Below are 72,089 nucleotides of genomic sequence, written 5' to 3' on the forward strand. Positions count from 1 at the left end.
GAGTCCACGCGTATAGAAGATATTTCCCTTATCCATTCTCATCCAAATAGCAGCTAGATAATTTGTTTCTCAAAAGATAAGAAAAATCTGCTGCTAAATGAAGTAAAAGGATACCTCCGGCAGGGGGGTTAAATACCAGTCCCAGTGTTTGGGAAAGAAGATTAAATAGAAGCAGGATGACCAGGCTAAGACCTCGGTGAGGTTTTAGCCAGAAGAAGACTGGTTCCACTCGTGGAACGGAAGGAAAATACCAGTCCCAGAGATTGGGACAGAAGACCAGGCTAAGATTCTCAGAGAGGCTTACCCAGAGGAGAAGGTGGTTCCAGGAGGAACTGAAGTTAAAGACCTCGACCAGATGGGGCCTTGAGGTCTATCGACAACATCGAGACTTATCTGAAGAGGTGTCAGTGGATTTGTGAGTACAAATCAATTATTACTCTTTGAATTATTACAGCTTTAATTTTATCCAGCAAATAAAAGGCTGCTAATAACAGAGCCCTCAGAAAGTGTTTTGTCAATTTGTCTGTGGAAGAGAGATTCCAGCCAGACCGACCTTGGATTGTTTTGAATCCTGTGAAAGCTCGAATTCCGTTTGAATTGACATCATCTTTGTGCACCTGGGTGTTTGAGAAGTTCAAAACAATCTCAGTTTGTTCGGATTTAATCCAGAATTATTGACAAAATACAAGAGCAAGCCAGCAGACTACTCTTTTCGCATAATTTTAAGACTTGGCGATATGCCAAGACCTCTTTAAATGATGAGCGAAAAAGGGGGAGGAAGTTTTGTGCTTGATGGAGCACATGGTGGCACCAGAAGACCAGCCAGACAAGTTAAACTCACTGAGAAAGGTCGCGTTCGTGTTCTCAAGGAAACCGAATCGAAACCACAAGTTGTGGAAGAGGATTAGAAGGAAGAAGGCTACTTGAAAGTGTGAAGTTAGCCATAGAATCAGAAGCTAACTTGGAGAATGTAGAGGATAAATCACGCCTGATACGTAGCCTTAATAATGAGCTTAAAGAAAAACAGGACACACTGCTGCAAGCAGAGCGATTCCAAGAGGAACGTGAAAGACATGTGGTATTCAGAAAATACGGAGTATTATGATGAATCCATGGAAGGTTAGCTGAAGTTGACCAAAGTGAATGTTACAGAAAAGGAGATGCTAAGCATGAAGAAGACGAAGAAGAAGATGATGATATTGGACCGGGAGATAGTATCTCAAATGTATCTTCACGAAGTTCAGGCAGTAGATCTGGTTGCTCAGCCAGATTGGTTTCGAGGGTTTCTGCTCAATTTAGTTATGTAAAAGTGTGTTTTTTTGTGGTTTTTTTGTGTTTTTATGTGGGGGAAGAGGGTACGGCGCGGGGGATACCGTCCTTCAGCCGCTTCCTGGTGAAGACGCGACTATTATTCGAGTCGCGTCCTCGTCCCCCCCACCCGAGCGGCCTACCTACTGGATTAGCGCGGTCTTTCCTGCCGGGATCGACCAGAGCTCCAGCAGCGGCGGGACAGCGCTGATACATCGCGGGGCTGGCGATGCCTTACCGGGGATCGCCGTCTGGAGCCCGGAGTGCTGGACCTGCTGCACCGACATCCTGGAGCTGCGGTTTGTGGAGCTCCCAACGCGGGCGGCGCTGATGGACAGCGCGGGGTCCTGTGACTCTGCCCGGCTCGGGAGCTGCGGCCTCGGGAGCTGCGGACTCCGGCTGCGGGAGGCGGCTGATCAGGAGGTTCGGGCCGCTGAGGAGGAGGATGTTCACCGTCGGGGTTCGGCGTCGGCGTTCCACCAGCCCGGCGTGAGGGCCTGAACATCGGGCCGCCCGGGGCGGCGACTGCGGGTGCTAGGAAGACCTCGACCACGAGTGAACATCTGGGAAGAACGGAGGGGAGGCTGGCTGGACTATGGTGCCTTCCTCACCTTGGTGCCATTGTGTTATGTTGTGTCGTGGACTTTCAGTGTTTGTGCTTTTTTTTTAAAATTCTATTTTATTTTTAATATGTTTTATTATTATTTTTAATTTTTATTTTTTATATTTATTTTTATTTTTATGATACTGCCTGTAAGGGAAATTCATTTCGTTGTCTCTAACTGAGACAATGACAATAAATTTGAATACAATACAATACAATACAATACAATTGGGAGTTGAAGCTGAGTTAGCTGCGCACTCAATTGAAGCGGATGCCATGAAGAAAAAACATGGGATCGAGTGGGAGCAAGAAGTCACGAGGAGACATCAAGAAGAGATGATGCGACAGATGACGCAACAAGCAGATGAGATGATGCGACAGCAGGAACAACTGGAATTAGACACAAAGATGGCGGTGGCCAAAGCCAAGAAGGGCCTTCTGGAAAGTGAGGGGTCAAGATGCAGCTCTAGATCGTCGAGGATGATGAGTTCTGGACCAAGATGATAAACTGCTCAAAGTGAATCAGCAGTTGGATCAATTCCACAATCGAGGTCCACCAGATTTCTAAGCTTTGAAAACCCATTGGAACAAAGGAAGATGGGCAAAACTGCATCTCAGAAAATGAGTGCTAGATCAAAACCAATTACTATTGGAGCATCTGTGGATGCTCGAGACAAACCAATAACGGACCACGCTTTTTCGAGGCCTGGTGCACAGGCTCGAGCAAGCCAGTTTGAATCACAAAGGCCTGTTTATCAACAGGTGAAGCCAAGACAGAGTTTTCAGGATGTATTATTGGCAGTGTTGAATAGGCAATCTGAATTTAACGTGAGGTTAGCTCAACAAAATACCTCTCTTATTCTACCACCAGTAGAAATTCCTACGTATGGTGGAGATCCTTTGCAGTTTGAAACTTTCGTAAGGGCACTAGAGGAGGTGTTAGAGACGAAAGTTAAGGATGAAAAAGAGCATTTACGATTTCTGGTGAAGTACACAAGTGGATGTGTGAGGGACTTGTAGAAAGTTGTCAGATGGAGCCAGGCAACCATGGCTATAAAAAGGCGAGAAGATGACTTGAGGAACGTTTTGGTGATGAACAGAGGATTGCTAACGCTTACATGGAGAAGGCCCGCTTGGAAAGACATCAAACTGGAAGATGGGGAGGCATTGCGTGATTATGCAATATTTCTGAGAGAATGTTGCAGCTCGTTGAGAAATCTCGGCCACATGGAAGAAATGAATCTTGTGAGTAATACGAGAATCATCTTGAGCAAGTTGCCCAGAAGACTGAGAGAAAAGTGGAGAGATGAAGCAGGCAAAATTAGAGATGAAAGGAGGCAAGTAGCCAGGTTACCAGACCTGGTGGAATTCTTGGACAGGGAAGTATGGAACATGTTAGAGCCACACTACGGGAATATTGAATATTACAAACCGATGGCAACTAACAAAGGTTCTACCTTTTCCAAAACTGAAGAAAGATCTGAATCTAAGAGAAGTAGTTTTGCTATCAAGACCGTATCTGTGGGAAAGACAGAAGAAAGAAAAAGAAATGTGTCCACTAGCAAGCAAATAGTATTTTGTTTGTTATGTGATGAAGTTGGTCACACCATAAGATGGTGTTAAAGATTCAAGATGAGAGAATATGAAGACAAGATGGATTTCTTGAGAAAAGGGAATCTGTTTTGGGTGTTTTAAATAAGGACCTTAGACTGTAAGAGTCCTATAATTTGTTATGAGTGAAAACAATATCATCCTGAAACACTTCACACGGAAGAAGAGCTACCAGAGCATTGGGAAGAAGAAGAAGAACTTGGTAAGTGGCGGCGCCTAACAGCAGCGGCTCGACTACAGTCGTCTGTCTTTTTTTATTTTATTTTTTATTTTTGTCTTGTTAAATGTATGTCTTGAGCTAGTTTTTATTTTTATTTTTAGCTGTGTATATGTGGGGGGTGGTGGGGGGGCCGTGGGGGAAACCGTTTAATCTCTTCCCTGTGCGGGGGCCCGACTATTGCCTGTCGGGTCTCGGATGTCGTTGGGCCTAACATTGAGGAGCCGGCGGTGGCTTCCAGCCGGGACCAACCTGAGGCCTCCAGTCGCGGAGCCTGCGGAACTAACAACTGTAGAAATGAAATTTTGTTCAAACCTAGGTTTGAACGACAATAAATAGCATTCCATTCCATTCCAACTGGAACAAATAGATGATGAAATACCAGAGCAAATAGAAGATGAACCGTAACGAACAGAAGAGGGCAAGAAGCCAACTACTAGAAATGCTATGACCTCGCCTCCAGTAACTGCTCATATTGGGGCCGGGGCAGAAGCTTGTAATTTTTCTATCTTACCTGTACAGGTAAGGAACAGCAAGACGAATACAGTGTTGCAAACATGCTTTTCTAGATCACGGAAGTTCGACTACCTTTTGTACAGAAAGCCTGATGAGAAGATTGACTATCACAGGAGCAGAGACTGAGATTCGATTACGTACCATGACGAAAGATAAAGAGAGCATGAATCATTACATTACGAGTATGGAGATATCTAGTTTGGATGAAGATCATTTCATATCGATATCTAAAGTGTTTACACATGGAACTATGCCTGTTGGTCATCAGAATATACCAAGACATGAAGACTTGAAACAATGGCCTAACCTGAAGGATGTCAAGATATCTGAAATAAATTCTAGTGTTGATCTACTTATCAGAATGAATGTTTTGAAGGCTTTGGAACCTATACAGATTGTTAGGAGCCAAGGTGATGGACCATATGCTATGACAACACGACTTGGATGGGTTATCTATGGCTCCTTGAGAAGGAACCACGAGATCGGAATCAGAAGAATTGTCCTGCCATTGCTGTTAATCAAATGTCTACTGATGAATTAGAAAAGCCGGTGAAGCCATACAATCATAACTCTAATGAAAGTACCAGCAAGGAATCTGAAGAGATGTCGAAAGAAGAGTTGAAGTTCATGGATGGTATGAACTGCTCAGTGAAAACTGATGGACACTGTTGTATAGACTTACCTTTCAAACAAGAAAGTGTTAATCTGCCAAATAATCGTAGTATAGCAGAGCAACATACCCAGACTTTGAAACGCAAGTTTGGCGAGAAGAGTAAACTTCATCAAGTAAGAATCTATTTGAAGAATAAATTCCATAAGGATGATTGCATAAAATCTATGTCTACTGAGCAGGAAGCAATTCTACCAGTAGAACATCTGACTTCTCTTTGCAAGAAGGGAGGATTTATACTTTCGAAGTGGGACAGCGACAATTGTGAAAGCATTCTACTAGATAACAAAGCCAAATAAACCAGAGAGTTGGATTTGGACAAAGACGATCTGCCAATGGAGAGAGCACTGGGAATTACTATTGTGGTACAACTGAAACACGTTGACGCAGAAGAAAATTCTGCGAATGAAGTTTCCAGAGAACTGACACTGAACCGTTTCTTAAGCGAGAAGAAATGGATCAATGAACTAAAATCTCTCTGCAAACCAGACAGAGAATGGCCAAAGCTTGAGCTGGGATTTGAAATCTCTGCTAAAGATTTGGACATTAAATCAAACTTAACGGTGAACTTTATTGTTAAAGATCCCGTTATTCTTTTGAAGGATGTTCATACTTCAACATTGCTGTTACAACACATCAATGAGTTGATCGGACATGGAGGAAGACGTTTCATGCTGTCAAAGCTTTGGACTATTATCTTTTGGAGTATATACTGAGTATCATGCCTGACTTTAAGTGTTTGGTTTGCACTATACGACTTTGAACTAAAACCACTGTTGTAATAAGATTAATAACCAAGCTGTGCTTGCTTCTAGAAGATGAAAGTGAAGATGGAAGAATTAATGAAGAATTCGGATGCAGATATATAGTGCATGCTATTTTTTCCTCGTTAGTATAATGATTAGTATCCCCGCCTGTCACGCGGGAGACCGGGGTTTAATTTCCTGATGAGGAGCCACGGGATTTAATTCCCTGACCTTTTGCTTTTGATATATGTTAAGCCTTTATGGGCACTTTTTTGATGTTTATTGGTAATAGCCTCATTATGCATTCGGAACAATTAGGGGCAGGCATGTAGTGGCCATTTGGCCTGTTTTCAATGTCATTGTGGATGGCATGTGCCTTTATATTTTAGACTGCCCGTTATATTGTTGGTGGGATTTATGCCGTGTTTTGGGGCGTATTTGAGCTTAGCTGCTTGCGCAGTAGTATAGGGGAAGGTTAACCCTTCTACCATGTAAGATCATGTGAGATCACGCGGGGTCCATGGGAGATCTAAAGGAGATCATGCCAGATCTTGCCAGTGTTAGGGAGGCAGTAAATTTTCAAAGTCTACAGGGAGATTTAGGCCATTTGGAAGAGTGGGCTGAAAGATGGCAGATGGAGTTTAATGATCTAAGGGGGTCGAGGAACTGAAATACATTTTCATTAGGCAAGAAATAGTATTGGGTAGGCTAATGGGACTGAAGGATGATAAATCCCCTGGGCCTGATGGTCTGCATCCCAGGGTCCGCAGGGAGGTGGCTCTAGAAATAGTGGACGCAAATATAAAAGTGGATAAGTCTCCAGGTCCGGACAGGATATTCCCTAGGACATTGAGGGAAGTTAGTGTAGAAATAGCAGGGGCTATGACAGAAATATTTCAAATGTCATTAGAAACGGGAATAGTGTCGGAGGATTGGCGTACTGCGCATGTTGTTCCATTGTTTAAAAGGGGTCTAGGAGTAAACCTAGCAATTATAGACCTGTTAGTTTGACGTCAGTGGTGGGCAAATTAATGGAAAGGATACTTAGAGATAATATATATAAGCATCTGGATAAACAGGGTCTGATTAGGAACAGTCAACATGGGTTTGTGCCTGGAAGGTCATGTTTGACTAATCTTCTTGAATTTTTTGAAGAGGTTACTCGGGAAATTAACGAGGGTAAAGCAGTGGATGTTGTATATATGGACTTCAGTAAGGCCTTTGACAAGGTTCCTCACGGAAGGTTGGTTAAGAAGGTTCAATTGTTGGGTATTAATGGTGGAGTAGCAAGATGGACTCAACAGTGGCTGAATGGGAGATGCCAGAGAGTAATTGATGTACATTACAAACAATAGTGGACCCAACACAGATCCCTGTGGCACCCGGTGGATGGTTGTTTGTCAGGTTGCAGGCCAGTGACTAGTGGGGTGCCACAGGGATCTGTGTTGGGTCCACTGTTGTTTGTCATGTACATCAATGATCTGGATGATGGTGTGGTAAATTGGATTAGTAAGTATGCAGATGATATTAAGATAGGTGGGGTTGTCGATAATGAAATAGATTTTCAAAGTCTACAGAGAGATTTATGCCAGTTGGAAGATTGGGCTGAAAGATGGCAGATGGAGTTTAATGCTGATAAGTGTGAGGTGCTACATCTTGGCAGGATAAATCAAAATAGGACGTACATGGTAAACGGTAGGGAATTGAAGAATGCAGGTGAACAGAGGGATCTGGGAATAACTGTGCACGGTTCCCTGAAAGTGTAATCTCATGTAGATAGGGTGGTAAAGAAAGCTTTTGGTCTGCTGGCCTTTATAAATCAGAGCATTGAGTATAGAAGTTGGGATGTAATGTTAAAATTGTACAAGGCATTGGTGAGGCCAATTCTGGAGTATGGTGTACAATTTTGGTCGCCTAATTATAGGAAGGATGTCAACAAAATAGAGAGAGTACAGAGGAGATTTACTAGAATGTTGCCTGGGTTTCAGCAACTAAGTTACAGAGAAAGGTTGAACAAGTTAGGTCTTTATTCTTTGGAGCGCAGAAGGTTAAGAGGGGACTTAATAGAGGTCTTTAAAATGATGAGAGGGATAGACAGAGTTGACGTGGATAAGCTTTTCCCACTGAGAGTAGGGAAGATTCAAACAAGGGGACATGACTTGAGAATTAAGGGACAGAAGTTTAGGGGTAACATGAGGGGGAACTTCTTTACTCAGAGAGTAATGGAATGAGCTTCCAGTGAAGGTGGTGGAGGCAGGTTCGTTTTTATCATTTAAAAATAAATTGGATAATTATATGGACGGGAAAGGAATGGAGGGTTATGGTCTGAGCGCAGATATATATGGGACTAGGGGAGAATACGTGTTCGGCACAGACTAGAAGGGTCGCGATGGCCTGTTTCCGTGCTGTAATTGTTATATGGTTATATGGTTATTGGTGATCATTTTCCAATGTTCAATAGATTCAGGATCAGTGCCTGTGGATTGGAGGATAGCTAATATTATCCCACTTTTCAAGAAAGTAACGAGGGAGAAAACGGAGAATTACGAACAGTTAGCCTGACTTCAGCGGTGGTAAGATGCTGAAGTCAATTATTAAAGAGGTAATAATGGCGCATTTGGATAGCAGTAAAAGGATTAGTCCAAGTCAACATGGATTTATGAAAGGGAAATCATGCTTGACTAATCTTTTGGAATTTTTTGAGGATGTGACAAGTAATATGGACGAAGGAGAGTCATTGGATGTAGTGTATCTAGACTTTCAGAAAGCCTTTGATAGGGTCCCGCCCGGGAGATTGGTGACTAAAATTAGAGCACATGGTATTGGGGGGAAGGTGTTGACATGAATAGAGAATTGGCTGGCAGACAGGAAGCAAAGAGTAGGAGTGAACGGGTCCTTTTCAGAATCGCAGGCAGTGGCGAGTGGAGTGCCGCAAGGCTCGGTGTTGGGGCCGCAACTGTTTACCATATATATTAATGATTTGGAAGAGAGAATTAGGAATAACACTAGCAAGTTTACGGATGACACAAAGCTGGGTGGCAGTGCGAACTGTGAAGAGGATGTTAGGAGTTTACAGGGAGACCTGGACAGGTTGAGTGAGTAGGCAGATGCGTGGCAGATGCAGTTATATTTAGATAAATGTGAGTTTATCCAGTTTGGAGGCAAAAACAGGAAGGCAGATTACTATCTAACTGGCGTCAATTTGGGAAAAGGAGAAGTACAACGGGATCTCGGGGTCCTTGTTCATCAGTCAATGAAAGTAAGCATGCAGGTACAGCAGGCAGTGAAGAAAGCGAATTGCATGTTGGCCTTCATAAGAAGAGGAGTTGAGTATAGGAGCAAAGAGGTCCTTCTTAGGTAAGGGGGAGGAGCAGTGTGACCTGTGTGTCCTTGTACACCGGTCACTGAAAGTTGGCATGCAGGTACAGCAGGGAGTGAAGAAAGCTAAAAAAAGGGTTTCAGTATAGAGGTTATTCTGTAGTTGTATAGGGCTATGGTAAGACCACGTCTAGAGTGTTGCATACAGTTTTGGACTCCTAATTTGAGGAATGACACTTTTGTGATTGAGGCAGAGCAGCATAGGTTAGCGAGATTGATCCCTGAGATGGCGGGACTGTCATGTGAGGAAAGATTGAAAAGACTGGGCGGGACTGTCATATGAGGAAAGGCTAGGCGGGACTGTCATATGAGGAAATATTGAAAAGAGAGGTGGAATATTGTGTTGGGTGACCAGCCCTCCCGTTTGCTGCTGGGACCCAACGGGTCCCACTTAGTCTAGTAAAATTATAAAAGGACTGGACAAGCTAGATGCAGGAAAAATGTTCACTATGTTGGGCGAGTCCAGAACCAGGGCCACAGTCTTAGAATAAAGGGGAAGCCATTTAAGACTGAGGTGAGAAAAAACCTTTTCACCCAGAGATTTGTGAATTTGTGGAATTCCCTGCCACAGAGGGCAGTGGAGGCCAAATCACTGGATGGATTTAAGAGAGAGCTAGACAGAGCTCTAGGGGCTAGATGAATCAAGGGATATGGGGAGAGAGCAGGCACGGGTTATTGATTGGGGACGATCAGCCATGATCAGAATAAATGGCGGTGCTGGCTCGAAGGGCCGAATGGCCTCCTCCTGCACCTGTTTTCTATGTTTCCATGTTTCTATATTTTAGTAGTGACATTATCAGTCTGGTTAGTGAATAAGCAGTGACATGATCTCATTAAATCTGACTGTTATGTTTTACATTTGATATGATGTAACATAAAGAATCCCATCTTATTGAGCACTAACTCCATCTTGCTGTTCTATCCACGCTGGTAAATACAACAGGTGTAGATGCATTTATTTGTTATTTTCATCTTAATTAACAATGCTTACAAATACTAATTGCCTCTCTCCGCCATACAGAAAAATAATGCGGGAATCTGAGAAAGGGGCTGTTATGTAACTGTGCCCTTTCCCCAGTGGGGAATATTAGATCCAGCCGGTGAACACTAGCTGAGGCTCTGTTCAAACTATTTTGTTTATTTTGTAGTGAACAACTTCAGACCAGTCGACAGGTAGATGTGAATTCAAACCCATAGAACAGACAACAAGGTCGGTCTGAGTGTAAATTACCAACTCATCCGCCTCGGCTGTCCACACAGCGTTACCGAGAAAGCTGCCACTCACACACACATGCAAACTTTATTTATGTGCTTATTTATAAATTAATTAACGATAGCATATCTCCTATCATGCAGTGTAAACCTGGTACCGGTAGAAACTGAAATAAACACTTCAATGAACAGGGACTGTTATTAAAAATAACCAATGTATATCACAGCCAATTATGTTATGCTTTCTGCTAAACTGCATCTTTGAGAAATGTGACAATAGACAATAGACAATAGGTGCAGGAGAAGGCCATTCGGCCCATCGAGCCAGCACCGCCATTCAATGTGATCATGGCTGATCATCCCCAATCAGTACCCCGTTCCTGCCTTCTCCCCATATCCCCTGACTCCGCTATTTTTAAAAGCCCTATCTAGCTCTCACTTGAAAACATCCAGATAACCCGCCTCCACCGCCCTCTGAAGAACAGAATTCCACAGATTCACCACTCTCTCTGAGAAAAGGTGTTTCCTCATCTTCGTTCTAAATGGCTTACTCCTTATTCTTAAACTGTGGCCCATGGTTCTGGAGTACCCCAACATCGGGAACATGTTTCCTGCCTCTAGCGTGTCCAAACCCTTAACAATCTTATATGTTTCAATGAGATCTCCTCTCATCCTTGTAAACTTCAGAGTGTACAAACCCAGCTGCTCCATTCTCTCAGCATATGACAGTCCCCCATCCTAGGAATTAACCTTGTAAACCTACGCTGCACTCCCTCAATAGCAAGAATGTCCTTCCTCAAATTAGGGGACCAAAACTGCACACAATACTCCAGGTGTGGTCTCACTAGGGCTCTGTACAACTGCAGAAGGACCTCTTTGCTCCTAGATTCGATTCCTCTTGTTATAAAGGCCAACATGTCATTCGCTTTCATCACTGCCTGCTGTACCTGCATGCTTACTTTCATAGACTGATGAACAACGACCCCCGGATCCCGTTGTACTTCCCCTTTTCCCAACTTGACACCATTTATATAGTAATCTGTCTTCCTGTTTTTGCTACCCAAGTGGATAACCTCACATTTATCCACATTAAACATCATCTGCCATGCATCTGCCCACTCCCCCAACCTGTCCAAGTCATCTTGCATTCTCATGGCATCCTCCTGACAATTCACACTGCCCCCCAGCTTTGTGTCATCTGCAAATTTGCTAAAGTTACTTTGAATCCTTTTATCCAAATCATTGATGTATATTGCAAATAGCTGCGGCCCCAGCACCGAACCTTGCGGTACCCCACTAGTCACTGCTTGCTCACCCCAGTCTTTGTTTCCTGTCTGCCAACTGTGGATTGATGCTGTTCAGCCACTAACCACATGTTGCAAGCTTCACTAACTCCATATAACCATATAACCATATAACAATTACAGCACGGAAACAGGCCATCTCGACCCTTCTAGTCCGTGCCGAACACATAATCTCCCCTAGTCCCATATACCTGCGCTCAGACCATAACCCTCCATTCCTTTCCCATCCATATAACTATCCAATTAATTTTTAAATGATAAAAACGAACCTGCCTCCACCACCTTCACTGAAAGCTCATTCCACACAGCTACCACTCTCTGAGTAAAGAAGTTCCCCCTCATGTTACCCCTAAACTTCAGTCCCTTAATTCTCAAGTCATGTCCCCTTGTTTGAATCTTCCCTACTCTCAGTGGGAAAAGCTTTTCCACGTCAACTCTGTCTATCCCTCTCATCATTTAAAAAAACCTCTATCAAGTCCCCCCTTAACCTTCTGCGCTCCAAAGAATAAAGCTCTAACTTGTTTAACCTTTCTCTGTAACTTAGTTGCTGAAACCCAGGCAACATTCTAGTAAATCTCCTCTGTACTCTCTCTATTTTGTTGACATCCTTCCTATAGTTAGGCGACCAAAATTGTACACCATACTATCTCCACCCCATCACCAGAGCTATAACAGCACTCTCCTCCTCCTGCAGTCGGCAGATGCTGCACGAGGTCCCAACGGCTGTCAGCGTCCAATGCTGTGCTTGTATAACAGTGATTAAAGTTATGTTTGATCTAATGATCTATTGTCATCAGTCTCACATCATTTACATGGTGTCAGAAGTAGGATGCGAACTGTTTACTGGTTTTTATTTGTTTACTGGGTTTTTATTTCTCACCATCATGTCCTCGTGCAGAAAGCCCGACCCTCTAATCTTTGATGCTGTTATCAGCGAACGCTGGGCCACCTTTGAAATAGACTACCGGCACTTCATCAATGTTGCACACCGGACTGACGCCGATGCTGCAAAGGCCTCCCTCCTACTAAATCTCGCTGGGCCAGAAGCACTACGCCGCTCCAGAACCTTTAGGTATGCCTCTGCGGTTCTTGGCGACAACGACCAGAGAGTCTCCAGCGGAGTCTCCTGACGATTATAATTTGTTACTGCTTAAATTTAGCCAGATATGCGATCTCCCATCCAACCATATCCTGGACCGGGCCAAGTTTTTCTCTCGTATACAGCTCCCTGGAGAGCGAGCTGACACGTTTATAGCAGATTTATTGTACCTTGTTCAGCGGTGTAGATTTCAACAGCTACCTGCTGAGGAGCTGACGGATCAATAACTCGAGACATTTTGGTAAATGGAATAAGTGATCTCAAGCTCAGATCTGAGTTTTTAAGGAAGATTGACCTCACGTTGGACGAAGCGGTGCACGCGCGTCGCACCGCAAAATTTGTCGTTCCCTCTGACCCCCGGGAGAACAAAACTATACATCAGACCGGTCTCGTTAGACAGAGGGATTACTCGGATAACAGACGTCCCATGACCCAGGTCTCCTCCGACAGGAGACGCCCCACGACCCCTGCCAGCCAAGCATCCCGCAATGACCCTCATAAGAGGTGTCCGAATTGCAACTACCTACATGGAAGACAAGCTTCTTTGCCCTGCAATGGGAAAAGCCTGCATCTATTGCCAAAAATTTAACCATTTTGCCTCTGTGTGTCGTTCAGCCGCTCGATCCCGTGGGAACAGGCCTGCTCTCAACTTTCTACTGCAGGGTGATAACAGCTCACGGCCACATTCCGACCTCTCCCCCGGGCTCAGCCCAATTAATTCGCAAGAGGACTCTTTTGTTTATACTATCGACCATGCAGCTGTGCAGCGCTCGGACCCTGCTGTCACTATCTCTGTGAATGGATTTCAATTTATTGCCCGTCTCGATACCGGTGCAAAGGTAAATACTATGTCTGTTTACCTTTTCGAGAACATTAAAGCTAACGAGAAGCTCATCAAGGACAGCTCCACTCTCCATGCATTTTGCGGTGAAGTTCTCACTCCCCTGGGGGAAACTACTTTGAAATGTGACCTAGCCAAATCTAGCAAAGCTCTAACGTTCTATGTACTACATTTTGATTCTGTGACCCTCCTTGGAAACCAGGCCTGCCAAGATCTCGGCCTGATTGCTTTCGACAAAACGGTTCACCGGCTGCGCACCTCCTGGGATCCACTCACAGACTTCCCTGATGTCTTCGACGCCATCCCAGGCAGGCTACCTGTCACCTATAAGATTGTCACAGACCCCAATGCAACTGCCGTTGTTCGACCACCTCACCGCCTGTCCGTCGCGCTGACAGACAAGGTACACTCCAAGCTCAAGGACATGGTCTCTGCTGGCATAATAGCAGCAGTCAGCGATCCAACCGACTGGGTCTCCACCATGATCGCGACCGAGAAGAAGAATAAGGGTGACATTCGCATATGCATCAACCCTAAGGACCTAAACTGCCATTAAGCGCCCCCACCACCCCATGAAGACAGTGGAGAATGTAGCGGCTAGAATTGGAACGGCCACCCTATTTTCAGTTCTGGATGCAAAGAACTCCTTTTGGCAGATACCGCTAGACAGAAGGTCGTCAGACCTCACTATGTTCTCCAGCCCGTTCGATAGATACAAGTTCCTCAGAATGCCATTCGGTATCAACTCCGCTAGCGAAGTCTTTCAGAGAACGATGGAGCAGTTGTTTGCAGACCTACCTTGTGCCATCATTGTCGACGACATCCTTGTGTACGGGAAATACGTGGCAAAGCACGACCGCAACCTCAAACTCGTTCTGGAGCGTGCACGAAAAGTCAATCTCAAGCTCAACCGGATAATTGCAAGTTCAGGGTCGCGGAGGTCACATATGTCGGACACGTATTCACCTCCGGCGGCCTCAAACCAGACCCTCAATAGACTGACGCCATCAGTGATGACGCCATTGATGGCGGCGCGACTCACTGTTGCAGCGGCCCCTACAGCCTGTCTGTCTGTTTTTAATTTTTTGTCTAGTTAAATGTAGTTGTTTGTGTTTTTTAATGGTGTTTTTAACTGTGTATATGTGGGGGCGGGGGGGGGGGGGAGGGGGAAACTTTTTAAAATCTCTTCGCTGTACGTGAGACCCGACCTTTTTCCTGTCGGGTCTCCTTTGTCGTTGGGGCATAGCACCATGGAGCGGCCTCCAGCTTGAACGACCTGGAGGCTCCAGTCACGGAGCCTGCGGAGCTGTGGTCAACGCTTGATGTCTCGCTTGACGAGATCTCTGATTCCCATTGCACAACAACAGCTGATCCCCGAGTGCTCAAACCCGCTAACGTCCAGAGACACCTCCAGGAGATGAAATACATACAGAAGCGGTCCCATGACTGTTCTAGCAAACTGCTCCAGCCTCTACTGCCTGGGCAGGTCGTCCGCCTTCGCACCACTACTGGTCACTCCCGCTTGGCCACTGTGATAAACTCGGCTGACGAGCCACTTTCGTACATTGTTGATTGTGATGGAACTGCTTACCGCAGAAGCAGACAACATCTTCTTGCTGTGATAGAGCCGCGACCGTCATCCACTGGTCCATATGCTCCTCCGCTCCAGCTCCAGTCGCCATCTGCTGCTTCCTCCTCTCGCTCCCGCATGCGTCCCACCCCTCCGCAGCTCACATTTGCTACTAACAACGAGGCCTCGCCCGTAAAATCTTCTCCTTTTCGGTCTCCACAGACGGGTTAGGTGCCGTCCTCACTTCCTGGTCTTCGTTCTCCTTTTCTCGATGAGGGGGGGGGGGGGGGGGAGGGTTTGGTTCGCACGCGCTTAGACCGTGTGAGTCGACCCCCGGACAGGTATGGGGAATATGTTTAACATGTGCATGCCACCCCATGATTTGACGAATGTGTTTCATTCCAAAAGGGGAAGGATGTGGATTGATGCTGTTCAGCCACTAACCACATGTTGCGAGCTTCACTAACTCCACCCCATCACCAGCTATAACAGCATTCTCCTCCTCCTGCAGTCAGCAGATGCTGCACGAGGTCCCAACGGCTGACAGCTTCCAATGCTGTGCTTGTACAACAGTGATTAAAGTTATGTTTGATCTAATGATCTATTGTCATCAGTCTCACATCATTTACACCGACCACTTCTCTATCCATGTCAGCACTCTACCCCCAATACCGTGTACCTTAATTTTGCCCACTAATCTCCTATGTGGGACCTTATCAAATGCTTTCTGAAAGTCCAGGTACACTACATCCACTGGATCTCCCTTGTCCATTTTCCTAGTTACATTCTCAATAAATTCCAGAAGATTAGTCAAGCATGATTTCCCATTCATAAATCCATGCTGACTCGGACCGATCCTGTTACTGCTATCCAAATGTGCAACTATCTCATCTTTTATAATAGATTTAACGAAAACTTACCAGTTTGAAGGTTGATCTTTATTTTATGAGGAGTTATGATGAGCGATTACGTGAAGAACCCGCCAGCCCGCATGCGCGTCAATCTTCAAAGCAGCAGTGTGAAATCACAGATAACAGTTGAACTGAATATAGTAAGATTCGAGAAACAAGAATACCAGCTGACCTTTATGATAGAGGGGTTGGGAGTGGAGGGCACGTAATCCCTCAACGTAACTCCTCATAAAATAAAGATCAAACTTCAAACTGGTAAGTTCTCGTTTAATCTTACTATTTTACTTCGGAGTCACGTGAGTGACTACGTAAAGATTTCAAAGCTCTGTGATTTCATGCCATGGAAACGAGTCCATGCGTCACACACTACGTTAATTGACCAAGGAGGAGTGAAATTATAATACATTCAGACATTACATGGTTTTAAAGCATGTTGATGCTTTTATTAAAGAGAATAGTAATGACCCCTAAACACTCGGGGTAAATTATAAGACATCATTTTAAATCGAAACCGCAAACACCCCTGGCCTGGTAATGGTTTGTTATAGAATGTCTGAAAAGTTCTTTCATTAGACCATCCTGCTGCCGCAAGGATGTGGTCCATGGGAACGTCCAAACCCTTCGCTGCTGATGTTGATGCAGCCCTAGTGGAATGAGATTTAAAAACATCAGTGTCCACATCTGCAGAAGCCAAAACATGTCTTAGCCACCTCGATATGGTCTGCATTGACACCCTTCTGTGAGTTGTTTTATGACTGATAAATAATGCCATTTCGGTGCTTCTGAGGTTTTTTGTAACCTTGATATATTGTAGTAAATGAGTGACTGTACATAAGCGAAGGTCCACGGGATATGCTACGAATTCCAATTTGAGACCTGACGCCCCTGATCTGCTCTGCTTAATTAATTCATACACGTAGAAAGTTATTTTATTGGCAGATGTTACCATTGTGTACAGTCGCAATTTATGCAGCGACTGGACTCATGGCGCCGAAACCAGCGCCATGAGCATAACTACTTTATGAGTTAGCTTGACCAGTGACAGGGATGTTGCTGGAGCCCACCCCCGAAGCTGCGCCAGTACAATGTTTACATCCCAAATCTCGGAGTACCTAGACCTGGGGGGATTGGTGTTGAAAATACCCTTCATGAGTCTCGACACCAATGGATGAGACCCTACAGCGTGATGTCTCGACCCCAGCCAAAAGTATGATTATAGTGTGCTCCTTGCACAATTGATGGCACTGTAACTCAGTCCTTCATCAAAATAAAGACTGGACAAAAACTCTAACACATCTGTCACACATGCTGTGTTATACGTGAAGTTAGACCGTGAGCAGAACGTCTCCCATTTTCTAATATAGGAGATGTACTGTTTTTTGGTGGTATCCCTCCAAGTCGCCGTGATCATGTCAAAGGTTCGATCCATCAGTCCGAGCCCCAGAAAAGGTCTCCTCAGACTCTGCAAATTAATAAATTTATCCGGTTATGGCATAGGTGGCTTTCCCCTGTTACAGGATGAACCAGCAAATCATAGCGTTGGGAAACGGTCATACACGGTTCTGATACCATTCCCAGAACCAAAGGGAACCATGGCTGAGTAGGCCAGTCGGGTACTACCAAAATACCCGACGCGGAGTCTTGTTGGATCTTTTGCAAGACCCGACTGATGAGGCAGAAGGGAGGAAATGCATAGAAATACAATCCACCGCAGTGTAGCGAGAATGCATCCATCGTCACTGCCCCAGGGTCTGGCTCCCATGCAACATATTTTGGCAATTGGTGATTAAGCCTGAATGCGAATAACCATATAACCATATAACAATTACAGCACGGAAACGGGCCATCTAGACCATTCTAGTCCGTGCCGAACACGTATTCTCCCCTAGTCCCATATACCTGCACTCAGACCATAACCCTCCATTCCTTTCCCATCCATATAACTATCCCATTTATTTTTAAATGATAAAAACGAACCTGCCTCCACCACCTTCACTAGAAGCTCATTCCACACAGCCACCACTCTCTGAGTAAAGAAGTTCCCCCTCATGTTACCAGATCCCTCTGTTCACCTGCATTCTTCAATTCACTACCATTTACCATGTACGTCCTATTTTGATTTGTCCTGCCAAGCACCTCACACTTATCAGCATTAAACTCCATCTGCCATCTTTCAGCCCACTCTTCCAACCGGCATAAATCTCTCTGTAGACTTTGAAAATCTACTTCATTATCCACTTCATTATCCACTATCTTAGTATCATCTGCATACTTACTAATCCAATTTACCACACCATCGTCCAGATCATTGATGTACATGACAAACAACAGTGGACCCAACACAGATCCCTGTGGCACCCCACTAGTCACTGGCCTCCAACCTGACAAACAACCATCCACCATTACTCTCTGGCATTTCCCATTCAGCCACTGTTGAATCCATCTTGCTACTCCACCATTAATACCCAACCATTGAACCTTCTTAACCAACCTTCCGTGAGGAACCTTGTCAAAGGCCTTACTGAAGTCCATATATACAACATCCACGGCTTTACCCTCATCAATTTCCCGAAAACCTCGTCAAAAAATTCAAGAAGATTAGTCAAACATGACCTTCCAGGCACAAATCCATGTTGACTGTTCCTACTCAGACCCTGTTTATCCAGATGCTTATATATATTATCTCTAAGTATCCTTTCCATTAATTTGCCCACCACTGACGTCAAACTAACAGGTCTATAATTGCTAGGTTTACTCTTAGACCCCTTTTTAAACAATGGAACAACATGCGCAGTACGCCAATCCTCGGGAACTATATCCGTATCTAATGACATTTGAAATATTTCTGTCATAGCCCCTGCTATTTCTACACTAACTTCCCTCAATGTCCTAGGGAATATCCTGTCCGGACCTGGAGACTTATCCACTTTTATATTTCTCAAAAGTGTCAGTACTTCCTCTTCTTTGAATCTCATAGTTTCCATAGCTACTCTACTTGTTTCCCTTACCTCACATAATTCAATATCCTTCACCTTGGTGAATACCGAAGAAAATAAATTGTTCAATATCTCCCCCATCTCTTTTGGCTCTGCAGATAGCTGTCCACTCTGACTCTCTAATGGACCAATTTTATCCCTCGTTATCCTTTTGCGATTAAGATAGCTGTAGAAACCCTTTGGATTTACTTTCCCCTTTCTGCCAAAGCAACCTCATATCTTCTTTTAGCTTTTCTAATTTCTTTCTTAAGATGACAATAGATCGATATCCGGCGTTCCATACCGAGCAACAATGTCGGTGAACACTTTGTGGTCCAACATCCATTCGGTGTTGTCATTACATTTTCGTGACCTGGTGTCCGACACTATATTAAGCTTACCTGGAAGGTAGGTAGCTGAAATACAAATGTTTCTTTTAATACACCAGTGCCAAATAAGGTTAGCCAAATTATCACCGGATACTGACTTAATTCCACCATGTGATTAATATATGCCACATGGTGGATGTGGCATATGCCCGACTTCAGGTGTTGTCAACCTGAAGTCGGACATGCAGATGGTCCATGCCTGTGCAGTAAGCTCTTAGGCCATAGAACGCACCCAACAATTATAAATAATTAATACCATGTGATTGAAGCAATGAAGATTCATGCACGTCCCATCTGCCACCGCAACTAGAGATGGTATTAGTCGCACCCCAACCTTGAGCGCTAGCATCAGTTTGTAAAATAACTGAAGGACTGCTGACTACAATGGTATTGGAACAATGCCGAATGCTGAGTATCCACCATTGCAATTCAGAAATAGCATTGGCTGGTAACCGCATTGGTCTGTCAAAATGACCTGCATGATTTTTGAGTGCTTGCACCTTTGCACGTTGTAAATGTTGATAATGCAAAGGTCCAAACTGTGCGGCTGGAAATGCAGCCACTAACTTGCCACTGGCTACTTGTCGAATAGATGGTTGCAAAACAACAACAAGGTTGGTACAGGCCTCTATTCAGTCTAATCACTTGCCCTAGGGCAGAGTCACGGACATGTGAACAGAGTTAATAGTAAACCCTAAATAATCAATAACTGTGGATGGTATCAACGTAGATTTATCTGGATGGATGAAAACCCCAATTTCTCAAACAAGAGTTTAGTGGCTGAAACAGCTAATTTAGCTAATTCCAGAGTTTTCCCAATGATTAGGATATCATCCAAGTATGCCATGACAATATATTGTTGAGCTCTGAGAAGTGCAAGTGCCGGTTTTAATATTTTGGTAAATAATTGGGTGCTGATGTTAAATCATTAGGCAACGCCTTAAACTGCCATAGTTGCCCCATCCAGTTAAACTTCAAATACCTCCGGTGATATCTATGAATAGGTACCGAATAGTATGCATCTTTGAGATCGATGCATGCTATAAAGCATCCTTTGGAAATCAAATGTTTGGCAGTAACAAAGGTTTCCATTTTAAAATGTTTACACTGCACAAAAGCGTTAAGCTGAGTCAAATCAAGGATGATGCGGCATCCACCATCTTTCTTTCCCCTTGTAAAGATATTAGAAACAAATTCATGAGGATCATGCCGCGACCTCTCAATGACCCATTTTGAATGTAACTTCAATATTTCTGAATGCACATCCAAACCTTCCTGCTGTGAAAATATGAACGTCCGGTTTGTTGTATGCTGTGTGGGTGGTAACGAATTGTGAAGGAACTCAATTTTGTACCCCTGTATACTGTGCAGTATATATGGGTCTGATGTTATTGAACTCCATGCATTCCAAAACAAGTGTAATTTCCCACCAACTTGTAAATAATCTACACACCCCATGTTCCAGAAGGAACCAGACCCACCTATCCCCATGGTTACTAGTGGGTTTGTGGTTATTTCTTCCGCCCCCGAGTCTAGGGGGGTAGGGGTGCTGGAATGTGGGAATGGCGCATCTTCCAAGAAAGCCGGTCTGGGTCTTGGCCTAAAAACGACCTTTGCCCAGGATATACGGCCTTCGAGCTATCACCAGCCCCAGGATACCGTTTTCTGATGGTGGATGCATAGGGGTGATGCCGCCGGAATTGACAGGTCTTGCTGGTTGTCGGCGCCTTCATCAGCCCGACAGCCTTTGCCTCTTCATCAAGGTCCATGACCTGTTTTGGTAGGTTTTCTCCGAAGAGGAGTTTCGGCAGCTGAACGTTGCTGGCTTTACACAACCCCGCAAATTTGGGGTTTAGGGCAGGTCGGATGGCACTTTTCCGGAAACAATGAATCTCAAAATGTGCATTGCACATCAGTGCCAGGGCATCATTCTGCTCATTCGACAATGGCCCTCCATCCACGGACTTGGCAAACGCCGTTATGCCCGAAGCCAGTAATTTGAGGATTTTCTGGATTTTAATTTCTTGGGCCCTGATGCCCCCTCCAATGTATCCCCAAATTGAATTATTAATGGCTGGAACATTCAACGAAACACAGTTTGCAGGTGCCTTGTATTTGGCAGGTGTTTCAGTCATCACCTGCTCCTGCAGCTGGTGGGAGGTAAGGAAGTTAATACTCGCAGCCAGCTGTTCCTGTAACGGCTCCCCTGTTTGCGAAGGTATCGCGAATTTGGAAACCATGGCAGGTAGATCCAGAGCTTCGTGCACCCCAAGCACACTTGAAGTTTCTTCAGCCATTCCCCTGAATTCGGAGTCAGCCCAGTACTGACTCCGTACACTCCCCTCCGCGGAGAGGGAGACATTGTGCAGCCTTGTACCAGGCGCTGCCGTGGGCATACGAGGAGACCCACGCTGACATAACTCCAACTGCTGGAGCATGTCATGCTGGAGCATTTTCTCCATTAATTGCTCCATTTGAGATAAACGTCCTAGGACGATATCTGCCGTAGGAGGTGAGTCTTCCCGGTCTGACTCGTCCGAGTCCACAGGCCTATCCGACTTACTTTTGGATTTACCCCCTTTCTGGGGAACCAGCATGGATGCTAAACGTACTAAGTCTGAGGTCACTGACCGCACTGTCAGCGACTCAGGTGGTGAAATCGACCGCCGCTGGCTGACCGCACTCCCGCGGTCCCCCACAGCCTGTTTCGCCGCGGCCCGTTTAGACTTAGCCCTTGATTTTTCCATTGAGACTGGAAATCCACCATTCTGTAAAAGAAAGTGAACTTACCTACAGAGCCTATTTAAACTTACCACTGGAGGAGCAGTGCGCCTGCCAGCCAGTCACTGCCCCATGCGTTGGACGATATGACGCGCGTGCGGGCTGGCGGGCTCTTCACGTAGTCACTCTATTGTAAAATGGACTCCAGCATATTCCCCACTACCGATGTCAGGCTAACTGGTCTATAATTCCCCATTTATTCTCTCCTTCTTAGAAGGTGGGATAACATTAGCTACCCTCCAATCCACGGGAACTGATCCTTAGTCTATAGAACATTCGAAAATTATCACCAATGCATCCACAATTTCTAGAGCCACTTCCTTAAGTACCCTGGGATGCAGACCATCAGGGCCTGGGGACTTATCAGCCTTCAGTCCCATCAGTCTATCCAACACAATTTCCTATCTAATGTGGATTTCCTTCAGTTCCTCCGTCACCCCAGATCCTGTGGCCACTACTATATCAGGAAGATTGTTTGTGTCCTACTTAGTGAAGACAGATCCAAAGTACCCGTTCAACTCATCTGCCATTTCCTTGTTCCCCATAATAAATTCACCTTTTTGCCTTCAAGGGTCCAACTTTGGTCTTAACTAATTTTTTCCTCTTCACATACCTAAAGAAACGTTTACTATCCTGCTTTATATTCTTGGCTCGCTTACCTTTGTACCTCATCTTTTCTCCCCGTATTGCCGTTTTGGTTATCTTCTGTTGTTCTTTTAACATTACCCAATCCTCTTGCTTCCCACCCATCTTTGCTACGTTGTACATCTTTGCTTTAATATTTATACTGTACCTGACGTCCCTTGTCAGCCACAGTCGTCCCTTTCTCCCCTTGGAATCTTTCTTCCTCCTAGGAATGAACTGATCCTGCACCTTTTGTATTATTCCAAGAAATACCTGCCATTTTTGTTCCAGTCATCCCTGCTAGTGTATCTTTCCAGTCAACTTTGGCCAGTTCCTCCCTCATGGCCCCGTAGTCCCCTTTATTCAACTGCAACACTGACACCTCCGATCTACTCTTCTCTCTCTCCAATTGTAGATTAAACCTGACCATGTTATGATCACTGCCTCCTTAACCTCGAGTTCCTTTATTAAATCCGGTTCATTACATAACACTAAATCCAGAATTGCCTTCTCCCTGTTAGGCTCCAATACAAGTCCAATACCAACCTGATTTTCCCAGTCTACCTGCATGTTGAAATTTCCCATAACAACCACAGCATTACTTTTACTACATGCCAATTTTAACTCATGATTCAACTTGTGCCCTATGCTCAGGCTACTGTTTGGGGGCCTGTCGATGTCCCATTAGGGTCTTTTTACCCTTACAATTCCTTAGTTCTATCCACAATGACTCCATATCTCTTGTTTCAATGTCACCCCCTGCCAGGGACTGGATTTCATTCCTCACCAACAGGTGCCTTCCTGTCTTTGCTACCAATGTGGATAACCTCACATTTATCCGCATTGAACTTCATCTGCCATGCACCTGCCCACTCACACTGTATTCTCATAGCATCCTCCTCACAGTTCACACTGCCACCCAGCTTTATGTCATAGAAACATAGAAAATAGGTGCAGCAGGCCATTCGGCCCTTCGAGACAGCACCGCCATTCATTGTGATCATGGCTGATCGTCCCCTATCAATAACCCGTGCCAGCCTTCTCCCCATATCCCTTGACTCCACTAGCCCCTAGAGCTCTATCTAACTCTCTTAAATCCATGCAGTGACTTGGCCTCCACTGCCCTCTGTGGCAGAGAATTCCACAAATTCACAACTCTCTGGGTGAAAACGTTTTTTCTCACCTCAGTCTTAAATGGCCTCCCCTTTATTCTAAGACTGTGGCCCCTGGTTCTGGACTCGCCCAACATTGGGAACATTTTTCCTGCATCTAGCTTGTCCAGTCCTTTTATAATTTTATATGTTTCTATAAGATACCCCCTCATCCTTCTAAACTCCAGTGAATACAACCTAGTCTTTTCAATCTTTCCTCATATGACAGTCCCGCCATCCCAGGAATCAATCTCGTGAACCTACGCTGCACTGCCTCAATCACAAGGATATCCTTCCACAAATTAGGTGACCAAAACTGTACACAATACTCCAGATGAGGTCTCACCAGAGCCCTATACAACTGAAGAAGAACCTCTTTATGAAGGACAACATTCCATTAGCTTTCTTCACTGCCTGCTGTACCTGTAAGCCAACTTTCAGTGACCGGTGTACAAGGACGCCCAGGTCTCGCTACACCACCCGCTTACCTAACCTAACCCCATTGAGATAATATCTGCAAATTTGCTAATGTTACTTTGAATCCCTTCATCCAAATCATCAATGTATATTGTAAATAGCTGCGGCCCAAGCACCGAGCCTTGCGGTACCAGACTAGTCACTGCCTGCCATTCTGGAAGGGACCCATTAATCTCTACTCTTTGTTTCGTTTCTGCCAAGGTAGTCTCTATGCATGCCAGCACTCTACACCCAATACCATGTACCCTAATTTTGCCCACTAATCTCCTATGTGGGACCTTATCAAATTATTTCTGAAAGTCCAGGTACACTACATCGCAGTTCAGACAGATATCTAATATGGTGCTGTGCCCAGACAATACATCTCTTTGTTAATACATTGTTTCAATGATTAGTATAAACCAAGCTTCTAAGATTTCCCTAAGATATTCTGCTGGGAAAATGCTCTTTTAAATTTGACTGCTTTCTGTTTTTCAGCAAATCTCCATTTTTAATTTACGAACCAAACTTGACCAAATTAAACTCTTTCACGGTGAGGTCAGGATAAACTTGCTTTATTTGTTAAGTAAGGCACAAATGTGTCAAAACTCTCTTTAAAAAGCCTTTAAGTTTTTGGGCCAGTAGCAATCAGCTGGTACTGTGAGCAGTCGGCTGTGTGCAGCTTGGCTCACTTTTGCATTTTCACGGGTACAGAATGAATGAGAAAGATGCTGGTACTGTTGATTGTCTGCTGCTCGACAGGGGCAAGGAGGGCTTATATTAGGAACACTTCTCCATCCGTTTCCCACCACGGATGGCTGACCTGCTGAGTTCTACCGGCACTTTAGAGGGGAATGGACGGGAGACGTGTCGGTCTGGACACTGCTGTTCCTCCAGCTTGCGTGTCACCTTGTCAAAGTTTGTCTCTTAAAAAGCAGATAGCAACAAAACTGTTAAAAGTAAACCGTGGCAATCTTTAATTGATTCGTCAGACGGGAGTGGCAAGAGTGGCACAAACGTTGCTCAGTGCTTCTCGGGCTCCACTCTCAGAACAAAGGAAAGTTAGCACAATTATACATTTTTCTTATCAGTAAAACACTCCTACATAGTCTGAATATGGCACGACTGAAAGATTTTGTAGCCTTTCAGAATATAGGAAAAGCTGGGACCAAATCAAGCTCATCCAATAACAAATTATTACTTATCTCTGGAGCATCAGCTATTTTTTATCAATCTTGGCTTCTTTATGGCCTTTAAAGAAGCACGTTATTACGCAGGCTTCCATCTTAATGTCTTTATTAAAAAGACAACGTGTCCTCCATATTGTGTTCAATATAATTTGCAAAGTCATTCAGACTCGACACCGAGCCATTATTTTGATGTACTAGACCGTGCTTTTGTAGAAGAACGACTCCATTTTAGATTTGTCTATTAGTTCTTTCAACCTCACTCCGGCAATGGATGAGGCCCAGGACAGAAAGATCAGTGGGGGAGTGGGAAGGGGAGTTAAAATGGTTGGGAACCGGGAGATCCAGCAGGCCTTGGCGGATCGAGTGCATGTAGGGTAAAATGCACGCCTAGTCTAGATACAAGGAGAGTGTGTGTGTGAGAAAGAGCGTGTGTGAGAATGTGTGTGCAAGAGAGTGCGTGCGTGAGAGAGCAAGAGAGGGAGTGTGTGAGAGAGAGAGAGAGGGACTGTGTGTCTTGAGAGAGGGTCACAGTTAAGGATAAGGGGGAAGTCTTTTAGGACCGAGATGAGATAAACATTTTTCACACAGAGTGGTGAATCGCTGGAATTCCCTGCCACAGAAGGTAGTTGAGGCCAGTTCAATGGCTATATTTAAGAGGGAGTTAGATGTGGCCCTTGTCGCTAAGGGGATCAGGGGGTATGGAGAGAAGGCAGGTACGGGATACTGAGTTGGATGTGTATGTGTGAGAGAAAGGGTGTGTGTGAGAACAAGAGGTGCGTGTGCGCGTGTGAGAGAGGGACAGAGAGAGGGGGTGTGTGAGAGAGAGGAGGGGGGCATGAGGTTGGAGTCGAGAGAATTTGTACGAGTGGGGGGGAGAGTGGAGGGAGAGGGGAGAAAGAGGAATGTATATGTGCAGCATTAAGGGATATTGGTCAGGTAGCATTTGGAGTATTGCATACAGTTCTGGTCACTCCATTACAGGACTGATGTGGAGGCCTTGGGGAAGGTGCAGAGATGGTTAACCAGAATGGTTTAAAACCAATGAACTGCAGATGCTGGTTTACAAAAAAAGGACACAAAATGCTGGAGTAGGTCAGCGGGACAAGGAGCATCTCTGGAGAAAAGGAATGGGTGACATTTCGGGTAAAGAGTGAAGAAGGTCTCTATCCGAAACGTTACCTATTCCTTCCAGCATTTGGTGTCTACCTAAACAGCTCATATCCACGTGGCGGTGTGCCAGCAGGCCGGAGGAGCGGGCAAAGGACTTCCCACAGAGCGGGCAGGTGAAGAGGTGCTGGCCGATGTGGACTCGTCGGTGCTCCAGCTCCGGTGGTCAAGATGGGTGAAGCCCTTACCACAGGACGGGCAGGGGAAGGGACCGCTGTGGGTACGCCGGTGCTGCCACAGGCTGGATATGCAGGTGAAACCCTTGTCACACTCAGCACACACAAAGCGTCTCTCTCCGGTGTGTATCCGCTGGTGCTCCCGCAGCCCCCGTGCTCTCTTGTCACAGTGGAAGCAGCCGCTCGCCGGCATTAGAGTCCGTCGGTGCTGCCGCATCCCCCGCGAGCTGTCAAACGCCTCACCGCAGTACGGAGAGTCGTAGGTCAGTCACTGGTGTGCACGCGCTGGTGAGACAGGGCATGGGTGGCCATGGCAAAGCTCTCTCCACACACCGGATTGGGGAAGGTACCGTCGCCGGCGTGCAACCGCTGGTGGGCCAGCAGCTGGGTGGAGCTGGTGAAGCGCTTGCCGCACTGGGTACAGGTGTTGGGACGCTTGCCAGTGTGGATGCGCTGGTGAGCCCGCAGCTGTGTGGAGCTGGTGAAGCCCTTGCTGCACTGGGTACACGTGTAGGGGCGCTCACCAGTGTGGATGCGCTGGTGGTACAGCAGCCTGATGGATCGGGTGAAGCTCTTGCCACACTGGGCGCAAGTGTAGGGTCGCTCGCTAGTGTGGGAGCGCTGGTGGAACAGCAGGTTGCTGGGGTGGGTGTACCCCTTGCCGCACTGGGTGCAGATGTAGGGACGCTCGTCGGTGTGCGTGCGCTGGTGGGACAGCAGGGTGTCGGAGCGGATAAATCCCTTGCCGCACTGGGTGCAGGTGTAGGGACGCTCGCCGGTGTGGGTGCGCTGGTGCTCCAGTAGCCGGCTGGAGCGGGTGAAGCCCTTGCCACACTCGCTGCAGGTGAAGGGCCGCTCACCGGTGTGGGTGAGCTGGTGCTCCATCAGGCTGCTTGAGCGGGGGAAGCACTTGCCGCACTGGGCGCAGGTGTAGGGGCGCTCGCCAGTGTGGGTGCGCTTGTGCTCCAGCAGATTGCTGGACTTGGTGAAGCCCTGGCCGCAGTCGCTGCAGGTGTAGGGCCGCTCCCCGGTGTGCACGCGTCTGTGCAACTTCAGCTGCGTGGACGACTTGAAGCCTTTGCCGCAGTCGGAGCAGGTGAAGGGCCTCTTGTCGGAGTGCACGAGGCTGTGCTTCTGCAGGTTGCTGGAGCATTTGAAGTTCTTGCCACACTCCGAGCAGTCGAAGGGGCGTTCTCCCGTGTGCATCCGCCGGTGGGTCTCCAGCAGGCCTGGGGTCAGCCAGGCCTTGCCACACACATCACACTCATAATGCTTCTCCTTCTTGTGCCCTGTCATGTGCCCCTCCATTGAAGGTCAGCCCGTCGAAGCTCAGCCCGCACACCGAGCAGATGGGGGATGGGGGCTCACCGGCACCCAGGCTGCCCTCAATGGCCGCTGATGTCCCCGTCTCTCCGTCCACAGCAACGCCTCTTAAACCCTGCAGGAGGGGAACACAGAGGATCAACAAGCTGGCAAACGGGTTATTACAAGCACATATTGGGTGCGTTTATGGCGAAGGAAACCATTATATAATTCTGCGTGGCACAGCAGTACAGCTGCTGCCTCACCGACAGCGACCTGGGTTCGATCCTGACTACGGGTGCTGTCTGTGTGGAGTTTGTACGTTCTCCCCTTGACCTGCGTGGGTCTTTACTCCGGTTTCCTCCAAAGACGTTCATGGTTGTAGATTAATCGGCCTCCACAAATTGTCCCTAATGTGCGTAGGAAAGTGCTAGTGTACAGGGGTGATCGCTGGTCGGCACAGACTCCGCGGACGGACTTTAAACTAAACTAAACCAAAGAAAGGTCTCAACCCATTCCTTCTCTCCACAGATGCTGCCTGACCCGCTGAGTTACTCCAGTACTTTTCGTGTCTATCTTCTCCACAGATACTGCCTGTCCCGCTGAGTTATTCCAGTACTTTGTCATAGTTTCATAGAGTGATACATCGTTGGAAAGTGGCCCTTCGGCCCAACTCGTACCCGCCCTCCTAGATACTCGGCTCCACACATTCCCCCAGCTCCCGCCATTCAGTGAAGATCCTGCCCTGGTTTGACTTCCTAAACTGCAACATCCTCCCCACCCCCAAACAATGTGACCTCCTCCCTGTGGTCCCTGCCCCTTCCCCTTGCCGCCTCCTGCTCCTTAACCCCCTTTACTCCCTCCCCCCTCCTCCCCACCCTCAAATAATGTGAACACACCCCCACCTGGCTGCCTACCCCCTTCCTTGGCTCACTTGACCCCGCTCTCCCCCCCCCCCCCCAAGTTCCCTGCCCCCGTTCATCCCTCTCGGCACCAAACCCACTCCTACTTGAACCCTCCCACCTCCCTTTGCCCCCTGCTTCCCCCGCTACTCACTTCACCCCCTTTTCCACCTCCCGCCCTTCTCCTCCCAGCCCCCTCCCTCCCTCCCTCCACTCTGTCTCTGTCCCTCTCCCCTTATTCCTGCCCCTCTCTGCCTCCCCTTTCAGATCTCTCTCTCCTGACACTCCCTACTCTCTCTCTCTCTCCACGCCTCCCCACTCTCTCCTGACTTACTTCTCGCTTCCTAACTCTCTCTCTCTCTTGCAATCCCCACTCTCTCTCTCGACTCTATCTCTCCTCCTGACTCTCCCTCCACCACTCTCCTCTCTCTCTCTCTCTGCTTCTGTCCCTCTCCCCCTCTCTTGCTCCGCACCTCTCTCTTTCTATCTCTCGCTCTCTCTATGTCTCTCTCTCGCTGTCACTCTGTGTCTCTCTCGCTGTCACTCGCTCTCTATCCATCTCCCTCTCTCTCTCTCGCTCCCTCTATCTGTCTCACTCTGTGCCTCTCTCTATCTATCTATCTCTCTGTCCATATCTCTCTCTCACTGTCTCTCTCTATTCTCTCCCTGTCTCTCTCTCTCAATTTCAATTTCAATTTAAAAACTTTATTAGCATGATAAAAAAACATTGTTACATTGCCAAAGTATAAAACATGACTTACATATTTGAAATGCATAAGTACAAATACAAGTATATAGTGCATGGATAGATATATCCCTGTACATAAACTTGCAATTGGCCTATAGCCCTTTATTCTATTGTATTTTGTATTGTATTCAAATTTATTGTCATTGTCTCAATTAGAGACAACGAAATGAATTTCCCTTTAGTCAGTATCATAAAATAAATAAATAATAAATAATAAAACATATTAAAAATAAAATAGAATTTAAAAAAAAGCACAAACACAGAAAGTTGGTGAGGAAGGCACCATAGTCCAGCCAGCCTCCCCTCCGATCTTCCCAGATGTTCACCCGTGGTCGGGTTTATTGATTGCTACACGTTCTTGCAGCTGTAAGCAGTACAACACAATAGCAAGTTTAGAAATTCAATATTAATTTCTTAGTGTTAATGTCGATTAGTGTGTGCGTACATATGTGCAGTGTTGGTCATTCACCGTCTCTCAGGTTATGGCATGCTGTTACGTATTGTGCACCAAGATGGGCCGTATTTCCTTCGCCAAGGATTATTCTTAGTTTTGATGTATCATCTAGTTCTTTAAAATCAGGGGTTGCCTCACTGAGTTTGTCAAAGTTTGCTTTCCTTGTTTGGTCAAATTCTAGGAGGAAGTGCACCTCTGTTTCAACCTCATCTGTCAAACAGTGGCCGCATATTCTGTTTTCTCTTGGTTGCCAGAATCTCTTCTGTCTTCCTTTTTCAACTGCCAAATAGTGGTCACTTAACCTGTATTTGGTGAGGGTCTGTCTCTGCTTTATATCTCTAACAGTTGAGAGATAGTCTGCCAATTTATAATCTCTTTTTAGGGAACGGTAACATTCTAATCTGCTTTGGCTTTTGGTTTCTTTATCCCAATGTTCCAAGTACGTTTCTTTACATTGTTTGATAATTTGGTTCACTCTAACTGGTGATTGGGGGTCAGTATTGATCTGGGGCCGGTCAGGGTTTAACTGGATAGGGTTTAACTGAATAGGGGTAGTTAGTCTCAGTACCATCTGACACAGGGAACTGTTTTCTGGGTTCCCCTCTTGTGTTTGAAGGGCTTTAAACTGGAGGGTATCTGGGGGGCTAGATTTAAGGTGATTCCAAAAATTGTAATCACCTTAAAGTTCTCTTTTCTGGATATTTATTATCAGTGGGTATCTGCCTAGTTCCGCCCTACATGCGTTTGTTGGTGTTTTCCTTTGGATACGGAGGATGTTCCGACAAAATTCCGCATGCAGGGCAGGGCTCGAAATTAATGGTTGCCCGGGTGCCATTGACCATTCAACGTGCCGCCGGGCAACCTAATTGCTGACTCATTTTGCCCGGCTTGGCAATCAAATACTGATTTATACCGATAGATACAAAAAACTGGAGTAACTCCGCAAGTCAGGCAGCATCTCTGGAGAATATGAACGTGACGTTTCGTGTCGGCGGCGACGGCTGTATTCGTCTAGTATCTTTGATTGTGAGGCAAATATACTAGGTGCGTGGTGACGAAGTGTCGAAGCGAATGACGGGCCCCGAACAGTGGCAACAGCGGCCGCGAAAGCGGCTCCATCGCCTCCTCCTCCCGCACCCCGTCCGGCCGAAGGAACCTCCCTCTCCCTCCCTCCTCCCGGCCTCGGCGTGCGAGAGGGGTTGTGAAAGCGCCGTTGGCGGATTTGCAAGCATTGGCCGCTATCGCCCTGATAACGGCTGCTGCTTGCAAATCCGCCAACAGCGCTTTCACAACCCCTCCCTCACGCCGAGAGGAGGGAGGGGCAGGCGGAGGCCTCCTTCCGCCGTCTGAAGCAGCTGCATGACAGATCCTATAGCTATAGGATCTTTGAGCTGCACCGCTTGGCCCCGCACCTTCCTGTCGGCTGGCTGAGGGGAGGCGGTGGCGAGGAGATCCAAACCGCCTCCCCCTTTGGCGTTGGACAGGGATGGCCAAGGCAGCGAGGCGATGTTGTCCGAGGAGCGCTGACCTTCCTTCCTCCTCACCTCCTCTGCACCTTCCACCCCACCCTCTCTCTCTCTCTTGTACGCCCCCCACCACCCCTCCTATCCTGGGAGCACCCTTGAGCTGCACCGCTCTCCATCCCGCACTGATCCCCATTCCCTCCTCCTCTATTCAGTCCTCACTGACATCCCCTGTGCTCCCCTCCCCCTCTCCCCCACCCCCCCCCCCCAATCTATTCATCACCTCACATTGATTCTCCTGCCACCCCCCCCCCCATTCATACTGCACTGATCCGCCCATTCATCCCGTAGTGACCCACCCCATTTACCCTGCACCAAATCCCCTCATCCATCCTGTAGTGATCTACCCATTCATCTTTTACTGAACTCCCATTCATCCTATACTGATCCCCTCATGCATCCTGTACCGATCCGCTCATGCAACCTGTACTGATCCCCTCATTCATCCCGTACTGATCCCCCATTCATCCTATACAGAGCCCCTCATTCATCCTGTAGTGATTTTCCATTCATCCTGCACAGATCCTCCGATCCACACTGTCCTGACCCCCCCCCCCCCAATTCATCTAGTACTGATCCTCCCATTCGTCCTGTGCTGACCCCCCCCCCCCCAATCCATCCTGTACTGATCTCTCCCATTCAAGAGGAACGGGAGGAACCGTTTGAAGAAGGGCCCCGACCATAAACGTTGCATATTTCCTTAGCTCCATAGATGCTGCCTCACCCGCTGAATTTCTCCGGCATTTTTGTCTACCCCCGTTCATCCTGTACTGATCCCCCATCCTGCCAGTATTGATCCCCCCATTCAACACCACTGACATCTCCCCTCACAATTTTACATACTCCAACCAACACATACTAATTCACCTGCCTCAATCCATCCATTCCGCACCGATTGCCTTCTCAAACCCCCCACCGCCATCTATCCACCCCGCTCTGATTCACACACCCCCTGACCCTATTGTGCTTCATGGTCTTCAGAGCGAACATTGACTATGTTTGATAACGGAATGCAGTCAAATGTGCTTTAATTCCCAATGTTATTATTTGTTTTGACACCTTTAAACATATTACCAAAAGAACATTTGCTGCAGTTGTCTTTTCGCCATCTCTTGTCAGTTAGTGTAATGTTTAACTTGTCAGATGGGTATAGTCGGTTTTAACAGCTATTATTATAAATGCCTTTAGAAATTTCCTTGCAACCTGTATATTTTGTTATGGATAAATTATATGGGAAGCCAGAGGGTTTCTGTGCCAATAGCAATAACGACCCATGCTATGGCCATGTCATGGTAATTTTCGGTCCTTCACAGAAAACATGCTTGCATCAATTGCAATATGTAAAAAGAGTTGAGATATTGTATTATAATTTTGCTGCACGTCATTGATTAATGTCTTGATTGGTGAATATTTTTAGTTTGTGACTTTATTTGAAGCAGAAATAATATGTGAATGTAGACAAAAGTGCTGGAGAAACTCAGCGGATGCGGCAGCATCTATGGAGCGAAGGAAATGGGCAATGTTTCGGGCCGAAACCCTTCTTCAGACTGATGGGTTTCGGCCTGAAACGTTACCTGTTTCCTTCGCTCCATAGACGCTGCTGCACCTGCTGAGTTTCTCCAGCACTTTTGTCTACCTTCGATTTTCCAGCATCTGCAGTTCCTTCTTGAACATAATATTGAGCATAATTCCAACTGGTAACTACGCACTTCGCCCAAGCACATTATCACACGCTTCATGCATACAGTCTTAAATGACCACCTAAACTGTCATTTGGCAACCTAAAAAGCTGTCAAGGTTGCCCGGCTGGCAACAGGGAAAAAAAGTTAAGCAAGAGCCCTGCAGGGCCTCCGTTGTATGTCTCTCTCTCTCTCTCTCCGTGTCTCTCTCTCTGTCTATCTCCTTCTCTCTCTCCTCTGTCGCTCTCTCCCTGTCACTTTCCCTCTCTGCTGTCTCTCTCCATCTCTCTCTGTCTCTGTCCCTCTCAGTCTCTCTCTCTCTCTCCCTCTCCCTCTCTGTCTCACTCTCTGCCTCTGTCTGTCTCTCTCTATATATATCTCCCGCTCCCATCATCCCCGACAGTACTCTGAGTATCTCTCTGCCTCTCTCTCTCTCTCTGTCTCTATGCCTCTCTCACTCTGTCTCTCTCTCTATCTCTATCGCTCTTCATATCTCTGCCTTTCCGTCTTTATCTCTGTCTCTCTCTCTTTCAGTGTTGTCCAATGAACCAGATATGATAAGAGAACTCGAGGTAAAGGAACTGCTTGGATGTAGTGATCATAATATGATTAGTTTTAATCTGCAATTTGAGAAGGAGAAGGTTAAATCGGAAGTGTCAGTGATGCAGTTGAACAAAGGGGACAATGAAGGCATGAAAGAGGAGCTGGCCAGGGATCCTAGCAGGAATGACAGTGGAACAGCAATGGCAGGAATTTCTCGGCATAATCTGGAAGACGCAGGATCATTTCATTCCAAAAAGGATGAAAGATTCTAAGGGGAGTAGGAGGCAACCGTGGCTGACAAGAGAAGTTAGGGATAGAATAAAACTAAAATAAAGTGGGGTTAGGTTAGGTAAGGGGGAGGTACAGCGAGACCTGGATGTCCTTGTACACCGGTCACTAAAAGTTGGTGTGCAGGTACAGCAGGAGGTGAAGAAAGCTAATTGAATGTTGGCCTTCATAACAAGAGTATAGGAGTAGAGAGGTTCTTCTGCAGTTGTATCATATAACCATATAACAATTACAGCACGGAAACAGGCCATCTCGACCCTTCTAGTCCGTGCCGAACACATAATCTCCCCTAGTCCCATATACCTGCGCTCAGACCATAACCCTCCATTCCTTTCCCATCCATATAACTATCCAATTTATTTTTAAATGATAAAAACGAACCTGCCTCCACCACCTTCACTGGAAGCTCATTCCACACAGCTACCACTCTCTGAGTAAAGAAGTTCCCCCTCATGTTACCCCTAAACTTCAGTCCCTTAATTCTCAAGTCATGTCCCCTTGTTTGAATCTTCCCTACTCTCAGTGGGAAAAGCTTTTCCACGTCAACTCTGTCTATCCCTCTCATCATTTTAAAAACCTCTATCAAGTCCCCCCTTAACCTTCTGCGCTCCAAAGAATAAAGCCCTAACTTGTTCAACCTTTCTCTGTAACTTAGTTGCTGAAACCCAGGCAACATTCTAGTAAATCTCCTCTGTACTCTCTCTATTTTGTTGACATCCTTCCTATAATTAGGCGACCAAAATTGTACACCATACTCCAGAATTGGCCTCACCAATGCCTTGTACAATTTTAACATTACATCCCAACTTCTATACTCAATGCTCTGATTTATAAAGGCCAGCACACCAAAAGCTTTCTTTACCACCCTATCTACATGAGATTCCACTTTCAGGGAACTGTGCACAGTTATTCCCAGATCCCTCTGTTCACCTACATTCTTCAATTCCCTACCATTTACCATGTACGTCCTATTTTGATTTGTCCTGCCAAGATGTAGCACCTCACACTTATCAGCATTAAACTCCATCTGCCATCTTTCAGCCCACTCTTCCAACTGGCATAAATCTCTCTGTAGACTTTGAAACTCTACTTCATTACCCGCAACCCCACCTATCTTAGTATCATCTGCATACTTACTAATCCAATTTACCACGCCATCGTCCAGATCATTGATGTACATGACAAACAACAGTGGACCCAACACAGATCCCTGTGGCACCCCACTCGTCACTGGCCTCCAACCTGACAAACAACCATCCACCATTACTCTCTGGGATCTCTCATTCAGCCACTGTTGAATCCATCTTGCTACTCCACCATTAATACCCAACAATTGAACCTTCTTAACCAACCTTCCATGAGGAACCTTGTCAAAGGCCTTACTGAAGTCCATATACACAACATCCACTGCTTTACCCTCATCAATTTCCCGAGTAACATCTTCAAAAAATTCAAGAAGATTAGTTAAACATGACCTTCCAGGCACAAATCCATGTTGACTGTTCCTAATCAGACCCTGTTTATCCAGATGCTTATATATATTATCTCTAAGTATTCGTTCCATTAATTTGCCCACCACTGACGTCAAACTAACAGGTCTATAATTGCTAGGTTTACTCTTTGACCCCTTTTTGAACAATGGAACAACATGCGCAGTACGCCAATCCTCCGGCACTATTCCCGTTTCTAATGACATTTGAAATTATATCAAGGTTGTATCAATTATATCACCATATCGGGCTCTGGTGAGACCACATTGGAATATTGTATACACTTTTGGTCTCCTAATATGAGGGAGGACATCCTTGTGATTGAGGCAGTGCAGTGTAGGTTCACGAGATTGATACCTGGGATGGTGGGATTGTCATATGAGGAAAGATTAAAAAGACTAGGCTTGTATTCACTGGAGTTTAGAAGGCTGAGGGGTATTCTTATAGAAACATATAAAATTATAAATGGATTGAACAAGCTAGATGCAGGAAAAATGTTCCCTATGTTGGGCGAGTCCAGAACCAAGGGCCACAGTCTTAGAATAAAGGGGAGGTCATTTAAGACTGAGGTGAGAAAAAACTTTTTCTCCCAGAGAGTTGTGAATTTATGGAATTCCCTGCCACAGAGGACAGTGGAGGCCAAATCACTGGATGTATTTAAGAGTTAGATAGAGCTCTAGGGGCTAGTGGAGTCAAGGGATATGGGGAGAAGGCAGGCACGGGTTATTGATAGGGGACGATCAGCCATGATCACAATGAATGGCGGTGCTGGCTCGAATGGCCGAATGGCCTCCTCCTGCACCTATTTTCTATGTTTCTATTTGCCATTTAAATGAATTCTGTAATAACTTGTCAACAGGTAGCAGTGACAATCAAACACTGCGGTTTTAATGTTTCACGTGTTCACAATTTCATTATTCCATCTTTATGGATTAAAACAAATAATAATATTGCGAATTAAAACACATTTGATTGTATTCCATTATCAAACATAGTCAATGTTCGTTCAGAAGATATTTCCAGTACAATAGGGTCGGGGGGGGGGGGGGGGGGGTGAATGAATCAGTGCGGGATGGATAGATGGCAGGGAGATGGGCAGGTTGAGAAGGCAATCGATGCGGAATGGAGGGATTGAGGCATGGGAATTAGTGCGTGTTGGTTGGAGTAGGTAAAATTGTGAGGGAAGAGTGCGGGGAATGTCAGTGGGGTTAAAGGGGGGGGGGGTCAGTACGGGATGGACGGGAGAAATCAGTACAGGATGAATGCGGGTAGACAGAAATGCTGGAGAAACTCAGTGGGTGAGGCAGCATAGAAACATAGCATCTATGGAGTGAAGGAAATAGGCAACGTTTCGGATCGAGACTGAAGAGAGAAGGTGGGTGACGTTGAGATAGGGAGGGAAGCATGGAATGCAAGCGTCCCCGGGTGTTGTAGCTCTTGTGAACAGGTTCACCCAATTAGATGCTGTCGGGACAGAAGACTAGAGGATAAATGGAGGGGGGGGTCAGTACAGGATGGATCGGGAGATCAGTGCAGGATGAATGAGGGGATCAGTACAGGATGAATGGAGGGACCAGTGTAGGATGGATGGGTGGTTGCAGGAGAATCAATGCAAGGTGGATAAGGAGAACAGTGCAGGTTGAATAGAGGGGGGGGGGGTTGATGGGGAGGGGAGCACAGGGGATGTCAGTGAGGACTGAATAGAGGCGGGAATGGGGATCAGTGTGGGATGGAGGGGTCCCAGGATAAGGGGGTGGAGGGGGGCGTACAAGAGAGAGAGAGAGAGAGAGGGGGGGTGGGGAAGAAGGAAGGTCAGCACTCCGCAGCCACTATCAGGGTGGGCGGGGTGCGGGGGGATGAGGTGAAGTCACTGTCGCTGCCGCTGCTGCTGTGCGGGGCCTGTCATTCGCTCCGACCCTCTGTCACCCGCACCGAGTATCTGCCTCGCACCACAGCCGCTGTTGCCGCCGACACAAAACATCACTTATTCCTTTTCTCCACAGATGCTGCCTTACCCGCTAAGTTACTCCATTTTTTTCTGTCTATCTTCGGCATAAACCAGTATTTGCAGTGGCAAGCCCGGCATTTAGGTTGCCCAGCGGTACTTTAGGTGGCCTTTGGCACCCGGGCAATCGCTAATTTCTGGAGTAGGTCATTCGGCCCTTCGAGCCAGCACCGTCATTCAATAAGATCATGGCTGATCATCTGTCTGTCTGTCTGTCTGTCTGTCTGTCTGTCTGTCTGTCTGTCTACATTTCTATCTATCTATCTATTACTAAACCTCTCGTCTTGACAACTTCCGGTTTGCTTTTCTTTTTAAGTTTGCGCAGAAGCGGTATCCTATATAGCTAGGATTTTTTAGCCAGCTTACTCACCGTTCTCCTCTCTGCAAGCGCACCAAGTTTTGTGCTGATCGGTGGGAGATTACAAATGTTATGAAGGTTTAAAAAATCGTGAGATCAGTAGATTGGTCTTCTCGCCTGTCGGTCACCATATAACCATACATAACCATATAACAATTACAGCATGGAAACAGGCCATCTCGGCCGCCCTACAAGTCCGTGCCGAACACTTATTTTCCCCTAGTCCCATCTACCTGCACTCAGACCATAACCCTCCACTCCCTTCCCATCCATATACCTATCCAATTTATTTTTAAATGATAAAATCGAACCTGCCTCCACCACTTCCACTGGAAGATCATTCCACACAGCTACCATTCTCTGAGTAAAGAAGTTCCCCCTCATGTTACCCCTAAACTTCTGTCCTTTAATTCTGAAGTCATGTCCTCGTGTTTGAATCTTCCCTACTTTCAATGGGAAAAGCTTATCCACGTCAACCCTGTCTATCCTTCTCATCATTTTAAAGACGTCTATCAAGTCCCCCCTTAACCTTCTGCGCTCCAAAGAATAAAGACATAACTTATTCAACCTTTCTCTGTAACTTAGTTCCTGAAACCCAGGCAACATTCTAATAAATCTCCTCTGTACTCTCTCTATTTTGTTGACATCCTTCCTATAATTGGGCGGCCAAAATTGTACACCATACTCCAGAATTGGTCTAGCATACCAAAAGCTTTCTTTACCACCCTATCTACATGAGATTCCACCTTCCAACTATGCACAGTTATTCCTAGATCCCTCTGTTCAACTGCATTCCTCAATTCACTACCATTTACCATTTACGTCCTATTTGGATTTGTCCTACCAAGATGTAGCACCTCACACTTATCAGCATTAAACTCCATTTGCCATCTTTTAGCCCATTCTTCCAAATGGCCTAAATCTCTCTGTAAACTTTGGAAATCTACTTCATTATCCACAACAGCACCTATCTTAGTATCATCTGCATACTTACTAATCCAATTTACCACACCATCATCCAGATAGAAACATAGAAATAGAAATTAGGTGCAGGAGTAGGCCATTCAGCCCTTCGAGCCTGCACCGCCATTCAATATGATCATGGCTGATCATCCAACTCAGTATCCCGTACCTGCCTTCTCTCCATACCCTCTGATCCCCTTAGCCACAAGGGCCACATCTAACCCCCTCTTAAATATAGCCAATGAACTGGCCTCGACTACCCTCTGTGGCAGAGAGTTCCAGAGATTCACTACTCTCTGTGTGAAAAAAGTTCTTCTCATCTCGGTTTTAAAGGATTTCCCCCTTATCCTTAAGCTGTGACCCCTTGTCCTGGACTTCCCCAACATCGGGAGCAATCTTCCTGCATCTAGCCTGTCCAACCCCTTAAGAATTTTATAAGTTTCTATAAGATCCCCTCTCAATCTCCTAAATTCTAGAGAGTATAAACCAAGTCTATCCAGTCTTTCTTCATAAGATAGTCCTGACATCCCAGGAATCAGTCTGGTCTCCTGTCAGTCGCCGCCACACAAATTGGCATCCTTTCATTGATGTACATGACAAACAACAGTGGACCCAACGCATTTCCCTGTGGCACCCCTCCAACCTGACAAACAGCCATCCACCATTACTCTCTGGTATCTCCCATTCAGCCACTGTTGAATCCATCTTGCTACTCCTGCATTAATACCCAACAATTGAACCTTCTTAACCAACCTTCCATGAGGAACCTTGTCACAGGCCTTACTAAAGTCCATATAGCCAACATCCACTGCATTACCCTCATCAATTTCCCTAGTAACCTCTTCAAAAAATTCAAGAAGATTAGTCAAACATGACCTTCCAGGCACAAATCCATGTTGACTGTTCCTAATCAGACCCCGTTTATCCAGATGCTTATATATATTATCCCTAAGTATCTTTTCCATTAATTTGCCCATCACTGAAGTCAAACTAACAGGTCTATAATTGCTAGGTTTTCTCTTAGAACCCTTTTTAAACAATGGAACAACATGCGCAGTACGCCAATCCTCGGGCACTATTCCCGTTTCTAATGACATTTGAAATATTTCTGTCATAGCCCCTGCTATTTCTACACTAACTTCCCTCAATGTCCTAGGGAATATCCTGTCAGGACCTGGAGACATATCCACTTTCATATTTTTCAAAAGTGTCAGTACTTATTTTTCTTTGAATCCATAGTATCCTACTTGTTTCCCTTACCTCACATAATTCAATATCCTTCTCCTTGGTGAATACCGAAGAAAATAAATTGTTCATGAAGGTAATTCCCCTTCCGGCACCCGCTGGAGAATAAAGACCCGGTGGCCGGTCTGAGTCCACAAGTCCTGATTGAGTCCGCAAAAGTCATTGTGTGGTGTCGGGAAAGTCGCTGTGTGGTGTCCCTCCCCGCACACATACCCCTCCCCCTCCTCCCCACACACACCCTCCACTCTCCCACACCCACCCCTTTACCTCTCCCCCATTTCTCCCACCCCCCACCACCCCACCTGCTCCCTCCACACCACCCCGGCCCCACACCACCAATATCATGCCTGAGATTGGTCTCCTCTCCTGTCAGTCGCCGCCACACAGATTGGTCTCCTCTCCTGTCAGTCGCCGCCACACAGATTGGCATCCTCTCCTGTCAGTCAGGACAGGACGGCTGCGACCCTTCCCACGCTGCCACGGCCTCTCCCGCCTCACTAACTCCTCTCTCCCCTCCTCACGGCAACTTGTCTACCGTCTCCTCCACCACCGGCGGCAGCCATGAGGGGGCATTCAGTGGAGGCCCTGGTCCCGTCTCTCTCTCCGTCACTCACTCCTCTCCCCTGCCCGCCCTCCGCGGCAATGACGGCCCCAGGTGCATGGCTGCGACCATCCGTTTCCTCCGCTGCCGCTGTGATAACTCACCCTCACGGCCATCTCGGAGGAGATCATCTCCAGCTGCTCGTCGAAACTCGTGGTGCCCACTGTGATGAACACCGACTGCATTCCCACCCCCCACCCGCGGCGGCCTACCTGGCCAGGTGGCAGCAGTGAGCAGGCAGGTGGGCAGGGCGGAAACTAGCTGAGTGGTAGCAACAGGCAGGCAGGGGCCGAGCGGCCATTTAAAGGGGAAATTTTAAGAGTACAGAATCTTTATGTTCCTGTTCGGTTGAAAGGAAACAGTAAAAATTGGAAAGAGCCCAGGTTTTCAAGGGAAATTGGACATCTTGTTCGGAAAAAGAGGGAGATCTACAATAATTATAGGCAGCATGGAGTAAATGAGGTGCTTGAGGAGTATAAGGAATGTAAAAAGAATCTTAAGAAAGAAATTAGAAAAGCTAAAAGAAGACATGAGATTGCTTTGGCAAATAAGGTGAAAGTAAATCCAAAGGGTTTCTACAGCTATATTAATAGTAAAAGGACAACGAGGGATAAAATTGATCCATTGGAGGGACAGAGTGGACAGCTATCTGCAGAGCCAAAAGAGATGGGGGAGATATTGAACAATTTATTTTCTTCGGTATTCACCAAGGAGAAGGATATTGAATTATGTGAGGTAAGGGAAACTAGTAGAGTAGCTATGGATACTATGAGTATCAAGTAAAAGAAGTACTGACACTTTTGAAAAATATAAAAGTGGATAAGTCTCCAGGTCCTGACAGGATATTCCCTAGGACATTGAGGGAAGTTAGTGTAGAAATAGCCGGGGCTATGACAGAAATATTTCAAATGTCATTAGAAACGGGAATAGTCCCCGAGGATTGGCGTACTGCGCATGTTGTTCCATTGTTTAAAAAGGGTTCTAAGAGTAAACCTAGCAATTATAGGCCTGTTAGTTTGACTTCAGTGGTGGGCAAATTAATGGAAAAGATTCTTAGAGATAATATATATAAGCATCTGGATAAACAGGGTCTGATTAGGAACAGTCAGCATGGATTTGTGCCTGGAAGGTCATGTTTGACTAATCTTCTTGAATTTTTTGAAGAGGTTACTAGGGAAATTGACGAGGGTAAAGCAGTGGATGTTGTCTATATGGACTTTAGTAAGGCCTTTGACAAGGTTCCTCATGGAAGGTTGGTTAAGAAGGTTCAACTGTTGGGTATAAATGCAGGAGTAGCAAGATGGATTCAACAGTGGCTGAATGGGAGAAGCCAGAGGGTAATGGTGGATGGTTGTTTGTCGGGTTGGAGGCAGGTGACTAGTGGGGTGCCTCAGGGATCGGTGTTGGGTCCTTTGTTGTTTGTCATGTACATCAATGATCTGGATGAAGGTGTGGTAAATTGGATTAGTAAGTATGCAGATGATACCAAGATAGGGGGTGTTGTGGATAAGGAAGAGGATTTCCAAAGTCTACAGAGTGATTTAGGCCATTTGGAAGAATGGGCTGAAAGATGGCAGATGGAGATTAATGCTGATAAATGTGAGGTGCTACACCTTGGCAGGACAATTCAAAATAGGACGTACATGGTAAATGGTAGGGAATTGAAGAATACAGTTGAACAGAGGGATCTGGGAATAACCGTGCATAGTTCCTTGAAGGTGGAATCTCATATAGATAGGGTGGTAAAGAAAGCTTTTGGTATGGTAGCCTTTATAAATCAGAGCATTGAGTATAGAAGCTGGGATGTAATGTTAAAATTGTACAAGGCATTGGTGAGACCAAATCTGGAGTATGGTGTACAATTTTGGTCGCCCAATTATAGGAAGGATGTCAACAAAATAGTAAGATTAAACGAGAACTTACCAGTTTGAAGTTTGATCTTTATTTTATGAGGAGGAACGTTGAGGGACTACGTGAAGAACCCCGCCTACGGCGCATGCGTGTCATTCTTCAAAGCAGCGGTGTGAGGTCACAGATAGAAAATAATGACCTAAGATAGTAAGATTATTAAAGAGATACCAGTTTAAGATATGACCATATAAGGGTGGGAGCGGAGGGCACGTAGTCCCTCAACGTTCCTCCTCATAAAATAAAGATCAAACTTCAAACTGGTAAGTTCTCGTTTAATCTTACTATTTTACTTCGGAGTCACGTGAGTGACTTCGTGAAGACTTCAAAGCTCTGTGACCTCATGCCGTGGAACGAGTCCAATTTTCACAACTGCCTTGGTAGTTTGGGAGAAATTGTTACTGGTATTTAAAAAAAAACACAATGATACCAACATTTTTAAGCAAAAATTGTAAATAATATTGATTAAATCAATTTATAAACCTTATAAGCTTCAGGTGTAAATTAAATAGAACTCAAAATTTTTCCCCGAAAACGTTTCTTCTTTCCTAACTGGTTTGTTGTAATATGTGCGAAACGTTTTCTCTGATGACCATCCTGCAGTTCTGAGGATATTGTCCATCGGTACCTCCAGGCGATTAGCTGCTGATGGAGATGCAGCCCTGGTGGAGTGAGATTTGAATACATTAGTGTCCACTCCTGCCTGAACTAAGCAATATCTCAGCCACCGTGAAATGGTCTGAGTCGAGACTTTATGGTATGGCTTCTTATGGCTAATTAAAAGAGCCTTTTCATTGCCTCTGATAGCCTTCGTTCTGTCCATATATAACATGATGTGTTTTACTACACAGAGACGTTCATCCTGTGGATAGGCTATGAACTCTATCACCTGACCCGCTGATCCTGGTCTATTGTGCTTAATAAGGCCCTGGATCATGAAAATCAGCCTTCCTGTCGCCTCCGTCAAGTTATCCAATCTTAACTTCTGTAATGACTGGACCCTTTGCGCTGTGACCAGCGCCATAAGCATAACCATTTTCATAGTTAGATAGTTTAGCGGTAATGCCGTAGCCGGTGACCAATTCCGTAACATTTTTTAGGACTACGCTTACATCCCAGATTTGGCTATATCTAGCCCTTGGTGGGTTAGTGTTAAAGATGCCTCGTAGCAGTTTTATTACTAGAGGATGTGAGCCGACACCCTGTCTTTCTGTGCCTTCCCATAAATAACTGGACAAGGCACTCTCTGTGCTGCTGTGATCTCCCCACAATCAAGATATCCATTTTAAAATGAGCATATTGTACAAATTTATTAAGTGTTGATAAATCAATAATTATCCGGCAACCCCCATCTTTCTTATGTCTAATGAATATATTTGAGACAAATTCCTGTTGTTCATGTTTGGTTTTTTCAATTACTCCTTTCGTGAACAACCTTTGTATTTCAATTTTTGCTTTAGCTCTGTCTAATTTGGTAAGCATATAAGTTCTGTCCGGTGTATGTTGTACTGGAGGTTCTTGTATGTGTATAAACTCTATAAGATATCCCTTAATACTGCTAAGGATATACCTATCCACAGTTAACTTACACCATGCTTCCAAATGAAATTGCAACCTCCCTCCAAGTTCTGTGCTCCTTATTAATTTTTGAGGCACAGACCCACCTACCTCCATGGTTATCGGTGGTGTTACTTTCTTGGTCTTAACCGAGGTTGCGGAGGGCCTTGAGGTTGAAAGTGGGGTAAATGTTGAAGTGGAGGCTTCCGCATTTTCCATTGTGGGCGTCCCGGGCCAACCCCTAAAAAAGGACGCTGTTGCTGGTTTCCTCTGGCCTCTCTCCAATTTTTCGTACTATACATACTAGTACTTGCTTTTTTTAGTCGTCCCATAAGGATGATACCGTTTTCCGACATATCCTTTGGTCGCTTTTATTAGGCCCAACGTTTTGGCCTCTTCCTCCAAATCTTTGACCTGTTTTGATAGGTCACCCCCAAACAACAAATTTTGAGGTTTTATGGCTTTCTGTTTGCACAGGATTGCAAATTTTGGGTCTAACGTTGGCTGAATAGCCCCTTTCCTGATGTTGTTCAGTTCAAATTGAACATTGCAAAACAGTGCTAAATCGTCTTTCATGTCATTGGACATATCCACATTTTCCAGCGTACGGGCCAAAGCTGTTATACCCGCCGAGAGTCCTTTACTAGCATTCTGTATTTTTATATCCAGACTCCGAATATCCTGCCCCACGTGTGTCCAAATGCTTCGGTTCACCTTGGGTACATTCAGAGCCGCACAATTTCGCGGAGGTAAATGTCTTGCCCATACCTCAGCTAAGGTATCAGTTTTGAGGTGATGGGTCGTCATATAATCAATGCTGGCCGCCATCCTGGCCTCTAGGTCTTTTCCAGTTTCTTCTTGCTGGAAATATGTGTGCACCATGTCCAGCAACTGTGTTCCCTCATCCTCCATATGGGAACGTGGCTCTGACTCTTGTTCAGAGTCCGAGTCAGGCAGCCCTTGAACACCCTCTTCAGATGAGGATGATATGTCCAGCAGCCTTTTCTGGCCATGCTCTGAGGGACTTACACCTGTATGTGTGCGGCTTTTATCCAATTTCTGGAGCCTGACACTATGGAGATGTTCCTCCCACAACCGCTCCAGCCGACTTTCGTGCTCTCCCGCACTAGTCGCTCGCGGGTGTTTCTTTTTAGCCCACCGCTCCTGCCGACTTTCGTGCCCTCGGGCACTAGTCGCACGCGGTTTAAATCGCAACTCGTCGCCATGCCTACCGGCTCTGGTTGCTCCCGGCCGCTGCAAACGCCGTTTTTTCGCCGTCCCGGTACTCCTCCAAACAGATAGATGACGGCCCCACATGCTGCAGCCACTCGTACTGTTTTCCGAGCTCTGCAGATGCGATCGCTGCCGGCTGCTCTATGCCTTGCAGCTGGTCATCATCACTGCTATACAAGTAAGTATTTACCGGCGATTTTTCGGGCTCACTTTCCCAGCGGTTCGTTTTGCGGTTCGCCTTCCCGCCCGGTCTAGAATTAGTTTTTCCCGGCGCGGGGTTTGAATCTGGCACAGCTGGCTCAACGCAAACTGCCTGTGCCGTCGGCTGCTGCTGCGGGTCCCCGGCACCTTTACCGCCGACATCCTGCAGCTTCTTCACAGCCTTTCTGCGTCCTCTATCCATTCCTAAAAAACGGTGAAAATGCAGAATCACTTACCTGCCGTCGACCGGCTTTGTTAACTCTCCGTTCAAGGGGACAGTAGAGTAGCTATGGATACTATGAGTATCAAAGTAAAAGAAGTACTGACACTTTTGAAAAATATAAAAGTGGATAAGTCTCCAGGTCCTGACAGGATATTCCCTAGGACATTGAGGGAAGTTAGTGTAGAAATAGCCGGGGCTATGACAGAAATATTTCAAATGTCATTAGAAACGGGAATAGTCCCCGAGGATTGGCGTACTGCGCATGTTGTTCCATTGTTTAAAAAGGGTTCTAAGAGTAAACCTAGCAATTATAGGCCTGTTAGTTTGACTTCAGTGGTGGGCAAATTAATGGAAAAGATCTTAGAGATAATATATATAAGCATCTGGATAAACAGGGTCTGATTAGGAACAGTCAGCATGGATTTGTGCCTGGAAGGTCATGTTTGACTAATCTTCTTGAATTTTTTGAAGAGGTTACTAGGGAAATTGACGAGGGTAAAGCAGTGGATGTTGTCTATATGGACTTTAGTAAGGCCTTTGACAAGGTTCCTCATGGAAGGTTGGTTAAGAAGGTTCAACTGTTGGGTATAAATGCAGGAGTAGCAAGATGGATTCAACAGTGGCTGAATGGGAGAAGCCAGAGGGTAATGGTGGATGGTTGTTTGTCGGGTTGGAGGCAGGTGACTAGTGGGGTGCCTCAGGGATCGGTGTTGGGTCCTTTGTTGTTTGTCATGTACATCAATGATCTGGATGAAGGTGTGGTAAATTGGATTAGTAAGTATGCAGATGATACCAAGATAGGGGGTGTTGTGGATAATGAAGAGGATTTCCAAAGTCTACAGAGTGATTTAGGCCATTTGGAAGAATGGGCTGAAAGATGGCAGATGGAGTTTAATGCTGATAAATGTGAGGTGCTACACCTTGGCAGGACAAATCAAAATAGGACGTACATGGTAAATGGTAGGGAATTGAAGAATACAGTTGAACAGAGGGATCTGGGAATAACCGTGCATAGTTCCTTGAAGGTGGAATCTCATATAGATAGGGTGGTAAAGAAAGCTTTTGGTATGCTAGCCTTTATAAATCAGAGCATTGAGTATAGAAGCTGGGATGTAATGTTAAAATTGTACAAGGCATTGGTGAGACCAAATCTGGAGTATGGTGTACAATTTTGGTCGCCCAATTATAGGAAGGATGTCAACAAAATAGAGAGAGTACAGAGGAGATTTACTAGAATGTTGCCTGGGTTTCAACAACTAAGTTACAGAGAAAGGTTGAATAAGTTAGGTCTTTATTCTCTGGAGCGCAGAAGGTTAAGGGGGGACTTGATAGAGGTCTTTAAAATGATGAGAGGGATAGACAGAGTTGATGTGGACAAGCTTTTCCCTTTGAGAATAGGGAAGATTCAAACAAGAGGACATGACTTCAGAATTAAGGGACAGAAGTTTAGGGGTAACATGAGGGGGAACTTCTTTACTCAGAGAGTGGTAGCGGTGTGGAATGAGCTTCCAGTGGAAGTGGTGGAGGCAGGTTCGTTGGTATCATTTAAAAATAAATCGGATAGGCATATGGATGAGAAGGGAATGGAGGGTTATGGTATGAGTGCAGGCAGGTGGGACTAAGGGTAAAAAGTTGTTCGGCACGGACTTGTAGGGCCAGGATGGCCTCTTTCCGTGCTGTAATTGTTATATATGTTATGGACGGGGACGGGCCGGGCCGTCTGGGCAGAGGGAGGGAGGGAGAGTCAGGTTGCAGGGTGGCCGAGCAGTTTGTGAGGAGTTTGAGTAACACACACACACACAATACAAATTGATCCAATCGTTAAGTCAATGGGATCTAAACCACAGCGAACAATGAATGACCTTTGGAGGAAGAAACTGCAGATACTGCTCTTTATGGAGTGAGGGAGGGAGTGACTGAGGATAGGGGAAAGGAGAGGTGGGAGTGGGGAGGAGAGGGGAGGACAGGGGAATGAAGAGGGAGGATGAAGACGAGGGGAAGGGAGTGCTGGGGATGAGGGGGAATGGAGGACGATAGGAGTAGGAAGAGGGATGGCAAGGTAATTAAAATATTAAATGCAAAGTTATTAAATTTAATAAGTTATTAAACTGGTCACCGATCATGCGCAATTGGGGGCTGTAGCTTAGTGGTGGAATATTGTGTTGGGTGACCAGGCATCCCGTGTGACAGGGACCCAATGGGTCCCACAGTCTAGTATAGCTCTAAAGGCTAAATCTAACTCTCATGAAAACATCCAGTGAATTGGCCTCCATTGCCTTCTGTGGCTGAGAATTCCACAAATTCACAACTCTCTGGGTGAAAATGTTTTTCCTCATCTCAGTCCTAAATGGCCTACCCTTAATTCTTAAACTGTGACCCCTGGTTCTGGACTCCCCCAACATCGGGAACATGTTTCCTGCATCTAGCGTGCCCAACCCCTTAGTAATTTGATATGTTTCTATAAGATCCCCTCTGATCCTTCTAAATTCCAGTCAACCCATTCTTTCATCATATGTAAGTCCCACCAACCCGGGAATTAACCCTGTGAACCTACGCTGCACTCTCTCAACAGCAAGAATGTCCTTCCTCAAATTAGGAGATCAAAACTGCACACAATACTCCAGGTGTGGTCTCACGAGGAACGTGTATTAACTGCAGATGGACCTCTTTGCACCTGTACTCAACTCCTCTTGTTATGAGGGCCAACATGCCATTTGCTTTCTTCACTGCCTGCTGTACCTGCATGTTTCTTTCAGTGACTGATGAACTCGGATAGCCAGATCTCATTGTGCTTCCCCTTTTCCTAACATGACACCATTCAGATAATATGATCTGCCTTCCTGTTTTTGTCACCAAAGTGGATAACCTCACATGTATCCAAAAAAATCAGCATCGGCCATGCATCTGCCCACATCCCAATCTGTCCAAGTCGCCCCACATCCTCATAACATCCTCCTCACAGTTCACATTGCCACCCAGCTTTGTGTCATCTGCAAATTTGCTAATGTTACTCCCAATCCCCTCATCTAAATCATTAATGTATATTGTAAATAGCTGCAGTCCCAGCACCGAGCCTTGCGGTACCCCACTAGTCACTGCTTGCCATTCTGAAAGGGATCCGTTAATCCCTACTCTTTGTTTCCTGCACTCTACCTCCAATACCATGTGTCCCTAATTTTGCCCACTAATATCCTATGTGGGACCTTATCAAAAGCTATCTGAAAGTTCAGGTACACTATATCCACAGGCTCTCCTTTGTCCATTTTCCTAGATGCATCCTCAAAAAAATCCAGAAGATTAGTCAAATATGATTTCCCCTTCGTAAATCCATGCTGACTTGGACCGATCCTGTCAATGCTATCCAAATGTGCTGCTATTTCATCTTTTATAATTGACATCCAACCACCGATGTCAGGCTATCAGTCTATAATTCCAGGGCTCGAAATTAGCAGGTTGCCCAGGTGCCAATGGCAATCTAAAGTCCCTCCGGGCAACCTAAAAGCCATGCCATTTTGCCCGGCTTGGCAAGCACCCGGGGCACCTATCATTTAATTCTGAGCGGGCCCTCCTCTCTCTCTCTCTCTGTCACTCTCTGTCTCTGCCCGCCATCGGCTCTCGGGTCTCCGCTCAGCACGGCAGGCCGCCTTATACATGCGCACTGCCACGGCCTGCACATCCTCTCCCTGCACATGCGCACAACCACGGCTAGCACATCAACGGCCGTGGTTGTGCGCATGTGCCGCCCTGCACATGCGCACTGTCACGGCAACTGGTTGGCGTCGGCCACGTTCTCCCTCCCTTTGCATTGTGGGAGATCTGGCTGCCATTGCTGTCCTCACCACGACCGCTGAAAACCAACGCAAAATCACTGCCTGGAGCTGGAGTAACTCTTGCTTCTTGGTTTCCTGGCCCTCCAAAAATATTCCAAATGGAATTTAAACTGGTGGACCCCCCACCACCAACCTCCAAACTCTGAAAAATAACAGCCTATTGCATTTTATCTGTTTATGTATTGTGTATATGTATGGTCTATGGTATATTGACACACCAAACTTTTATCTCCTGTTCTGTATTATGGTTACATATTCTGTTGTGCTACAGCAAGCAAGAATTTCATTGTCCTATGTGGGACACATGACAATAAAACTCTCTTGACTCTTGACTTAGACTTAAGCTAAAAAGGGTTCTTGGGAAAAAAGAGCCACCTTAAATTTAGTTGCGTCTGGTTGGGTACCTATGGTAGAGTGAAGACTATTCCATGCTTTAATTGTGCGGGTGAACTCCATGGAGCAGCCAGCATCTCTGGATAGAAGAAATTGGGTGACGTTTCGGGTCGAGACCCTTCTTTAGATTTCCTCTGGTTTTAGTGTTTTTAGTTTAATTTAAAGATACAGCGTGGAAACAGGCCCTTCGGCCCACGGAGTCCATGCCGACCACTGATCACCCGTACACTAATTCTATCCCACACATTAGCGACGCAAGAGTCAAGAATGTGTTATTCTCTCACGCCCCAGTTTGAACAATGAAATCCTTACTTGCAGCAGCACAACATTCTAGACTGGGTATTGAGTAACGAGGAAGGGTTAGTTAGCAGTCTTGTGGTGCATGGCCCCTTGGGCAAGAGTGACCATAATATGGTTGATTTCTTCATTAGGATGGAGAGTGACATTGTTAATTCAGAAACAATGGTTCTGAACTTAAAGAAAGGTAACTTTGAGGGTATGTGATGTGAATTGGCCAAGATTGACTGGCAATTGATTCTTAAAGGGTTGACGGTGGATATGCAGTGGAAGGCATTTAAAGACTGCATGGATGAACTACAACAATTGTTTATTCCAGTTTGGCAAAAGAATAAATCAGGGAAGGTAGTGCATCCGTGGATAACAAGGGAAATCAGGGATAGTATCAAAACAAAAGATGAAGTGTACAACAGGTGAATTGATCATGGGGAACAAGGACATGGCAGACCAATTCAATAACTACTTTGGCTCCGTCTTCAGTAAGGAAGACATAAACAATCTGCTGGAAATAGCAGGGGACCGGGGGCCAAATGAGATGGAGGGACTGAGTGAAATCCAGGTTAGCCGGGAAGTGGTGTTAGGTAAATTGAATGGATTAAAGGCCGATAAATCCCCAGGGCCAGATAGGCTGCATCCCAGAGTACTTAAAGAAGTAGCCCCAGAAATAGTGGATGCATTAGTGATAAATTTTCAAAACAATTAGATTCTGTAGTGGTTACTGAGGATTGGAGGGTAGCTAATGTAACCCCACTTTTTAAAAAGGGAGGGAGAGAGAAAACGGGGAATTACAGACCAGTTAGTCTAACATCGGTAGTGGGGAAACTGCTAGAGTCAAGATGGGATAGCAGCACATTTGGAAAGTGGTGAAATCATTGGACAAAGTCAGCATGGATTTACTAAAGGTAAATCATGTCTGACGAATCTTATAGAATCTTTCGAGGATGTAACTAGTAGAGTGATTAAGGGAGAACCAGTGGATGTGTTATATCTGGACTTTCAGAAGGCTTTCGACAAGGTCCCACATAAGAGATTAGAATGCAAACTTAAAGCACACGGTACAGGGGGTTCAGTATTGATGTGGATAGAGAACTGGCTGGCAAACAGGAAGCAAAGAGTAGGAGTGAACGGGTCCTTTTCAGAATGCCAGGCAGTGACTAGTGGGGTACCGCAAGGCTCAGTGCTGGGACCCCAGCTATTTACAATATATATTAATGATTTGGACGAGGGAATTGAATGTAACATCTCCAAGTTTGCGGATGACACGAAGCTGGCCTTGTAGGTTAACTTGCCTCTGTAAAATTGCCCCTAATGTGCAGGGAGTGGGTGAGGAAAGTGAGATAACAGAACTTGTGCGAATGGGTAGAGAAAAATGCTGGAGAAACTCAGTAGGTGAGGCAGCGCCTATGGAGCGAAGGAAATAGGCGGTGAGGGGGGGGGGGCGGGAAGATAAAAGGAAGGCAGAGACAGTGGGCTGAGGGAGACCTGGGAAGCGGAGGAGAAAGCAGGGACTACCTGAAATTGGAGGTCAATGTTCATACAGCTGGGGTGTAAACTACCCTAGCGATATATATGAGGTTCTGCTCCTCCAATTTACGGTGGGCCTCACTCTGGCCATGGAGGAGACCCAGGACAGAAAGGTTGGATTCGGAATGGGAGGGGGAGTTGCAAGGGAAAGTGCCAGGAGAGGGGATGGTTTGGGTGGGAAGGGACGAATTGACCAGGGTGTTACGGAGAGAGCGGTCTCTGCAGAAAGCCGACAGGGGAGGAGATGGGAAGATGTGGCCAGTGGTGGGATCCCGTTGGTAGACAAAGCTGAAGAAAATCAGCGGGTGGGGCAGCATCTATGGAGGGAAGGAATAGCGACGTTACAGGTCGAGACCCTTCTTCAGACTGATGTCGGGAGGGTTGGGGGGGGCGGAAAAAGAAAGGAAGAGGCGGAGACAGTAGGCTGTGGGAGAGCTGGGAATGCAAGGGGAAGGAGGGAGAGAGCAAGGACTACCTGAAATTGGAGAAGCCAATATTCTTACCACTGGGGTGTGAACTACCCAAGCAAAATATGAGGTGCTGTTCCTCCAATTTGCGGTGGGCCTCACTGTGGCCATGGAGGAGGCCCAGGACAGAAAGGTCGGATTCGGAATGGGATGGGGAGTTGAAGTACTGAGCCACTGCAGGGCTCGAAATTTACGGTTGCCCGGGTACCATTGACCACTCAAAGCGCCGCCGGGCAACCTAAACACCGAGTCATTTTGCCCGGCTTGGCAACCAGATACTGGACCGAAGATAGACACAAAAAACTGGAGTAACTCCGCGGGTCAGGTAGCATCTCTGGAGAAAAGGAACGCAACATTTTGTGTCGGCGGTGACGGCTGTATTGCGTGGGAAAGATACTAGATGTGGGGTGACGAAGGGTCGCATGACGGGCGAATGACGGGCCCCGAACAGTGACAGTGGCTCCATCTCCTCCTCCTCCCGCCCCCCGCTCGCCCTGATAAGGGCCGCTGCTTGCAAACCCGCTAACGGCGCACTTTCAAAACAAACCCTCCCGCACGCCGAGACCGGGAGGAGGGAGGGATGGGGAGGCTTCGGCGTGCGGGAGGGTTTGATTTGAAAGCGGTTATCGCCATTAGCGGGTTTGCAAGCAGCGGCCGTTATCAGGGAGGAGGAGGAGATGGAGCCGATATCGCGGCTGCTGCTGTGCGGGACCCGTCATTCGCTCCGACACTTCTGAAGCAGCTGCACCATAGATCCTATATCTATAGGATCTTTGAGCTGCACCACTCGGCCCCGCACCTTGCTGTTGGCTGGCGGAGGAGGGAGGCGGTGGCGAGGAAATCCCAACGGCCAAGGCAGCGGGCGATGTTGTCCGAGGACCGTTGACCCTCCTTCCTCCATACCTCGCCCCCTTTCTCTCTCTCTCTCTCTCTCTCTCTCTCTCTTGTACGCCCCCTCCACCCCCCCTATCCTGGGACCCCTCCTCTACATCCCGCACTGATCCCCATTCCCGCCTCTGTTCAGTCCTCACTGACATCCCCTGTGCTCCCCCTGTAGCATTGACTATGTTTGATAACGGAATGCAATCAAATGTGTTTTAATTCAAAATGTTATTATTTGTTTTAATCCATTGTCCTGGAAATGTCTTCAGAGCGAACATTGACTATGTTTGATAACGGAATGCAATCAAATGTGTTTTAATTCAAAATGTTATTATTTGTTTTAATCCATAAAGATGGATTAATTATATTGTGAACACGTGAAACATTAAAACCGCAGTGTTCGATTGTCACTGCTACCGTTGACATGTTATTACAGAATTCATTTTAACGGCAAATCAATGCTCTTACTATGGAGTATCAGCACTGTAGTTATTTAATGAGCAACATTCACAACTATACGTACGCATATATGTTACCATGGTCCAGGATTTATTGACACAGGTTGATCATACGCTGAATAATTCAACCACATTTTTGTTTGGAAGTGGTAAGAACTAATAGAAATTGCATTAATTGCAATGTGTAAAAAGAGTTGAGATACTGTTTTATAATTTTGCTGCATGTCATTGTGGGATATATCATGTCTTGATTGGTGAATATGTTTAGTTTGTGACTTTATTTGAAGCAGAAATAATATGTGAATGCTTCAGTGAGTATAATTCCGACTGGTAACTACGTACTTCGTCCGAGCACATTATCGCACGCGTCATGCAAGCCATCTTAAATGACCACCTAAACAGTCATTTGGCAACCTAAAAAGCTGCCAAGGTTGCCCGGCTGGCAACAGGGAAAAAAAATTAAGTGAGAGCCCTGCATATACCCCTGAATATTCATTTCCCAGCCCTGGTCATCTTGCAGCCATGTTTCTGTAATTCCCACAACATCATACTTGCCAATTTCTAACTGAGCCTCAAGCTCACCCACTTTATTCCTTCTGCTTTGTGCATTCATATACTTTTAATGCATTACTCACCTCACCTTGCACACCGATTCCTATTTCACTTGGCCATACTCTCCTATCCCTTCAGTAAGCTTTCTGTCCCTGTAAAGAGTAGGAGTAAACGGGTCCTTTTCACAATGGCAGGCAGTGACTAGTGGGGTACCGCAAGGCTCAGTGCTGGGACCCCATCTATTTACAATATATATTAATGATTTGGACGAGGGAATTGATTGCAACATCTCCAAGTTTGAGGATGACACAAAGCTGGGGGGCAGTGTTAGCTGTGAGGAGGATGCTCGGAGGCTGCAAGTTGACTTGGATAGGCTGGGTGAGTGGGCAAATGCATGGCAGATGCAGTATAATATGGATAAATGTGAGGTTATCCACTTTGGTGGCAAAAACAGGAAAGTAGACTATTATCTGAATGGTGGCCGATTAGGAAAAGGGGAGATGGAACGAGACCTGGGTGTCATGGTACACCAGTCATTAAAAGTAGGCATGCAGGTGCAGCAGGCAGTGAAGAAAGCGAATGGCATGTTAGCATTCATAGCAAAAGGATTTGAGTATAGGAGCAGGGAGGTTCTACTGCAGTTGTACAGGGTCTTGGTGAGACCACACCTGGAGTATTGCGTACAGTTTTGGTCTCCAAATCTAAGGAAGGACATTCTTGCCATAGAGGGAGTGCAGAGAAGGTTCACCAGACTGATTCCTGGGATGTCAGGACTTTCATATGAAGAAAGACTGGATAGACTCGGTTTGTACTCGCTAGAATTTAGAAGATTGAGGGGGGATCTTATAGAAACTTACAAAATTCTTAAGGGGTTGGACAGGCTAGATGCAGGAAGATTGTTCCCGATGTTGGGGAAGTCCAGAACAAGTGGTCACAGTTTAAGGATAAGGGGGAAATCTTTTAGGACCGAGATGTGGAAAACATTTTTCACAGAGAGGGTGGTGAATCTCTGGAATTCTCTGCCACAGAAGGTAGTTGAGGCCAGTTCATTGGCTATATTTAAGAGGGAGTTAGATGTGGCCCTTGTGGCTAAAGGGATCAGGGGGTATGGAGAGAAAGCAGGTACAGGGTACTGAGTTGGATGATCAGCCATGATCATATTGAAAGGTGGTGCAGGCTCAAAGGGCCGAATGGCCTACTCCTGCACCTATTTTCTATGTTTCTAAATCTTCTCTGTGCCCTTTCCAGCCTGACGACATCTTTCCTATAACAGAGTGACCAAAATTGAAGAGAAAACTCCAAATGTGTCCTCATATACAAACTTATACAACTGCAACATAACCGCCCAATTTCTGTATTCAATACTCTGACTAATAAAGGCCAATGTGCCAAAAGCTTTATTGACCACCTTATCTACCTGTGATGCCACTTTCAATCGACTATGTTCCTGTACTCATAGATCCCTCTGCTCTACAACAATACCCAGAGGCCTACCATTCACTGTGTAGGTCCTGCCCAAGTTAGACTTCCCAAAATGCAACACCTCACATTTCTCTGTATTAAATTCCATCAATCATTCCTCAGCCCACCTGGCCAATCGATCCAGATCCTGCTGCAATTTTTCACAATCATCTGCAAAACCATCCACTTTTGTATCATCAACAAACTTGCTAATCTTGCCCTGTATGATCTCATCCAAATCATTGATGTAGATGACAAACAGTAACGGGCCCAGCACCGAACTCTGAGGCACACCACTAGTGACAGGCCTCCAGTCCAAGAAGCAACCTTCCACCATCACCCTCTGCTTCCTTCCTTGAAGCCAACTTTCTATCCATTCAGCTATGTTTCCTTGGATGCCATATGTACAGACAGTGGAACAATTACATTTTTACCGTGCAGATTTACAGGCCTCTTAACCCATTATACATAGATGCCATGCAATAAACAAAAAAATCAACAAATTGATAACACCAATATTGTTGCATAAAAGCCCTGCAAGTGCATAAAATGTTGAGGGGAATAGATAGAGTAAACGTGTAGATGGGGCAGAAACAGAAAATAGGTGCAGGAGGAGGCCATTTGGCCTTTCGAGCCAGCACCGCCATTCATTGTGATCATGGCTGATCATCCACAATCAGTAACCCGTGCCTGCTTTCTCCCCATATCCCATTACTCCGCTAGCCCCAAGAGCTCTATCTAACTCCCTTTTAAATTCATCCAGTGAATTGGCCTCCACTGCCCTTCTGTGCAGAGAATACCACTAATTCAGAACTCTCTGGGTGAAAATGTTTTTTTCTCATCTCAGTTTTAAATGACCTCCCCTTTATTCAAACTGTAGTTCCTGGTTCTGGATTCCCCCAACATTGCGAACATTTTTCATGCATTTAGCTTGTCCAGTCTTTTTATAATTTTATGTGTTTCTATAAGATATTCTCTCATCCTTTTAATTTCCAATGAATACAAGCCCAGTCTTTCCAATCTTTCCTCAAATGACAGTCCCACCATCCCGGGGATTAACCTGGTGAACATACGTTGTACTGCCTCAATAGCAAGGATGTCCTTCCTCAAATTAGGCCAAACTGCACACAATACTCCAGATGTGGTCTCACCGGGTCCCCGTACAACTGCAGATGGATCTCTTTACTCCTGTACTCAAATCCTCTCATTACGAAGGCCAACATGTCATTAGCTTTCTTCACAGTCTGCCATACCTGCATGTCTACTTTCAGTGTTCAAAAAGGAACTGCAGATGCTGGAATATCGAAGGTACACAAAATTGCTGGGGAAACTCAGCGGGTGCAGCAGCATCTATGGATGCTCCAAGTCACCCTGCAACTTCCTAGGGTCTTCTTCTAAGTTCACACTGCCACCCAGCTTTGTGTCATCTGAAAATTTGCTAGTGTTACTTTTAACTCCATCATCTAAATCATTAATAAATATTGTAAATAGTTGCTGTCACAGCACCGAGCCTTGCGGCATTCCACTCACCACTGCCTGCCGTGGACCTGTTTATTCCTACTCTTTGTTTCCTGTCTACTTTCAGTGACTGGTGTACAAGGACACCCAGGTCTCGTTGGACTTCCCTTTTTCCTAATCTGACACCATTGAGATAATAATCTGCCTCCTTGATCTTGCTGCCAAAGTGGATAACCTCTCATTTATCTACATTATACTGCATCTGCCATGCATCCACCTCCAGTTTAAATTCCATTTGGAATATTTTGGAGGACCAAGAAACCAAGAACCAAGAATCTGCCCACTTACTCAACCTGTCCAAGTCACCCTGCAACTTCCTAGGATCTTCTTCTAAGTTCACACTGCCACCCAGCTTTGTGTCATCTGCAAATTTGCTAGTGTTACTTTTAACTCCATCATCTAAATCATTAATAAATATTGTAAATAGTTGCTGTCACAGCACCGAGCCTTGCGGCATTCCACTCACCACTGCCTGCCGTGGACCTGTTTATTCCTACTCTTTGTTTCCTGTCTGCCAACTAATTCTCTATCCATGTCAATACCCACCCTCCAATACCATGAGCTCTAATGTCATCACAGCAGATTTAGAATTATTTTACCTAAGGGGTCGGGGTCGGATGTTTTGGGTCCGACTCCACAGTCCTGTTTATTCCGCTCCCATATAACCATATATACAATTACAGCACGGAAACAGGCCATCTCGGCCCTACAAGTCCCTGCCGAACACTTACTTTCCCCTAGTCCCATCTACCTGCGCTCAGACCATAACCCTCCATTCCTTTCCCATCCATATACCTATCCAATTTATTTTTAAATGATAAAATCGAACCTGCCTCCACCACTTCCACTGGAAGATCATTCCACACACCTTCCACTCTCTGAGTAAAGAAGTTCCCCCTCATGTTACCCCTAAACTTCTGTCCCTTAATTCTGAAGTCATGTCCTCTGGTTTGAATCTTCCCTACTCTCAATGGGAAAAGCTTATCCACGTCAACTCTGTCTATCCTTCTCATCATTTTAAAGACCTCTATCAAGTCCCCCCTTAACCTCTGCGCTCCAGAGAATAAAGACCTAACTTGTTCAACCTTTCTCTGTAACTTAGTTGCTGAAACCCAGGCAACATTCTAGTAAATCTCCTCTGTACTCTCTCTATTTTGTTTTCATTGGGCGATCAAAATTGTACACCATACTCCAGAATTGGCCTCACCAATGCCTTGTACAATTTTAACATTACATCCCAACTTCTATACTCAATGCTCTGATTTATAAAGGCCAGCACACCAAAAGCTTTCTTTACCACCCTATCTACATGAGATTCCACCTTCAGGGAACTATGCACAGTTATTCCTAGATCCCTCTGTTCAACTGCATTCCTCAATTCACTGCCATTTACCATGTACGTCCTATTTTGATTTGTCCTGACAAGATGTAGCACCTCACACTTATTAGCATTAAACTCCCCTGTGTGTTTATAACATTATTTACCTCAGTTTTCCCCCCAGATTTACCGGGTTTATTCCCCAGACATGTAGTTTATTTGGTGATTTATTGATTATTTACAGAGAGGGAGATGTTTATAAGGTGTTTTATCTCAGGACGCTGCTCCAGGCGGTGAGTTTATATTATTGACCTGTTTTATTCCCCCAGACGTGTAGTTTATGTGGAGAATGACCTCAGTCTCCCCCACATTTACCGGGTTTATTCCGCTTATTCCGCTGCTGATTTATTTATAACCTCAGTGAATAAGAGGGGAAGTTTGACCCCAGTTTTCCCCACACATACACGTGTAGTTTATGTGGTGATTTACCTCAGTTCTCCCCCATATTAACCCAATCCCGCTGCCCTGCTGATTTACACCATTATTTACCTCAGCTCCGACGGCAGCGACGCCACCAACTGCCGCTTCTCCGCCGCCATCTTCATGCGGTCGATGGGGAGACTGGGCCCGGGGCGGAACCGTGACCGGGACCGGGACCAGCGGGCGGCCATCTTGGTGAGGGCAGGTGAGGTCGGCGCCGCTGATTGGTCGGCAGCCGGCGGCCATCTTGGTGAGGGGTTGACGACGGTCGTCATGATGAGAGGTTGATGGCGGCCATCCTGGTGAGGGGTTGACAATACAATACGGGTTTATTCGTCACATTGCACATAAAGTGCAAGTGAAATGAATATGTCAGCGGCCATCTTGGTGAGGGGTCGCCGTTCATAACGCCATCTTGAGAAGGTACCAATGGCTCCACTCACGTGGTCCATTGGGAGGTTGCACAACCTATGACCCATTCTGTTGCTACACTACTCCAAATGGATTACATGCGATGAACTGCAGGTAAACACTGACCATTGTTTCCAGCGTAGCGGACCCGTTAAAACCCGCCGAAAGTGTCAATTTTTGCGCTGTAAATAATTATGAAAATCAGGATAAGCATGAGTGACATTTAGCCTACTTCAGAATTCCAAAAGTGAGGAGAAATGACAGTAGATAGAAGCGTGAGTTGAAGGGACAACAACAGCCAAAGTGCACTCCCATTGTCCCAGCTTTGACTGTCCGTGGTCCCTGCCTGCTTCAAAAAATCCATCATTGTACCAGTACCAAAAAATGCCTCCCCAGCCTTTCTGAATGACTACCGTCCAGTGGCCCTTACCTCGGTAGTCATGAAATGTTTTGAGAGGCTGGTGAAGAAACACATCTGCACCTTCCTCCCACGGAACATGGACCCGTTGCAGTTCGCATACCGTCCGAACAGATCCACGGACGATGCGGTCTCCCAGGTCTTGCACACCGCTCTCTCCCATCTGGACAGCCAGAAGGGGGGCTATGTGAGGATGCTGTTCATAGACTACAGTTCAGCCTTCAACACGATAGTCCCCACCAGACTAATAATAATAATAATGGATGGGATTTATATAGCGCCTTTCTAATACTCAAGACGTTTTACATCGCATTATTCATTCACTCCTCAGTCACACTCGGTGGTGGTAAGCTACTTCTGTAGCCACAGCTGCCCTGGGGCAGACTGACGGAAGCGTGGCTGCCAATCTGCGCCTACGGCCCCTCCGACCACCACCAATCACTCACACACATTGACACACATTCACACACAGGCAAAGGTGGGTGAAGTGTCTTGCCCAAGGACACAACGACAGTATGCACTCCAAGCGGGATTCGAACCGGCTACCTTCTGGTTGCCAGCCGAACACTTAGCCCATTGTGCCATCTGTCGTCCCAGACTGGCCGGGAAGCTAATGGAATTGGGGCTCAACACCTCCCTATGTGCCTGGGTCCTGGACTTTCTCACCACCAGGCCCCAGGTAGTCAAGATGGGAGGAAATACATCGAAGTCCCTCACCCTGAGCACAGGATCGCCCCAGGGTTGCGTCCTCAGCCCCCTATTGTACTCCCTGTACACACATGACTGTGTGGCTAGGTTCAGCTCCAACTCAATAATTAAGTTTGCTGATGACACTGTGGTGGTGGGCCTGATCTCAGACAACGACGAGAAGGCCTACCGGGATGAGGTGGCTGATCTAACACTCTGGTGCCAGGATAACAGCCTCCTCTTGAACATCAAAAAAACTAAGGAGCTGATTATGTTTAGGAGGGCACATCATCCGAGGACGTACACTCCATTGAGGATAAATGGGGATCCTGTGGATAGGGTGAACTGTTTTAAATATCTGGGAGTCCACATCTCCGAGGATATAACATGGGCATCACACGCCTCAGCACTCGTGAGTAAGGCAAGGCAGCGCCTTTACCACCTCAGGCAATTGAGGAAATTCAGAGTGTCTCTGAGGATCCTCCAGTGCTTCTACGCAGTGGCGGTGGAAAGCATCTTGTCCGGGAACATTAGCATCTGGTTTGGGAATTGCTCTGCCAAGGATTAGAAGGCTCTGCAGAGAGTAGTGCGTTTGGCCGAACGCACTATGGGAACTTCACTCACCACCCTGCAGGAACTATACATCAGGAGGTGCAACTCCAGAGCAAACAATATCATGATAGACCCCTTCCACCCCTGCAACGGACTGTTCCAGCTGCTACGGTCAGGCAAACGCCTCCATTGCCATGCGGTGAGAACGGAGAGGTTGAGAAGGAGTTTCTTCCCAGAGACCATTCGGACTGTAAACGCCTTTCTCACCAGGGACTAACTCTACTGAACGTTTTTCCTTCCATTATTTATTATGAAAAAGAATATGTGTGTTATGATTGTGTTTATAGTTTGTTTGGTTGTTTGGTTGTTTGTCTTTTTGCACAAAAGTCCGCGAGCATTGCCACTTTCATTTCACTGCACATCTCGTATGTGTGTGTGACAAATAAACTTGACTTGACTTGACTTAACTTGACATCTAGTACTATTCCAGATCTTGACTCTGGATGCACACTTGACCTTGCTTCTAGCCCCTCTGCACTGACAATATTTCTGGCCCACACATAAAGCCCCATATCTGACCCCCTGGACTTAACCTATTACGTTCAAGTTCACATGTGCTTATCTAAAGCGGTAATCTTTATGGGGCACTTCTCAGACCAAATTTTGCATTAGAAACGGGAATAGTGCCGGAGGATTGGCGTACTGCGCATGTTGTTCCATTGTTTAAAAAGGGGTCTAAGAGTAAACCTAGCAATTATAGACCTATTAGTTTGACGTCAGTGGTGGGCAAATTAATGGAAAGAATACTTAGAGATAATATATATAAGCATCTGGATAAACAGGGTCTGATTAGGAACAGTCAACATGGATTTGTGCCTGGAAGGTCATGTTTAACTAATCTTCTTGAATTTTTTGAAGATGTTACTCGGGAAATTGATGAGGGTAAAGCAGTGGATGTTGTGTATATGGACTTCAGTAAGGCCTTTGACAAGGTTCCTCATGGAAGGTTGGTTAAGAAGGTTCAATGGTTGGGTATTAATGGTGGAGTAGCAAGATGGATTCAACAGTGGCTGAATGGGAGATGCCAGAGAGTAATGGTGGATGGTTGTTTGTCAGGTTGGAGGCCAGTGACGAGTGGGGTGCCACAGGGATCTGTGTTGGGTCCACTGTTGTTTGTCATGTACATCAATGATCTGGACGATGGTGTGGTAAATTGGATTAGTAAGTATGCAGATGATACTAAGATAGGTGGGGTTGCGGGTAATGAAGAAGAGTTTCAAAGTCTACAGAGAGATTTATGCCAGTTGGAAGAGTGGGCTGAAAGATGGCAGATGGAGTTTAATGCTGATAAGTGTGAGGTGCTACATCTTGGCAGGACAAATCAAAATAGGACGTACATGGTAAATGGTAGGGAATTGAAGAATGTAGGTGAACAGAGGGATCTGGGAATAACTGTGCACAGTTCCATGAAAGTGGAATCTCATGTAGATAGGGTGGTAAAGAAAGCTTTTGGTGTGCTGGCCTTTATAAATCAGAGCATTGAGTATAGAAGTTGGGATGTAATGTTAAAATTGTACAAGGCATTGGTGAGGCCAATTCTGGAGTATGGTGTACAATTTTGGTCGCCTAATTATAGGAAGGATGTCAACAAAATAGAGAGAGTACAGAGGAGATTTACTAGAATGTTGCCTGGGTTTCAGCAACTAAGTTACAGAGAAAGGTTGAACAAGTTAGGGCTTTATTCTTTGGAGCGCAGAAGGTTAAGGGGGGACTTGATAAATGTGCTACACCCATTGGCTTCCTTGTTATCTAACATGCTAGTTACTTTGTCAAAGTAGTCATCAATTGGTTGAACACAATTTCTCATCCATAAAATTATACTCACTCAGCTGTATAAGCTGTTACCATTTCCTTCATTTTCCTAACAAACTGTCCCAAAGCCATTTTCACCCACAATATGCAGCCTTCCTCTCAGCTGGGACTTTTCTGAAATGCAAAGTCCAATAACTACATATTTAAGCAATATTATTCTATTAAATGCAATCTTGAAGAATACATAATATTTTCTGTGCTATTCATAACACAACAATGATAAAAAGTTATTTGCTTTGATTGCACCAACCAACATACATATATGTTTCCAAACATCCAAAGTGCCAAATGTCAACTTGCTCCCGGTGGTGATGGGAGCCTTATGCACTCACCTATGCTCCTCCAATGTTGAGAAAGGCTAGGCAGACACGTTATTGGGGTTATCAAGTGGGCACCTACTTTCATCAACGTTTTGCTGATTGAACCCACAACGTCTCCAGTAAGCTTAGCGGTGCATTATGGCATCCCAGAACCACCTACATCTGTCCAGTTGGTTATTTGGGAGACCAAATTGGGTCTTTCCTCTTCAGCCAGAGCCACTGGCTACTCTGCACTGCCACCTGTGATGTTTCTTTGATGGCCTGGCGTAAGGCTTGTCCGCTTCATCAGTCTTACGGTATTATTATATTGCAGTTAATATGTACCGGAGGCAAATTTTGTTCCAATGCTCCCCATTCCCAATTATTTTTACATTTTAGTGATTGAAATCCAAGTGAGTTTAATAATAATAATAATAATAATAATAACAATAATAATATCTTTTATTGTCATTGCACGTCAGTGCAACGAGATTTTATATGCATCTCCAACCGATGAAAAAGAAAAGTAAAATAAATAAATAAGCTGAGTGTCGTGACCATCCGAGGGAGACAGTCCAGGGGGGGTGGGGGGGCACTCAGCAGGGCCGGTTCAGGGCCGCTATAGCTCTTGGAATAAAGCTGTTTCTGAGTCTGGAGGTTCGGGCGTAGAAGGCCCTGTAACGTCTGCTGGAGGGAAGTAGTTCGAACAGACCGTTACAGGGGTGTGATGAGTCTTTATGGATGCTGACGGCCTTCCTGAGGCACCGTGTGTGGTAGATGCACTTCAAGGCTGGTAGCTGTGTCCCAATGACCCTCTGCGCTCTGTGGACGACGCGCCGAAGAGCTCTCCTCTCCGCCTCCGTGCAGCTGAGGTACCACACAGAGATGCCATACGTTAATATGCTCTCTGTGGTGCAGTGGTAAAACGTTGTCAGCAGCGTTTGGGGCAGACCAGTCTTTTTTAATGTCCTCAGGAAGAACAGTCGTTGCTGTGCCTTCTTGACTAGTGCAGCGGTGTTGGTGGACCATGTGAGGTCCTCTGAAATGTGAGTGCCTAGAAACTTAAAGCTGGACACTCTCTCCGCACTTTCCTCGTAAATGGAGATTGGGGCGTATTCTCCATCATGGGACCTCCTGAAGTCAATAATATGCTCCTTGGTCTTGGAGGTGTTTAGTGACAAGTTGTTACGTGTGCACCAGTCCGCCAGGTTCTGCACCTCCGCCCTGTATTTTGTTTCATCACCGTTTGTGATCAGCCCAATCACTGTTGTGTCGTCTGCAAACTTCACGATGGTGTTGGTGTCGAATGCAGGAACACAGTCGTGAGTGAAGAGGGAGTAGAGCATGGGGCTTAGTACACAGACCTGTGGTGTGCCAGTGCTCAGGGTGATAGTGAACGACAGGTGCGGGCCCAGTCTCACTGCCTGCGGTCGCTCCGTCAGAAAGTTCAGGATCCAATCGCATATCAGCGAGCTGAGGCCTAGCTGGTGGAGTTTGGTGGTGAGCTTGGTGGGGATGACTGTATTGAATGCAGAGCTATAGTCAATGAAGAGCATCCTCACGTACGTGCCCTGTCTATCCAGGTGGGTCAGGACAGTGTGAAGAGCCAGAGAGATGGCATCCTCTGTTGATCTATTTTACCTGTATGTAAATTGATGAGAGTCCAGTGAGGCAGAGATGCTGGATTTGATATGGGAGAGGACCAGCCTTTTGAAGCACTTCATTGGGATTGGAGTTAGGGCAACCGGGCGGTAGTCGTTCAGGTTGGTGACTTTGGACTTTTTCGGCACCGGCACTATGGTGGCTGTTTTCAGGCACTTGGGGACCGTTGCCAGAGATAGAGATAGATTGAAGATTCTTGTGAATTCCTCCACCAGCTGTACAGCACAGTCCTTTAGTACCCTTCCCTGGACTCCATCCCGGCCTGCAGCCTTGCGTGGATTGATCTTACGCAGAGCGCACTGTACCTCCTGAGTGCTCAGTGTGAAGGCCTCTCCCTCCGCCATGGTCGGGGTTATTCCACTCCTGGTGGTGTTGCCAGTTTCGAACCGGGCAAAGAAGGTGTTCAGTTCGTTAGCCAGTGTGATATCACCGTGGGGGCAGGCAGGGGCTGCTCTTGTAGTCAGTGATGTCCCTGACACCCTGCCACATGCTTCTGGTGTCCGCGGCATTGAAGTGTTCTTCTACCCTTTGCTTGTGGATGTCTTTGGCCTTGTTTATGCCTTTGTTCAGGTTCGACCTGGCCGCACTGTAGGCAGAAGTGTCCCTGGATTTAAAGGCATTGTTTCGTGCCCTTAGCGGATCCTGAACCTCCTTGTTCATCCAGGGTTTCCGGTTTGGGAACATCTTTATTTGCTTGTCCACTGTGACAGTCTCCACACAGCAGTTGATGTAGGAGAGCACAGTGGATGTGTACTTCTCCAAGTCTACCTCTGTACCACTGGTAGCCTGTTGTTCAAACAGGTCCCAGTCGGTGCGATCAAAGCAGTCCTGGAGTTCTAGAGTGGCATCCTCGGGCCATATTTTGACCGTCCTTATTGCAGGTTTGGTCTTGCGGATAAGGGATTTGTATGCAGGCAGTAGAAACTGCGAGGTGATCGGATTGCCCCAGGGATGGGCAGGGGAGAGCTCTATATGCGTCCTTGATGTTGGTGTACACTTTATCCAGTGTGTTTGAGCCCCTGGTAGGGCACTGCACATGCTGGTGCAATTTGCGGAGTGTGGCTCGTAGGTCGACCTGGTTAAAGTCCCCTGCAACAATGTAGGCACCGTCGGGGTGAGCATCCTGCTGCTTACTGATGGCCGAGTGCAGCTGTGCTAGTGCTAGGTTAGCGTTAGCCTGTGGTGGGATGTATATGGCCATGATGATAACCACAGTAAACTCCCGAGGCAGGTAAAACGGCCTACATTTAAGCAGTAGGTATTCCAGGTCTGGGGAACAGGAGCTCTCTACTGCAGTGTGGTTGGTACACCAGTCATTGTTGATGTAGATGCAGAGCCCGCCACCCTTGCTCTTACCGGAGTCCTTTGTTCTATCAGCACGATGCAGTGACCGGTTGGTTAGGTCCACAGCCCCATCGGGAACCAGCGCGCTGAGCCAGGTCTCTGTGAAGATCAGCACACAGTAGTCTTTCAGGGATCGCTGGGCGTTGATCCAGAGCCTTACCTCATCCAGCTTGTTGGTGAGTGACCGGACATTCGCCAGAAAGACGCTTGGGAGCGATGGTCTTTGTGGTGCCCTCTGTAGCCTGTCCTGCACCCCCGCTCGCTTTCCACGCTTCTGCTTTCGCTCCCGGCGCTTGCTCCGTCTCCTACCCTCCGGAGTGGTGATCCAGGGGGGCTGTTCTGCCCAGCTCCATCGGGATTTTGGTAAGGGTACTGTAGTACTCACACGCCAGTTTCTCGCAGCCACGTCCAATGTTGAACAGTTCCGTGCGGCTCCATGTGCGACCCGTCGGGATTGCGATGCGGGTCCTGGATTTCCTCTTCCTGTAGGTGAGTTTCTTCCTATGGTTTCTGGGGTTATGGGGTTTTTAAGGGTTCTGATGTCTTTAATCGCCTTACTTTCACAGTACGGTGCCGGGCTGCTCCGAGTTAACTCGGGCTTGGGAGCGCATTGCCGCTGCGTCTGAACGTGCCGCCATATTTCAAAATGGCATCAGAAAAATAAAACCTCCTGAATGGATGATATTCATCACATGGTTGGTTGGTGTCAGTATCAGCGCAATTACTATATTAATGTTTGAATCTTCAAATGTCCTGGTTCAAGCTAAAACCAAAGACAAATAATAACCTCCTCACACATTCTCCAGCAAAGTATGGGCAGTCACGGCGGGCTGATGGCACATGCGGGCGAAATGTCCCATGGCGGGACGTCGGGACGGGTGCGAGCCTGCCAACTCGCTCGCGAAGGTGCTTTAGGGTGGATGAGGGCGTTCCCTGCTGCCCCGGCGCCGACGGCACGAACTCCCCGGGCACCGTGAGTGGCGACTCGTACACGAGCTCCGCCGATGATGAGGCCAAGTCCTCTTTAGCAGCAGTCCGAATGCCCAGCATGATCCACGGCAACTCGTCCATCCAGTCCGGGCTGGATAGTCACGCCTTCAGCGCTGCCTTGAGCTGCCGGTGGAATCTCTCCACCTGACCGTTAGCTTGCGGGTGGTAAGCCGTGGTGTGGTGTAGCCGCACCCCCAGCAAGCGAGCCATGGCTGACCACAGCTCGGAGGTGAACTGTGGCCCCGGTCTGAGGAGATGTGCGCCGGCTCCCCGAAGCGAGCAATCCAGTGCGCGGACAACGCATGAGCGCACGTAGCCGTTGAAGTATCGGCCAACGGAATGGCCTCCGGCCACCGAGTGAAGCGGTCCACCATTGTGAGAAGGTGGGTGATGCCCCGGAACGGCGGAAGAGGCCCGACAATGTCTACGTGGAGATGGTCGAATTGCCGGTGAGGTAGACCAAACTCCTGGAGAAGAGCACGGACATGGAACTGGATTTTCGCCGTCTGGCACGGAATGCAGGTGCGAACCCAGTGGCCAACCTGCTTGCGCAGACCGTGCCACATGAAATGAGAGCCCACTAGTGCCGTTGTCGCCCGGATTGAGCCAGTCCGTGAATCACCTCGAAAACCCTCCGGCGCCAGGTGGCAGGGACGATGGGGCGCGGCTGACCGGACAGGACCGCATAGGATCGTCGCTCCTCCAGGATCGAGAGGGACATCCTCAAGGCGGAGGCCGGAGATGGCAGTCCGGTAGGCGGGCATCTCATCGTCCGTGAGCTGTGCCTCTGCCAGAGCAGAATAGTCAATTCCGGGCGTCACCTCGAAAACGGCGTTGATAGCGGGGCGGGACAATGCGTCGGCCACCCGGTTCTCTTTCCCCTCAACGTAGCGGATAGATGTAGTATACTCCGAAATGTAGGCCAATTGCCGCTGCTGTCGTGCGGACCAGGGGTCGGAAACCTTCGCCAGGGCGGAAGTGAGCGGCTCGTGGTCCGTGTAGGCGGTGAACGGGCGGCCCTCCAGGAAGTAGCGGAAATGGTGCAGTGCCAGGTACAGAGCCAGGAGCTCGCGATCGAACGCGCTGTATTTCGTCTGCGTGCGGTTGAGGTGCCGGCTGAAGAAGGCCAGGGGCCGCCAAACTCTGCCCGTCAGTTGCTCGAGGACGGCACCAACCGCCGACTCCGAGGCGTCCACCGTGAGAGCAGTCGGAGCATCTTCCCGCGGGTGCACCAGCAGTACGGCCCGAGCAAGGGCCTCCTTCGCGCCGCCAAATGCTGCCATTGCCTCGTGGGTCCATTCGATGTTCTTGTTCTGCCCACCCGCCAGAAGTTGATACAGCGGCCGCATGATGTGTGCCGCGGATGGCACGAAACGATGGTAAAATACCACCATGCCGACAAACTCCTGCAGGCCGCGCTCCGTGCGTGGACGGGGAAACCGACGGATGGTGTCAACCCTGTCCGGCAGGGGAACCACGCCTTGAAGTCACGCGGTGGCTGAGGAAGTCGTCCTCAGTTACCCCAAAACAGCACTTGTCAAGGTTGATAGCCAAACCATGCTCGGAGAGCAACCATCTCCTTTGGAAGGCTAGATGGCCGTCGGTCGCCTAGGCCCTCCATATGAAGGATCCTAGCAGCACGCTCCATCCTGCTGGTAAGGCCAAGATATTTATCGGTGTCCGGGGGGGGCTGTGAGGAAGTCCGTGACCTCTTCAACCGTGTTCTGGTCGAGGGCCCCCACCAGGTAATAGAAGCGGGTGGCATCGACTGTGATGCCCCGCAGGTTGAACTGGGCCTCCGCCTGCTGGAAACAGGTGTGCGGCCGGGTGATCCAGAAGGTGGGCAATTTTACAGAGACCACGTCCAGAGACAAGGCCGGGCCGGCATGTGAGGAGGTAGCGTGTTCTTCTTTCTCCATCATGACGACAATGGAGCGTCGGGGTCACCGATGTGGTGCGTAGGTCTCAAAACGGAAGAGAGGTCGAGGGGGGAGGTGAAGGGACAGGTGTTGCATTTCTTGCGGTTGCAACGGAAAGTGCCCGGGGAGGGGGTGGTACGGGAGGGAAGGGAAGAATTGAGGAAGAAGGATAAAGGAAGAATTCTTCCCTTGCCTCCCGTACCACCCCCACCCCGGGCACTTTCCGTTGCAACCGCAAGAAATGCAACACCTGTCCCTCCATCTCCCCCCTCGACCCAAGCAGTCGTTCCAGGTGCGACAAAGGTTCACCTGCATCTCCTCCAACCTCATCTACTGCATCCGCTGCTCTAGATGTCAGCTGATTTACATCGGGGAGACTAAGCGAAGGTTGGGCGATCGTTTCGCCGAACACCTCCGCTTAGTCCGCAATAACCTACCTGAACTCCCGGTGGCTCAGCACTTCAACTCCCCCTCCCATTCCCAATCCGGCCTCTCTGTCCTGGGCCTCCTCCATTGCCAGAGTGAGCAACACCGGAAATTGGAGGAACAGCACCTCATATTCCGCCTGGGTTGCTTGCGTCCCGATGGCATGAACGTTGAATTTTCCCAGTTTTGCTAGCCCTTGCTGTCTCCTCCCCTTCCTTAACCCTCGAGCTGTCTCCTCCCATCCCCCCGCCCTCGGGCTCCTCCTCCTCCCTTTTTAATTCCTTCTCCCCCCCCCCCCCCCCCTATCAGTCTGAAGAAGTGTTTCGGCCCGAAACGTCGCATATTTCCTTCGCTCCATAGATGCTGCTGCACCCGCTGAGTTTCTCCAGCATTGTTGTGCACCTAAGTCCTCACACCATGTCACGTTATACACGGTTTATTTAGAATAAACAACTACAAGCTCTCACTTGAGAGTTAACTTCATACTGAAGGGTGCAGTAGATCGCGACGCTAATAAGCGAGTGGGCGTAACTACAAAAGCGTGACTAATAACATGAGCCACTAATCTACATCTCCCCTCTTAAAGTATCAATGACACTGTATACCCATAACTAAGGCACGCAAAAATCACAATCGATGACAAACGTATGTAAAGTCAAACATTAGATTAGATTAGATTACATTAGATTCGTTTATTGTCATTCAGACCTTTCGGTCTGAACGAAATTTTGTTTCACTGCAGTCATACATATAATTTAAAAAATGACAAAAACACACAATCAACACAAATTTAACATCCACCACAGTGAGTTCACCAAACACCTCCTCACTGTGGTGGAAGGCAAAATCTTAAAGTCTCTGTCTCTTCCCTCTTTGTTCTCCCTCTGCGCCGAGGCGACGGTTCAAACTCCGCGGGTGGTCGCTGCCTCCGCCACAGCTCCAGGGCCGAGTCGGGTCTCCGCTGCTGCTGCCGCCGCCACAGCTTCGGGGCCGAGTCGGGTCTCCGCCGCCTCCGCCAGAGCTTCGGGGCCGAGTCGGGTCTCCGCTACCGCTGCTGCTGCCGCTGCCGCCGCCACAGGTCCAGGACCGAGTCGGGTCTCCGCTGCTGCTGCCGCCGCTACAGCTCCAAGGCCGAGTCGGGTCTCCGCTGCTGCTGCCGCCGCAACAGCTCCAGGGCCGAGTCGGGTCTCCGCTGCTGCTGCCGCCGCAACAGCTCCAGGGCCGAGTCGGGTCTCCGCTGCTGCTGCCGCCGCTACAGCTTCGGGGCCGAGTCAGGTCTCCGCTGCCGCTGTTGCTGCCGCCGCCGCCGCCGCCACAGCTTCGATGCCGAGTCGGGTCTCCGCTGCTGCTGCCGACACCACAGCTTCGATGCCGAGTCGGGTCACCACCGCTGCTGCCGCTGCTACAGCTCCGATGCCGCCAGCTGCGCCATTACTCCATTAGGCCTCGCCGCAGACGGACACGGGGAATACGACCAAAGAAAAAGTCGCATCCCCCGAAGGAAGAGACCAAAGCATGTTTCTCCCACCCCACCCACACACACACACAAGTTAATAAAACAAAATTAACTAAAACATGACAAGTAACAAAACGAAAGAAAAAAACAGACGGACTGCAGGTGGGCCGCAGCTGTTAAGACAGCGCCGCCATCTTGAATCTAGGATACTAGGATAGTCCGGATACTTCACAACCGGCCTGCTAACACGACCGGCACGTGTACGATAGTGGCCATCTCCATTCCTCTTCTCTGGGGACAGAGTTGGTGATATCAGCACCGTGGGGGAGTGGACCAACGCCTCTGGAGACGAAGCAGGAGAGTGTGGCACAGGCGAAGATGGGACAGAGAGAGGAACTGTCACAGGCATGGATTGTTGTGCTGGCAAGAGCATGTGAGGGTCAGCAGATGCAGATTGAAATGAACGTGAACAATCCGCATAATAAGGAGGAGGGATTGGCTCTTTCACAGGCAGAAGATGTTGTCTGTTTCGTCGGTAGGTGCCGTCATCGGCTCTAACAGTGTACGAGCGTGGCTCCGAAGCTAGACCAAAAACTACTCCAACACGGTCATAGCCTTTGTCAAAGTGTAAGCGGACTACCTGTCCTTTGGTCAAAGGTGGCCTGCTCGTCTTGATTAACCATTTTTTTTGAACATCACGCTTCTGTTGTAACATGGTTTTAATATCCTCAGGTGGAAAGACAAGTGGGATTAA

The 72,089-nt window shown here is 47.0% G+C and overlaps 1 protein-coding gene across 1 annotated transcript; it reads right to left on the reverse strand.

Moving 5' to 3' along the window:
- Window positions 1-27,160: 27,160 nt before the first annotated feature.
- On the reverse strand, window positions 27,161-49,719 carry LOC116967720 (gastrula zinc finger protein XlCGF7.1-like). The gene is made up of 5 exons (XM_033014326.1): window positions 49,709-49,719; window positions 39,046-39,051; window positions 27,709-28,291; window positions 27,559-27,601; window positions 27,161-27,389 (listed from the first exon to the last, which is right to left on the reverse strand). The coding sequence occupies exons 3-5, from the start codon at window positions 28,202-28,204 to the stop codon at window positions 27,161-27,163; spliced, it is 768 nt and encodes a 255-aa protein (XP_032870217.1). The 5' UTR covers window positions 28,205-28,291; window positions 39,046-39,051; window positions 49,709-49,719.
- Window positions 49,720-72,089: the final 22,370 nt, after the last annotated feature.

This window comes from Amblyraja radiata, chromosome 41 (genome assembly GCF_010909765.2).
Source record: "Amblyraja radiata isolate CabotCenter1 chromosome 41, sAmbRad1.1.pri, whole genome shotgun sequence".
NCBI classification, from domain to species: Eukaryota; Metazoa; Chordata; class Chondrichthyes; order Rajiformes; family Rajidae; genus Amblyraja; species Amblyraja radiata.

Bases quoted from the DNA above. Each gene is read 5' to 3' on its own strand.
- LOC116967720 (XM_033014326.1), bottom strand. From the start codon at position 28,204: ATGGAGGGGCACATGACAGGGCACAAGAAGGAGAAGCATTATGAGTGT. The intron at 27,602-27,708 runs CCAGCCGGCTAC...CTGTCCCACCAG, and splicing joins TGGCAAGGGCTTCACCCGCT to CGCACGCACACCGACGAGCG. The intron at 27,390-27,558 runs GCAAGGGGTACA...TACCCAGTGCAG, and splicing joins CTACATCTGCACCCAGTGCG to CAAGGGCTTCACCAGCTCCA.